Here is a 72,089-nt window from a genome sequence, read left to right on the forward strand (position 1 = left end):
ATTACTGTAAGCAGTTAACTCAAAACTTGCATTTGATTCATCAGTAGGTGCAGGAGGCGCTTCCTGTCAGATATACCAGCCCAGGACACTGTCTGCAGCCTGGGGAGTGGACACTTGTCAACATTTTTGAAAGAAAATCTTCACTTGCACTCTGTTGGACGGGACCCTTCCAGGTGCTACTGGCTACGCAGACTGCCGTCCGAGTGAATGGACGCAAGCATTGGATCCACGCAGAACACATGAAAAGAGTTCTGTTTCCTTTGCCACGTGAGAAAGAGCTTGATGATCCTGACATCGAAAGAAAGACAGCTTCACTTGATCACAAAGATATCATCGCCAGTTCTCTGTCAGAAGTGCTTCCTAAGCCTGAGAAAGGGCCTGGGGAGATTACAACAAAGATCGAAAGGCCAGAGGTGCCTCAACTTTGTCCGACTGCTGCCTTATCATCATCACGCAGTCCGTCTCAAACTGGCACTGATCTTGCATCTGGAAATGAGAGTGCATTGTTCATCGACCATACTGTACCTGGAGCTGTGAGGTACAATCTACGTTGGCAGAATCGGAAATGATCAGCTTTTGTTTTGCCTTTGTTCCTAGCTCACGGATGACGCTGGGAACGGAGGCCTAGGGAAAAGGAGCGTATGAGCTGTATCAAGTTGGATCAAATTGAAAGCTCTGACACGCGGTTTCCTGGTGCTACCATTGAAAAGTGAAGGACCAATGCAACCTAGCATGGACAAGTGGGGGCATATGGTACCGACACTATCAAATTGATACTTGCTCCTTCCTTTTTGGAGCTATGTGCAAATTCACATCAGCTTGCTATCATCTATAAGCAGGCTAGCCTGAACTGGCCTGAACATTTGTTGCTAACGTGTGTTGCTGTGGAGAACTTTTGCCGACGGACACTGAAGAACTTTTCCTGAGATAAACATTACAGACAATGGGCCTCATTAGGACTCCAGCACTAAACCCTGGTGCTATTAGCACCATGGTCCATGCCGGAGTCCGTCATGGCGGAATGGGGAATTACCACCCCATTCCGAGGTTGGTGGGGTGGTAATTCCCCATGCGCCATGACCCTTCCCCATTCCCATTTTTGGCCCATAGGGCTCAATGGGAATGGGGAAGGCGCTAATTACGGTAATTGCTTTGTCTGCAAATTCAATTATACTAAAGTCATCAATATCATTATGTGAGGGCTCCTCTGTATCTGATTTTTTTTACTACTTCTGCCAAATGCAGATGATCTAGAGTAACCACTGACAAAGCTGAATGAGGAGGTTTAATAAGGGTACTAGTCGATGTTCTTTTCCCAAAATAATTAGATTTTTTTCCCCCTGAAATTGGTTCTCCTAACGAACCCAGCCTAAGTTTTGTTTTGGAGATATTAGGGAATGGTTTCCTTAGGGGTGTTTTAAAGACTGGGGTTTTCATGGTAGGGCTGACAGAATTCCCAGGAGAGCAGACAGAAAGATTCAAATGGATAGTTGAGGTATAATTGCCTGCCCCACCAGAAGGGAACAACCCAGCAGATAACTTAGAAGGAGAAATAGTATGATTAATATTACCCTCTACCAGGGAAGATTGTGGGACGGTAACAACATTAGAAACAGCAGATTCTTTTGTATAGTTCGAATCAGAGACATCCACCTTAGGAACAGACAAGGACATCTTTGAATGTGAAGAGATAGGAGTCAGATGGGTAGCATTCACCATTTCATTATTACATTCATCCAAATAGGGTCCCGCCCTGATAGAGCTACCCCCATCGTCCAAATTCAGAGCTAAAGTAGCTGCTAAACGTTCTTCCTGAGCGTCAATGGAAATATCATGGATTCCATTGAAAATACAGCTATTATCACACAGAATACGTGTGATGATACCCATTGCATTAAAAACCTCACTCCTATACTGAGAATGAATTTGAGCATGAACAGTACTTTTCAGTACAGTAGAGGCCAAAGGGTCGAGAACTTGAGTGTTAGGGGGCTTACCCAGGGAAGCAGAGGAAACATTCAAAGGGAGAATGAGTTCTTTTGAATCTAGAGAATGAGCCTCCTCAACAGATTTCAAAGAATCAAGAGTAGTCTCCATGGCTCACTGACTCCTGAGACCCCTACGTGTCATCCAAGAGGAGGTCTACACCGGGGACTGAGGGGCCAGTAGAACAAAAGATACCAATAAAGGCAGCGGGTTTAGAGTGAACAAGGTCAATGTGTCGACAGAGTAAACGAATTATCAATATCGCAAACAATAAGATAAAATACTTAATAAAAGGCACTGAATGGAAGTGGTAGCTTAATTGAATCAAAGAATAAAAATAAACATATACTACCACAGAAATACTTTAAAACATACAGGTATCAGTCTTAAAATTGGAGATGTAGAGAAAAATCTGTATTTTAAATATCAAATAGGTACTGATATATAAACACTATAAAGAGTCAAGGTTCCCACACGTCAACATGTATTCCAGTGGGTGGTATGTTAGCTAAAGTCACAGGGTAAGGAACGCCCAACAGCTTGAGGAGCTGCCAGAGTCTGACTCACCTCCCTCACCCCGATGACTTAGAAATGTTAGAGCAGCCTGTAGGGCAATCTGGATTTCCAAACAGTCTTACAGTACTCACGCAACCACAGCTAGACAGTAAACAGCCAGCAGGCACGTCCGTATGGGGTCCCACAGAACAGGGACACAGGTCACAGCCAAACAGCTTAACAGTAACTCCAGCCCTTACAGCCTCCAGGGCTTAACGCCGCAAGGGTGGTTGGGCCGGCAATTTGTGCTTGGTTGAGGTCACGTGATCAGTCATGTGTTCACATTAGGCTCCACCCCCTCCAGGGAACGAAACTCGCAGCAAGAGCAGCGCTCGCAGTGCTGCTATCAGGGATATCAAAGCACGTAGGAATAAGCAGTCAGGAGGCAGATCACTCCTACAAAGTATCAGTACCAGCACCGCACGGGCGGTTGGGCCGACAATTTGTGCTTGGTTGAGGTCACGTGATCCGACACGTGTTCACGTTAGGCTCCGCCCCCTCCAGGGAACGAAACTCGCAGCGCTCGCAGTGCTGCTATCAGGTATCTCAAAGCACGTAGGAATAAGCAGTCAGGAGGCAGATCACTCCTACAAATTATCAGTACCAGCGCTGCACGGGCGGTTGGGCCGGCAATTTGTGCTTGGTTGAGGTCACGTGATCCGACACGTGTTCACGTTAGGCTCCGCCCCCTCCAGGGAACGAAACTCGCAGCGCTCGCAGTGCTGCTATCAGGTATCTCAAAGCACGTAGGAATAAGCAGTCAGGAGGCAGATCACTCCTACAAATTATCAGTACCAGCGCTGCACGGGCGGTTGGGCCGGCAATTTGTGCTTGGTTGAGGTCACGTGATCCGACACGTGTTCACGTTAGGCTCCGCCCCCTCCAGGGAACGAAACTCGCAGCGCTCGCAGTGCTGCTATCAGGTATCTCAAAGCACGTAGGAATAAGCAGTCAGGAGGCAGATCACTCCTACAAAGTATCAGTACTCACCGGCATCATTGGATGACACATCTCCTGCCTCTGCATCTCTGACTCCCTCTATTGCCTCCATGTGCACGACACTACTGCACGATTCCTCCCATGCCTGCAGTTTGATAGGGGATCGTGGTCCTTCTCTGGGCATGCCCTGGGAGCGATGTGCGGCAAGGAGGTTTTGCACAAAGAGAGTTAGATCGTCCCACCTCTTTTTGCATTCCCGCACTGTACTGGGTGTTGACACCTTCTGGGCAACCTTCTGCCAGATAGCCTTCTTTCGGGTGTGTGTTTGCCGCCGTAGATCGGTGCAGAACACTTTGGCAGAGTGTTCAACAAGTGTGTCGGCAAGCATGTTTAGTTCAGGTTCACTGCACCTAGGCTTCTGCTTACGAACAGCAGGTTGTCTTGTAGACATGTCTGACAATATAAGTGGTAGCTCAGGTTTGGCCTCACACTCCTGTGTACTGAGGATTGCAATGGTTTGCATTTTTGAAATGGCCGCCGGTACATTTCCTGTTCCAGCGATGACGTTATTTCCAGTGCTGGTAATACTGGTAGCGGTAACTGCGGTATGCGCGAAGTGGAATTGAAGTCAGCGTCAGCAAGGATGCCGGTATGGGGTGTTTTGGGCCCGTTACAGGCATACCAGTGCAACAGTTTCTGGCATACCGGGATGTGCGTGCACGCTGACTCGGAATCAACCATTGATTCTGGCAGCAGTGCTACACGGACACAGTAGCATTGCCATGCTGGTGATTTTCTTTTTTTACCGGACTACTCATAATGAGGCCCAACATCTCCATATCCCTTTACATTGTACCCTTGGGACTGAGGAATTTTGAGCCTCTAATAGAGAGCTTATGCTGTTTTAGCCAATTTCTGTATTTCGTTGACAAACTTGTTAATGCTTTTCATCTTTCCCGTAAGTTTAATTCCAGATCAGCTCTAACAGCTACACGCTCCATGCAATGTAATCTTTTTCTTTCAGCGATAATATAATCAAAAGGAGAAAAATGACAAAAGATCTGGTTCTCCATTTCTTATTAAGCAGTGGTTGTATCTTGGCAGTAACCATTTTCCCCAGATCCGAATCTGTTGTCGCTAAAGTAACGCCACCCTGCAGACGGAAATGGAAACACTGGCACCGTTAATTACGGTGCCAGTGTTTCCATAGTGCCCATCCCCATGGAGTCCTATGGGACTCCGTGGGAATGGGGAGTAACGTTACTCCGCCTCTGGAATTACCAGACCACCGGAACTGTAATGCCCCAGTAAATCCAGCAAGTCCGGAGGCAGTAATTCATTCCGGGTCTGGCGGCAGCCTGCCGGTTTTTCCGGCACGGCTACCGCCGGACTCGTAATGAGCCCCAATGTTCTCAATAGATCTCATTTGTACCACCCCGGGGATCATAAATATTAATGATCAATATTTCTTCAGATTTGTCAGAGGAAGCCTGCAAAATTCCCATCAGAACATAGGAGAATTTTTTTCTGATGAGGAAATGGTATTTAAGTATGCTTTGGCGCCTATGGCTAGACCTCCATTTTGAGTCAGAATTTGAAAGCCATCAATAGATATAGATTTGGTGCACCAAGTTTCTTGTAAAATGAAAACATTGGAGGCCTCTGTTAATTTTTATCCCTCTGAATGCACCAAGAAGGAGCGAAAACCCCTGCTGTTCCATGATATCCATCGTAGACTGGTTTTAGCTTTCATTGGTCAATTTGCCCCACTTTGAGAGCACACCGGCATCCAATAGTCAGTTTCAGGCACACTTTCTCTTGATCTAGTACTTTGAATTTGAATTTGAAGTGCTCGAAGCGCCTCAGAATTTGACGATGCAACTTGTCTAGTTGGCTGAGGTTCGTGCTCCGAGAGTGATTGTATATTTCTTTTAATCTTCCCGCAAGCAATCAACGTATAGCCTAGTTGGTAAAGTAGATCCACAATCCCACAATCCCCAATTTGTTAAACTTTTCCAAGAAATTAACTCAAATTTTCAGTATGTCCAAAGACTGAATCACCTCCAAGTATGGAATTTGCTGAAAAATAGACAAAAGTACGGACCTATTAAAAAATGGGCTGTACGCAGTAGGAATATTTTCCTCAAGAATGATCCATGTGCTCATGTCTTTTAAGGCATTTCAATGGATGATCCGAATGTTGATCTGTGGTTCAACTGTCAATCGCTCCGGTTGAAGTGTCAGTTTCAAATTCATCTCGTTTGTGTCTGCTTTGGTAACTGTGATAGTTACCAAAAAATTATTTGGCGCTATGACAACTTCTTTGCTTGCCAGTTCTTTATTTTTAAGGGGCAGCGACAGACTGATTTTCGTGCAATTTTCTCCCCACATCAAGAGAGGGCCGTGTAGGTAGGTCTGACAAATATGACCGTCAGGAGCACGCTTTTCAACTAGGATGCGTGTACAGCTAGAGTCATCCTTGGTAGAGAGAACACCATTTTTTGTTCATCTTTGTTGTTTTTTCTGCATGTTTGGACAGGTTGAAATGAGGGTGTGAGTCGGAAAGTATCCGTTTGTTCTTTAAGGCGTTTTTCAACTCCATAGGTAGAGGAATATGTATTTCCTCAAAATCCCATCATAGTGAGAATGTTTTCTTATTCCTTATGGAAGTTGCAGTAAGTTATTTCCTTTTGTCCTTTTGTTTCAGCCAGCCTGCTTGCTTTCACGAGACCAGATACAGCTTACTGTGGGCCTCATTACGAGTTTGGAGGTAATGGAAAAACAATGCCGGTAAAGGATTACCGGCACCACCTACCGCTCCTGACTATTCCGACCCTAGAACCCGGCATTAGAGGCGCTGCTAATAACATTGCCGCTAATAGCGGAATGGGCATGGGCACGTGGGCCTTCAGGCTGTCAATACCGGGACGCTGCAAACAGGAGGACATCACAAGTCAGGCGGACATGCAAATACCGGCATCATGAAGGCGCTAATAGGGGATACTGGCATGCCGGCAATACCGGCATCGCAAAGCACCCGTAAACTGCTATGTGCAGTGTTCCCAACTGCCACAGGTACACACAATCAGCACAGGTGGAGGCAATGGAGTCTGGGCCAGCACAAAAGGAGCACACCCAGACACCACACCCCTTCCCACACCAAAATGATTCCACTAGTAGTAGCAATACTGGGGTTGGAGTACATGCTTGCATTGCTACACCAGCAACAACAACAACAACAGCAGGCACCACAGAGGAGATGCAGGAGGAGAAGGAGGGTGCGACATGCCCACCATGCCCCACCAGTGCAGCCAGTGGTACCACGCAGGCAGCCCCCAATCCCTTGCATCAGAGCCATTCCATTCAACCTAACCCCTGAGCAGATCCACACCATGTACCGTCTGGACCGGGACTCCATCACCACCATTGGGGACATGATACACGACGACATTGTCATAGACATCCATATCGCCATCCCTCCTCTACTGAAGGTAGTGTCTATGCTTCACTTCCTTCCCACAGGCACCTACCAGCACACAGTGGGGCACATGCATGGCATATCACAACCCTTATTTTCTCGCATGCTGAACCAAGTGCTGGATGCCCTCCTGAAGTACACAAGATACTACATATCCCTATCACAGACTCCCCAGGAGATTTTTGATACAAATGTTGGCTTCCATGCACTTGCAGGCATGCCAAATTGTATTGGTGCCCTCGACTGCACCCACGTGGAGTTGGTGGTCCAGCATGCCATGGAGGTGGGGTACCGCAATCGCAAGCCATACCACTCCATCAATGTGCAGCTGGTATGTGACGCCAGCCAGATCATCACACATTGTTGTGCCCGATATCCCGGATCAACTTATGACTCAGTGGTCCTGCGGAACTCCACGATACCACGCTACATGGAGCGATATGCAGGATGACGTGCCTGGCTGCTTGGTAAGTTGCATGACAGGCACATGGCAGTGAAATGGGGGGATAGATGGACACACCACCATGGTGTCATTGTTGTGGTGACAGCACGATGTGCACATCCCAAAACACTGTGCCCCAAAGCATCCCAACAATCCCATAGCAATGAAGTAAGCTGGACACCTATCACAACATGCCAAACTTGAAACCACCCCACATACCACAACACGTGCACCATCATCGTACCTCACCCTCCGTAACACAATCCAGCAACATGCTGTGAATATTCACTATGTATATGTCCGCAGCAAATCACCACACAGGACAAGCATCCAAGGGAGTGCACTGAACAAAACCACCAAGGGAATCACCCGCTTGTCACAGGGCCGCCACCACCACAGAAGTGCAGCATGTCACCATGGGAATAATCAGCGCTGAATGGCAAATTATGCAGAGATTACTGCCAATGCTGCCAGTTACAAAATCATACAGAACACTACACATCACATTGAAACACAGCGGTATGCATCCACAATGCATGAGCAACATCAAGGCAGTGTACACCGTGCATCATCTTGAAGATGCAACGGCACTATAAGTCCATGGCACAGAACAGATTGAGGGCATGAAAAAAGTGTGCATACAACCAGGGACATGTGCATGTGACCAACTATTATCTCCAGGCATGTGTAACAAGTACAGCTGTCCATCATGAATGGACTAACTTATACCCTTCATCTCCTCTCATGCAGGTGATAGTGGCTATCCCTTGAAGCCGTGGCTCCTCACCCCTGTCCGAAACCCGCAGAACAGGCATGAGGAGGACTACAATCGTTCCCATACCGATACCCGTGTGGTCATCGAGCAGACCTTTGGCCTGTTGAAGGCACGGTTTCACTGCCTTAACCGGTCAGGTGGGGCACTCCTCTACAGGCATGAGAAGGTGGCCAAGATCATCATGTCATGTGTCATGCTGCACAACATGTGTATCCGACGGAACGTGCCCCTGGCCCCTGATATAGAACTGCAACCACTTGGTGATGATGAAGGGGATGAAGAAGAGGTGGGCGCGCTGTCACGACCCTCAGCCCTGACCCCCACTGGCAAGCCCACAAGCCAGGTGGAATCAGGGCTCGGATCTTTAATAAGGCCAGACTTCCACTGTTCAAGCCCTCTTTGGGCCAGTCCTGGTGCCTTTGGCGCCAGGCTCATCGGTTGGGAGAGGCATCTGCTTAAGGGACTACTTTATTAAGGCTTTCAGCCAACATGGAGGCATCCACATAGCTGGGTTCCTAGAACCAAGCTATGCGGTCTAGTGCTTTGGGTGTGTGGTGGCCTTGGGACTACTTTACCTGGACTACTTTACAGTGGCTATTTAAAGCACAACCGGACAAGAACACACGCTTCGCGTTACTTTGCTTCTAGCAACGGGACGCTCACCGTGTCCAGCTTCTCGCGAACCCGACGAATTCCGGACCTGCAGAAAAACAAAGAAACATCATTAGCAGCAGAATCTTACCTGCAATCTTCATCCATCTCTGCTCACAGCTCCTGGGCATCTCAGTTGGAGGAGTTCGCCGCCCGGATCGAGGGACCTGAGAAAAGGAGAAAGACATTATTAATGGAGGTACTAGAGACATTGCAACCATAAAAGCGCTTAAAGACTTACCTGGCTGGTTACTTCTCGATCGGCACTGCTCCGGAAACCCAATCTGCGCTGGGTACTCTCTGCGACCTACTAAAAGGGAAAAACACAGGTCAGTGAGGACAAGGCATCGCTGCGCTACGCAAAGCGCATCCTTACTGCATCATAGCGCTATATCGCGCCATCATCTCCCTGGTGAGAACCAGCACACCTCGTTCTCCGAGTGGACACTCCATGCCGCTAGAGGAGATAAAAAGAGACATTAGAACAGACAAAAGGCATGCAAGAAATACAACGCCATTACTTGCAATAAGACCTACCTGAAAGACACTACAAGGGCCGCAGTCAGTGAAGTAACAGGACCGCCAGCGCCCACAAAAGCCAACGCAACCCTGCCCAGAGAGCAGGATGGAGAGCCCACCGATTCCGGCAACCAGGTGAGAAGAGAACCTGGAGGGGCTAGAAATATAAGGAGGTGGGGGATTAAATGCTTACCTTGGTCGCCCAGTCCTGACATAGGGCCTCATTACACGGTAGGCGGTAACCATGGCACTATTAGCGCCATGGTTACCGCCGGTATTTTACCGTGTCCGCCTTGGTGGATGGCGGAATTACTGCCCTACTCCAAGGTGAGCGGGGGCGGTAATTCCCCATTCACCAAGGCCCTTCCCCATTCCCAATTGCGGTACCGTAATTAGCACCAAGGTCCCTTTGTGACACCCTACTTTAACAGCTGGTAAAACCAGCCGTTAAGGTCGGGTCCCGCAAAGGGAACTCGTAGTAAGGTGGTAAAGGTTTACCGGTACCGGTGCCCTTACCGTGAAATGAGGCCCATAGTCTTCATTTTCCAGGCAGAATTCCCTTGACACCGAGACTACAGGGGAACCATCAGGAAGCGCATCAGCGACTAGCTGGCTGGGTGGCATCCCCGTGCATACCATGTGAGCTTAACAGAACGCGAAGGCTCACATAAATAATCCACCTGGGTGCCATGGAAACAGCAGAAATTGACCAATTGGCCCAATTATTGGGGGATCTTCGTGCTGAGGTTCATTCAGCACGACAAGAGACTAATGCACTCCAGAGAGATTTAATAGTGACCAGGGAGCGCACCGACGAAATCAGCAGACAATTCTTGCAATCACAGGCAGGGCAGACTCCTCTGCCTGGGGGAAATCCACTGATCAAACTCCTGTTCCACCATCTCATGCCCCCACACTAGTATAGATCACGCTGCCTGGAACAGTTCCCCTGGCACCACCAGAAAGGTTTTCAGGGGACCCACGGAAGTATGCAGCATTTATAAATCAGTGTTGCCTTCATTTCCTTTGTGGCCCTGGGGCATTTCCAAATGACCAAGCTCGCGTAGCTTTCATCCTATCATACTTGAGTGGAAGCGCAGCGGATTGGTCAGTGCCGTTGGTGACCCATAACGATCCGTTGTTACAGGACTATGGGGGGTTCCAGAGAGAGATGGAAAAACTGTTTGCTCGCCATACCCAGGAACAAGCAGTGGATAACGAACTTTTATCCCTCTGGCAGGGAAACCAAGACTTGTTAACATATATTGCAACCTTCAATAGACTGGTGGCTGAAGCCAGGTGGCCAGAGAACAAAAGAACCACGTTATTCCATCGAAGCTTACGAGGCGAATTAAAGGACGTCTTGGCCCAGGTAGTTGATCCTCCCAGAGACTGTACCGAATTCATAAATCTAGTCGTGCAGCTAGATCATCGTTTGCAGGACAGAAAAGCAGACCGGTCCAAAGCAGACTCACAAATAGTTTATGTTTGGCCTAAAGACAATGCACCACGGGGGGGAGACAACGCCATAGAACCCATGCAGATCGGAGGATTACGACCTCCATTAACAAAACAAGAGCGGGAAAAAAGAAGACAACAGCAACTTTGTTTGTATTGCGGAAAACCAGTACATTTCCTTAAGGACTGCCCAATTAAACCCCCTAGGAGAACAGTCGGTGCCACAGAAAAGAATGAAGGTAAGGAATCGGAAAACTACCAAGCTCGGCAACCGTAGAGGTCAGTTTGTCGAGTGATGAGAAAGAGCCACTGACCTCACACTTTGCGATACCCGTGATCTTAATAAATCACCAACAATTGTCAAAGATGCATGCCGCAGAAGCGTACATCGACAGCGGAGCAGTTGGGAACTATATAGATCAAGAGTTGGCCGCAGAGATGGGGCTCCCTTTGTGTTCTAAATCTACCAGGGACAAGGTGACGACCGTGGATGGGACGGAAATCGCCTCCGGCCCAGTAACCCAGTGCACAGCAGTAGTAACCTTGCTGTGTCAGGATGGGCATCGGGAGTGTATTTCGTTCAATCTAATAAAGGCACCTCAATTCCGGTTGATACTAGGGATGCCATGGTTGGTTGCTCACAACCCTTTGATAGACTGGCGGGCACGAAAATTAACCTTCTCCAGCAACTGCTCCATAACCTGCTACTGTCCTGACACGAAACTCGACTCCTGTGTCTCCAAAGCTTCCAGTATTAAAGTCTCTACTTTGGGAGTAACTAATACTTTGCCAGATGAATATCGTGACTTTCAGGATGTATTCCAAAAAGACCAGCCTAACACGTTGCCGCCGCATAGGCCTTATGATTGTCAAATCGACTTTATTCCTGGGGCACAAATCCCATGCGGCAGGATTTACACTCTCACCGAGCCAGAAAACCTTCACCTGAAAACCTATTTGGACCAGTACCTTGCAAACGGATTCATCCGCCCATCTGAGTCTCCAGCAACCAGTCCTTTGTTCTTCGTACCAAAAAAGGAAGGGGACTTGAGGACTTGTATTGATTACCGCGCAATAAACCAGATAACTGTGAAGAACCGCTACCCCTTGCCTCTTATCCTGGAAATGCTAGACCAAGTCAAAGATGCCCAGATCTATACCAAATTAGACCTTCGGGGAGAATACCACCTGGTCCGGGTCAGAAGCGGAGATGAGTGGAAAACCGCTTTCCGTACCAAATACGGCCTGTTTGAATATCAATTCATGCCCTTTGACTTGTGTAACGCTCCTGCAGCGTTTCAATATTTCATGAATGATGTCCTGAGAGAACTGATTGACGTTTGCGCCTTAGTATACATAGATGACATCTTGATCTACTCAGCCTCAAAACAAGGGCATGTTCGTTCAGTCCTCACCATGCTCCGCCAACATCGTTTGTACGCAAAGCTGGAAAAATGCTTTATTCACGTCACCAAAGTAGAATTCCTTGGTTTCATCCTTTCGCCAAAAGGCATCAGAATGGACGTGCATAAAGTGGACGCAATTTTAAAATGGCCATCACCAACATCTCTGAACGGAATACAGAGCATGTTAGGCTTTGCGAACTTTTACCGCCGGTTTATTCCAGACTACTCTCCGGTTGTGCACCCGATCATGGTATTGCTACAAAAAAGCAATAAAAAGTTTGCTTGGACTGAGGAAGCAGAAAGAGCCTTCCAGGAACTAAAACAAAGGTTCACCTCTGCTCCAATCCTGCGGCACCCGCGTCCAGACCTCCCTTATGTCGTAGAGACTGATGCTTCCAGTATGGCGATGGGAGCGTTCCTGTCACAGAGGGACCCAGAAACTGGCCAGCTGCATCCTGTGGCCTTCTGGTCGAAAATGTTTTCACCTCCGGAACTAAATTACGCTGTCACGGACAAAGAACTCCTAGCCATCAAGTCCGCTTTTAAGGCGTGGCGGCACTATCTTCTCGGAGCTAGACACACCATTACAGTGATCACTGACCACCGGAACCTGCAATATCTCAAAACAGCCAAAGCCCAGTCTTCACGCCAGTTACAGTGGGCCCTCTTCTTCACCGAATATGACTACGTAATCACCTTTCGACCTGGGGTCAAGAATGGGAAAGCTGATGCCTTATCTCGAATGGGCATTGATGAAACAGGCCCGGTACCCATCATATCTGAAGATTAACTCTTGGGCATCACACCGGCCTTATCACAAGCCGAATTACGGGTCAAAATTCGGCAGTCAATGAACCCGGATGCTTTCCTTGCATGGCAAACTAGGGCGAGCAGTATAGCATCAAGGATCAGTTACCTTACTTTAGAGATCGGCTATATGTACCCAAGAAGGAGTTGAAACAGCATATCATTACAGGTTATCATGACTCCCTGATCGAAGGACACCCTGGAATCGCTAAAACTTTAGCCAAGGTAAAGAAGAACTTTTGGTGGCCTACCTGGCATAAGGATATTGTCCAGTATGTTCAATCCTGCGGCGTCTGTGCACAAAATAAATCACAGAAACAGAAACCATCAGGTCCCCTACAACCACTGGACATCCGTCCCCCTCCATGGCACACTCTTTCCCTCTACTTTATTACGGATCTGCCACCAAGTCAAGGCTTTAACACCATTCATTTTCTCAAAGATGGCACATTTTATTCTGCTTAAAGGACTCCCGGATGCATCCACTCTAGCAGGAGTATTTCTGGAAAACATTGTCAAGCTTGATGGCTTTCCATCAGTTCTGGTCTCCGATCGAGGCAGCCAATTTATATCCAATTTTTGGAGAAATTGTTGTGTGATGGCTCAGATTGACATCCGGCTATCCACCAGTCACCACCCCCAGACAGACGGCCAAACTGAGAGGACCAACCAGACCCTCGAGCAGTATTTGCGGTGCATGCTGCACCATGAATGAAGAGATTGGAAGGATTTACTGTGGATAGCCGAGTACGCATATAACAACTCCGTACATTCTAGCACAGGCCAAACTCCGTTTTACACCTTGTATGGCAGACATCCACCTTTGTCAGAACTGGACCTTCCTGCCAGCTTGGAAATGTCCGCAGTAAAGACTCTTCATACAACCATCACTCAAGCGTTCAGAAAGGCAAAGGAACATCTTTGAAGAAAACAAAAAACAAAAGCACTTCGCCGATCAGCATTGGAAAAAGGCTCCAGACTATAAAGTAGGAGACCAGGTTTGGGTAGCCGCCAAATATGTCCCCATCAAAGGAACCCGGACCTTCCAACCTCGATATTTGGGACCCTATACCATCAAGGCAATTATCAACCTAGCAGCTGTCAAGTTAAATCTACCACCTAATCTATAAATCCATCCGGTATTCCATGTATCCCTCTTAAAACCAGGACAACCCGGTACACAAATCAAAACACCACCTCAACCTATACTAATAGATGGAGAACCCGAATTCGAAGTCAAAGGCATCCTGGACTCTAAGTACTCTAGAGCCAAATTGTACTGGAAAGGATTTGGGCCTCAAGATAGGTCCTGGGAACCAAGTGAAAACATTCATGCACCACGTCTGATCAAGAAGTTTCATCAAAACTTCCCAACCAAACCTGGACCAGGCAGAAGACACACATTGGGAGGGGCCTTGGGGGGAGTGCTGTCACGCCCTCAGCCATGACCCCCACTGGCAAGCCCACAAGTCAGGTGGAATCAGGGCTCGGATCACTAATAAGGCCTGGCATCCACTTCTCAGGCCCTCTTGGGGCCAGTCCTGGCACCTTTGGCGCCAGGCTCATCAGTAAGGAAAGACATCTGCTTGAGGAACTACTTTATTTAGGCTTTCAGCCAACATGGAGGCCTCCACATGGCTGGGTTCCAAGAACCAAGCTATGCGGTCTAGTGCTTTGGGTGTGGTGGCCTAGGGACTACTTTACAGTGGCTATTTAAACCACACCCGAACAAGAACACACACTTCGTGTTACTTTGCTTCTAGCAACGTGACGCTCACCGTGTCCAGCTTCTCGCGAACCCGACGAATTCCGGACCTGCAGAAAAAACAAAGAAACATCGTTAGCAGCAGAATCTTACCTGCAATCTTCATCCATCTCTGCTCACAGCTCCTGGGCATCTCTGTTGGAGGAGTTCCCCGCCCGGATCAAGGGACCTGAGAAAAGGAGAAAGACATTATTAACGGAGGTACTTGAGACATTACAACCATAAAAGCGCTTAAAGACTTACCTGGCTGGCTACTTCTCGACCGGCACTGCTCCGGAAACCCCATCTGCGCTGGGTACTCTCCGCAACCTACTAAAAGGGAAAAACACAGGTCAGTGAGGACAAGGCATCGCTGCGCTACGCAAAGCGCCTCCTTACCGCATCATAGCGCTATAGCGCGCCATCATCTCCCGGTGAGAACGAGCACATCCCGTTCTCCGAGTGGACACTCCACGTCCCTAGAGGAGATAAAAAGAGACATTAGAACAGACAAAAGGCATGCAAGAAATACAACGCCATTACTTGCAATAAGACCTACATGAAAGACAATACAAGGGCCGCAGTCAGTGAAGTAACTGGACCGCCAGCGCCCACAAAAGCCAACGCGCCCCTGCCCAGAGAGCAGTACGGAGAGCCCACCGATTGCAGCAACCAGGTGAGAAGAGAACCTGGAGGGGTATGGAAATATAAGGAGGTGGGGGATTAAACTGCTTACCTTGGTTGCCCAGTCCTGACATAGGGCCTCATTACACGGATGGCGGTAAGGGTTTACCGGTACCGGTATTTTACCGGTACCGGTAAATCCTTACCTCCTTACTACGAGGTCCCTTTGCGGATTGGGGAATTTAACGCCTGCTTTTTGCAGGCGTTAAAAACCAACCCGCAAAGGGACCCAGGGAGCTAATTACGGAACCGCAATTTCCGGTACCGTAATTAGCGCCTTCCCCATTCCCATTATGCCCTATGGGGCAAAAATGGGAATGGGGAAGGGCAATGGTGGAAGGGGGAATTACCGCCCCGCCAACCTTGGAATGGGGCGGTAATTCCCCTTTCCGCCAAGGCGGTGCCGGTATTTTACCGGCATGAACCATGGCGCTAATAGCGCCATGGTTCTCCGCCATCCGTGTAATGATGCCCATAGTCTTCATTTTCCAGGCAGAATTCCCTTGACACCGAGACCACAGGGGAACCATCAGGAAGCGCATCAGCGACCAGCTGGCTGGGTGGCGTCCCGGTGGATACCAGGTGAGCGTAACACGCACATCATCGCAGTGCCGATGCACAGGAGAGACGTGCTGTGTGTCAGTCAGTGATTGCACAATATTTCTAACACACATGGTTGCAGAGGGTGGCATGAAAGTGGGACAGTGGGCACTGGGTGTGGGAGCACATGTACACTATGCACTGTATATCAATAAATGACACATATGCAATAAGGATTGTCCACTCAGGATTTTCTTTTTTTACACCACAGGTGTATTAAACTGTCCAATAGAATTACGTGCTCAAACCCTCCACCTAGCACACCCTCTCCCCTCCCCCCACAACTCCCCCACAACTCCCCCACACACCCTCTCCCCCCTCCCCCTCTGCCCACAACTCCCCCACACACTCTCTCCCACACTCTCTCCCCCACCCGCTCCCCCACAAATCCCCCACACACCCTCTCCCCCCTCCAACTCCCCCCACAACTCCGCCACACACCCTCTCCCTCCTCCACCTCCCCCCAAAACTCCCCCACATATGGTGTCCAAGCAAATGCTTCATGTGTCTACGTCTATTGCCTTAATCAGGCTGCCCCTTCTACATTCTTCAACTTCCTGCAACTGGTGGCGACATGTCCGGTCGGCGCAAGGTGCGCGCTGACCTGTGTAGGGGGCTAGTTTGGGTGGAGCTGTATGAAGAAGGTGAAGTGGGAGAATGGAACAACAGGCTCCCGCCAATCCCCTCTCGCGCTTGGCCTAGAGGATCACGGCCTAGGCACCCGCCACGAGAAGAGTTTGCCTATCTACCAGACGACCAAATACCCTGGTACAGGAACATACGGATGTGCCCACCCACCTGCCCAGCAGCCCGCCCTGCCCATGTCGACACCTGCGGCATGGATGAACTCGACTAAACCAACACATCGTTAGAGATGCCATGACGACTTAGCCAACGGTCAGCACACCTGTACAAACATGCACACTGGACACTCCCACACCAATCCACACGAAGAACATACTCAGTGCTATGACATAGGTGACGAACACACCCACGGACGTGCATCTTTATTATTTTTCACATAGGCTTTTCAAAATGCAGAAACGCAAGACGCACAATGAACTCATCTAAAGAGCTTGCTCACGCTTATCCTAAACCCAGGTGCCATAATGAGAAATATACAATATGATACCACAACCTAAAGCGCCTGTGCACCAAACGGTTCCACCTATACACCAGACCCAAGTAGGCCGCAAGCAAGAGCTTCCATGAACATTAAATGAACAAGAGTCCGGTTGCTGACCCTGCAGAATGAGCCCGGCAAAAGCAGACAGCCAAGGGCGCAATGTTGCAAACTCGCATTCTGAAAGCAGACAGCCAAGGCACAATGTTGCAATCTCGCACGCCGCAAGCCGACGTCAAAGTCGCACCTGCAAATTAAACCAGGCACACAGTGGAAAAAACAATATTAACTGTGCAGAATTCTGCCTCAACCACGGTCCCACCTCACGTGACCAAGCCAAACCTGACAGGATGCCAAGGCCAGGAGGAAGGAGACGCCTGAATCCCCGGTTACAAGACACAGGCAGATACAATTCAATGGACATCTGCGACAGTGGGAGTAGTCGGCCCTCCAGCATATGAATAAATCCTCGCATTGTCTGCACATACCCATAGTGAAACATTGTTGCAAATAACAGATGCACCGCGAGCTGGGAACGGCGATGGTCCCAGACTGGGAGGCTCGCGAGCGGACCAATCAGAACATGGGGCTCTTATCACTGACGCCATTAACATTGACCAATCCTCGGGGGTCTTCATGTAACAATTTTCATGTATCAAATTGAAGGGACAACCCAAGTATATCACCTGACTGACCCTCAACCACTAACACTGTTCTCTATACGTATGCTATACTAACCCTACCACTCGAGCAACCAATCCAGAGTGGAGATAGGTTTTTTGCTAAACTTTCTAAGGTGACGCAAGTAGCGCGTCATACTAAGGTAAAAAGGGCCTGCGAGCCCCACGATTGTGTGTGTGTCAGGACGGACGCGTACGATCCTTGACCCATCCCTGCCGTTTTGTCTAATAAACAGCAGAACCACCTTGCTTCTTGCGTGTGTCTCATACTCTGTTGGTTTTGGGATATACGGGAGGAGGTGGGGCCTCCCTGCCCGGAGGTCCGCGGACGGCCCAGCCGACCCCGGCAGAATTTCCCCCCGACAAAGGGGTGGCCGCTTCCTCCAGTCTGGGGGCCGGACTCTCAGCCTCCAAGGAATCAGCTATGTGGGTGAGGACCTGCCTCAGAGCAGATACCTCCTCGCATAATCTTTTAGTGCTTACCTCAATGAGCTGCCTGAGGGACGCAGTGTTGTTGCGCCCCTCCTGCCTTGCCTGGGCACTGTCTGCAACAAACTCCCTCATTAGGGCTGTGAGTTCCTCCTGGCGCTGCACTGCATGTCCTATCTGCTGCACCCCCGCCTGTACACAGTGGAGGTGGAGGGTGCATGTCTAACATCCGCAAATCCATGTGTCTCCTCTGTGGGACTCATGCTCCCTTGTACGGCCTCTCCTCCAGACTGCTCCGGTGTGGTGTCATGGTAGGAGTACACAGGTGTGACCTGGGGTGATGGTGCGAGACTGGGTGTAGCAGGAAGGTGCGAGGAGTCGTCCTCGACAGGACCACACACCTGGCCCTGCGCATCATCGTCTGTCTGGGGTGCCTTAGCTGCCGCCTCCCCAACAGAGCTGTTCTCTGCTGAATGTGCCGCATCGCCCACTGTCTCCTGTGCAGGTGACACAGGTGTTGTGGGGAGTGTAGCAATGGCCATTAGCGGCACCAGTGCAATGGCATCCTGTGCTGTTTGCCCTTTCAGTGGCTGTCATGGCTTGGCTGGGCCTTTCGATGTGGAAGGTCTGTTGCCTTCCTCCCTGGCCCTCTTCCGGGGAGTTGTTGCCTGTGGGGGTGAGTCCCGGGCCTCGCTGTCAGGATCTGAGCCTGAGGGGGACCAAGAGAGGGACGGCATAAGTGATGGTTTGACAAGCATCATGCATACATTGGTATTATTGCTCTTCTACACATTAGAGGGGATTAGGCAGTGGAGTTTTGATGATCACGTTGCTTGCTCTATGGGTGGAGCATGCAGGCATCCGTCGGGGTCACTCATGATGGAACTGGCGTATGCTATGTGACATGCATTTCTGTTGTGGACTGCGTGCAGTGTGACTTATGCCATTTTCATATTTGTGTGGTGTGTGTCAGGTATGGCATTGCCATGCTGCATGCATGGGCATGTGTCTGTGCTGTGAACGGCATCTAGGCAGGGATGTGTCAATGTGTATGTATTGGGCCATGCATTGCCTCTTTGTACGGACTAATTGGTGGACTATCATCATACTTAGCATTACAGTGTTTTCTTAGGACCCTCACCTCCATCCGCCGATGAGGTGGCGCCACGTTCCATGTCGCCCACACCTTCTATGGCCTCGATGCCAATCGTGGTGGCGCAGATCTCCTCCCACCGACTAAGCTTGATGGGTGAGCTAGGACCACCTCCAGTAGCCATGGCCTGGCTCCGGTTTGCGGACAGAATGTTCCTGACTTTCAGGCGCAGGTCGTCCCAACGCTTGCGAACATCCTTGATTGTGCGGGGGGTGTTGCCTACGGCACTGACTCATTCGGCAACAAGTTGCCAGATCTCTTTCTTCTTTATCACTGCCTCTCTCTTGACGTTGTTTGCAAAAACAACCTCTGCATTGTCTGCCAGTGCCTCTGCCAACATATTAAGTTCATCCTCATTAAAGCGCTCTTTGCACTGCCGGGAAGCGCCTTTTTTTACCGCTTTGGGCATGATGCTGGTGGTGTAGGCTGATATCTGTAGTCAGAAATAGGCTGTAGGTCCTGTGTGGTGAGGATGGCAATGGATTGTGTTTTTCAAGATGGACGCCGTGCTCTTTTCCGTTCTTGTGAGATGACGCTTCTTCCGGTCTGCATATTTACGGCCACCGCTATTAGCGGTCAGCGCTGATAGCGGTGCCCACTAATGCTGTATCCATTGATGCCGGTCACGTTATTAAGAGGAGGACTCCAGCGGTTGTGCTGTCTGCGCTTCCCATGATGCCGCTAAGGGCCTTTTTTTGGACTTTAGCAGCATGCCAGTAATGTCGTTACCGGCATGCCGCTAAGCTCGTGCACGAGGACTCGTAATAGCCCTCTATTAGCGGGCTCTTTACTATACGGACACAGGGCCTCATTACACGGTAGGCGGTAGGGGTTTACCGGTATCGGTAAGGGCACCAGTAACGGTAAACCCCTACCGCCTTACTGCGAGTTCCCTTTGCGGGAACCGACTTTAACAGCTGGTTTTACCAGCCGTTAAAGTAGGGTGCCGCAAAGGGACCTCAGAGCTAATTACAGTACCGCAATTTGCGGTACCGTAATTAGCACCTTCCCCATTCCCATTATGCCCTATGGGGGCAAAAATGGGAATGGGGAAGGGCCTTAGTGAATAGGGAATTACCGCCCCCGCTCACCTTGGAGTAGGGCGGTGATTCCGCCATCCACCAAGGCGGACACGGTAAAATACCGGCGGCAACCATGGCGCTAATAGCGCCATGGTTACCGCCTACCGTGTAATGAAGCCCACAGTATTTGCTCCATGCCGGTAAGGACTGTTACTTACCTCCAAACTCGTAATGAGGCCCAATGTCACCTTTGAAAATATCAGGGTCTATTACTAAGAGGGGGTAATAGCAATTTCTGTTGGCAAAAACGATGTAATATCAGACTAAATCCAGGAGAAACTCCCTTGGAATTAGGCGAAAAGTATAAAGAATACCATCTCTTTATTGATGGGAAAAAAAACATTACCAGAAGTAACAGAAATGTAATAGAAATGTTAACTATTGAACAATTTACTACTTCCTTGCCCCCCCTTACAAAGATCAGTGTTACTGCTCACCATTTTTCTGAGGGCAACCGTCATTTTCAGTCCGTACATAAAACAAAAAAACAAGAGAGATAATAAGGGACTTCCTCTTTCAAAGAATTTCTTACATGAAAGAGGAGGGAATCCTTTTAAAAATAGGGATTGGTTTTATAAAGAGGAGGAGAAAGGTGGATAAGAAGGGAAAATAGATTAAATTAGGACCATTAAAACCAAAGCTTTAACTGTCCAAAAAATAAGAAAGAAGAACCCATGGAAGTAGGACTCCTAATGGGAGATAAATGGGAAGAGCTAGAAAAGGAGATTGAAACCCTAAGTGTTTGCTTTTGTAATTCACCTACAGAATGTACTCATGAACTGGCCATTATCAATGTTAGATCAGTACAAGCCTTATAAGATTCTGGGAGTAAACAAACCACTATTCGGGCAGACCTTGTTCTTCGAGAAGATCTTGAAAACTGAAAATGAGTACGAATTACATGTGTTTACGGGACAAAGAAATAGATCCCAAAATACCCCTATCTTTTAACATCAATGGAATACAAACTGTTATACCAGGTCACACTGAGGAAGTTATTATTGGAAGGGATTTCCCCAGGTTTCCACCTTAATACAAAATATTCCCTCACAATCTCCTTACTTTTCCTCATTGGAAAACTGGCAACAAGAACCCTTTCTGCCCCCCTCTAAGATCTGGGATTGGTCAAAGATTCGTATGATTAACAAGTAATATCTAATATCGCAGAGAGGTTTATGGGGTATTCTCAATCATGTCGCGTTAACTTCAAAGACACCCAAAAATTGCAGACTACCAGATCATCCTCCTCTCCCTTAGTCTTCAAAGATGACTATCAGTCATCACCCTTTTCAACCATAAAACACCTAGGCTTCTCCGTAGGGAACAATATGGTACACCTCCGAAAAGTTAAAACAATCCTTGAAGCACCATCACCTAAAACCAAAAGAGATCTAAGAGCCTTCTTGAAATTAATAGGGTACTATTTATATTTATTTTATTTTGTATTACAAATGGTTTATTACAAACCTTTGTCAACTTCTTACATCCTTTAAAAATCACAATCCTTACCACATTTACATTTCCAATTTTAAACCAAAACCATCGTCCCAATATCACAATGGTCTCAACCAATTTAAATCTTTAAAAACATTTCCTTTAAAAATCTAATCAGGGCGAAGGTCACAGAAAACCTTTCCCCAGAAAGCAATGCCAGCCACCAATGATCAGCACTAAATATTTCTTTTTTCATTTCAATAAACTTTCCCAGGTGTCCTGGGACTTGTCAAGCCGGTACAACACAGGGTTCTATGTTTTAGGGATTTGTCCCATTCCTTAATATCACAGAATCTAAAGCTAGTCTCTTTATCCTGTTTATTATAGAGCGCCTTGACTTTGTTGGATGAGTAGCCATTTACCCTAAATTTCAGAAAGACTGCTCTAAATGAGGGCAGGGAAACTTCTGCAAGTATTTAGATGATCATTGCGTGCTTTGGCCTCGAATTTCTAGGCATCAATCAAACCCTGCTTGGTTTTGGCGTCGAGCATTGCCACCCAATCTTTCTGCCACAGTTTTCTTTTTACTTTATCTGGTTTTGTGTTTAAGATGTCATGATTCACTCCCAAAGAGTCTAAAATATCATGAAACCTTATTCCTCAATAACTCATTAAGCGCTCCGTACCCCTCGCCAGTTCCCTGTTCAAGATATCATATGCCAGAGGACCATCCGGCATGCCGCATTTGCGATAAAGGACTAATCTTTTCCAGATTACTCTGGCTTGCAAGTATATCAGGGTCAACTCAGACCTAATTATCCTAGATGGAGTTCTCTGCAAGAGTATTCAGATTGCTCGCCAAAATGAACCCTCAAAAACATTCCATAAATTCAGCTGAGTACACAGGAATGCTTTGGCCCCATAGATTAAAGTTGGGGCTGCATTGAATTTATAAAAATTAAAAACCGGGAGGACAGAGAATTTTCCATGATTCATATGTATCAGCCGTCCAATTGATGAGGAGCAAGTGCCAAAGTACCATACATGAGGGGTCTCAGTTAAAAACTCCCGGCCCAACTATCATCCAAAATATTTCTTTGATTTATTTCCCAGGAGTCCAAGAATCTGAATCTCTGTTTTGGAGAAGGTTATTTCTAACCGATTTCCCTCCAAGTATGTCTATAGAACTTGCAGTCGATGTTGCAAGCCTATGGGAGTCTGGTCATCCGCATGAAGCAGCCAGCCTACCTGCTGGTTTCCTATCTTCAGCGGAAAAGATCTGGATCTCCTTGGATAACTTCAGAGTATGGGCACCCCTGCCTCAAACCGTTATACCTTTCATAGCCTCAAGCAAGTCCGAGGGACCCTCCCAAGCTTTGAGTTTAGACCACAGGATTCTCCTGTCCACACTATCAAATGCATTCTTAAGGTCGACTTTATATCTTTGACTGTTCTTTAAATCCCTTCCACTTCAAAAGATTCAATAGGAACAGGTTGAGATCACAAACCCAGACTGATTCAGGTCCATTCTGGTAACTGACTTCATCCACTTCTGAAGGTTGAGGAGAATCAATGAAGTGACCATCTTGCCTAAGACATCCAAGAGGGAAATAGGGTGATGGTTTGAAGGGTCCGCCCTATTACCCCTCTTGAATATCGGGACCACTATTGCCGATTTCCACATGGTGGGGATGTCACACAGGTTATTTACCCACTTAAAAAAAAGAGCAACCATCAATGGTATCCACAGTTCTTTAGCCTGCTTAATCATGGCATAAGTGAGTCCATCCGGGCCTGGAGCACCCGACACATTGGCCCTTTTAATCAAACATTCCAGATCCAACATATCAAATGGAATCCCCCAGGGACCATCTGAACGTTGCACTATCTATGGCGGAATGGGTTTGTTTGGGGAAAACAACTTCCCATAGAATTTGAAGTATGTTTTCGGGTAACGTTCAGCTTGAATCTGTTTGCACATTTTACCATGAAGTCAGCTAAAGGGCAGTATAGTCAATTGCTGCCTGACCATTTAGCAGCTTTTGGTTAAGGACCCGAGTAAAGCAGGCTGATGGTGCTATGTCCATATGCAGACCATTTCTACCTGTGGAGATTTCCAGCCTAAAATTCCACTTGTCTATTCATCTCCTCAAGGCTAAAGTACAGACCAATTTTAGAAGTGCATGACCACTGCTCCCCTTCAGCAGTACTTCCATTGTTTGGGCTCTTTCTATCAGCATGCATGAAGCATAGAGGTAGTCCAAAGCCTTTCAGTACAATCCATTGGACTAGATTGCAAGGCTAGGTGTATCACCTGGGGTTTGCCCATTCTACATGTGTAGATCTCTCGCTCGCATGGCCTCATAGAATCGGCCATCCGCACTTTCGTCCCCTATATAATATCCCCTATATAATATCCACACAGAAGGTGTTTAGATCACCACACACCAATATCAGAAGATCAGTGAACTGTGCATACCCCTCAACAATTATCTCTGTTCTCGGGTTTATTACCCGGGGGTTCCAATACAAGTTTAGAATACGAATTCCTTTCATTATTTTTCTGATTTCCCCCAAGTCCCTTCTCCAATTCCTCACATTTTCTGGGCCACGTAATGAAGCTTCAGATTGTGGTTTTTCGTCATTATTTTCTTTATTTGATGAATTTAGGCTGAACCTTACCGTACGTTCCGGCATTTCACTCATTGAAGGGTCTTTCAATTGGAAGCCCAATGGCAAGAGTAGATGTGCCTCCTCCAATGACAATGATTTAATCGCATTTGCATTTAGGCGCAAACGTACTTTATCCACTTGAGTTTCCTTCAGAAATGCTATGATTTGTATATCATTTGTGGGAATGAACCTCAATAGTGGGATATGATGGAATAGCCTCAGCACGTTCACCCTATTCAGAATCAAACCATTGTTTGCCGTTAGTAAGCGCTCCAAAAGGAGAACAGAACAGACCACATCCTTGTTTTTCCCAGTTGATATCTTTAAATCCTTGTGAGTCAGGAAGGACAATTTCCCCTGCTCTCCCACCACCTGCACGTCTGGTTTGCTAGGAATGTTATTGAAAAGTGGTGTTGTCAATGGATTCCAGGCTTCATTGTTCTTTACTTGGAATTTTTCATCTGCCATTATTCGCTTTTCTTCCAATGTGCGAAATCCAAGGCCGTGTTCCTTCCATCACCTTTTTCCATCTTCTCTTCAGCACTTTTCTGGATCAGTATCAACGAGTTATGGCTTGCATCGTCAGGTCTCGTTGTTCGCTCGACTTCTGCTGGGCATCGAAGATTCCTCAAAATATTGGAGGCCTGATTCATGGTCGAAATGCCCTGTCCTCCTTGGATCTTATTTGTATCCAACACTGGAAACCGAGAGGCCTGTTTGATGTCGGTCATTGTGCCACCTCCTACTTCATCATCCGACATGTACGTTGAGAAGTCGCACTGTTCATATATTTCGTCAGGGGAAGACGTAAAATCTTTGGTGGTATCAATTAGCCCTTCCATTTTATATGACCCTTCAATTCCAGCAGCATCATCATGATTATCATCCTTCACAATACACCCAGAGGTGAATATAGCACGAGCCAGCGGTGTGGTTAAATTGCGGAAGACATTTTTTGCTTCATTAAATTTCTCTTTTTTGTTGGGGAATATCTTTAGATTTTGTTCTGCAGTGGTATGGCCTTTGCCGCCCTATACGCCAGCTTCCTTTTCTTCCTCCTATGAAACAACGGAAACATAGTATCGATACCGAAGATTGGGTTCTTCTTAAATTCTATCGGCAGGTTTTCCACAGAGGTTACTGCACCCTTTGTGCTCACTAATATGTCTGCCTTCATTCTCTCATCTCCAGGAAAAGTCTTAGATGATAAATTATCGATATCTATTCTCTCTTTAGTCATTCCTAATAACTCCGTTTTTTGGCTTCGGGCGGATAGAGTAGGAAGGTAGCCATGGCAAGTGTCGCTCCTCTTAGGGAGGCCATGGTAGGAGGCTAACCTGCTGGGTGTGCTACTGGCAGTGTAAGCGCTGTAAGCTTGGATAAGGAGGTCAGGAAAGTTAGGTACAAAAATCTAACCTAAGGCCTTACAAGGCGGCTAGGATGAGGGCAGTCAATCGGAAGTAATACATTTGAGGCAGTGCACTATTTCAGTATACATGGGTTGCACAATAGTGGGTTGATATGAAATATGCTGGCAGTTGCTGGCAAATGGGAGTAGTACTTTGCACTAGAGGCTAATTCGAAATATGTGCGTTCATTAGTAGGCTGTTTCACAACATGACATATGCAACAGTAGGCTAGTGCAGAACATACGATATACAGGCAGTTAGGACGCTGTGATTGCAGTATATAAAGAGTGCAGGGAGCATAACAATAATGTTACTAAAGCGAAAGGAACTCCTGTGCGGAAAACAAGACCGAACATACATGATAAGTCAATAAAGGACAAGGATACGGAGGCCCTGTCCCTGCAATGCTTTTCTAGCATCACAGTCGCCCCCCCCACCAGACATAGGTTAGGGTGTCTAATCTCCTGAGAGATAGACACCCGCATCCAGACGGGCAACATATCTTCTGAAAAGGCCATCTGTATTATTGTGACTCTTCCCTGGTCTGTGCTCTATGGTGAAGTCTAGCCCTTGCAGGCTAATGGACAGCCTGAGCAGTTTCACGTTTTCACCCTTCATCTGCATAAGCCACCTCAGGGGCTTATAATCTGTTTGGACCTTGAAGGTAGGGCCTAAAACGCCTAAGGCTCCAAACTATACTGAAACATTCCTTTTCAATGGTAGCCCACCTAAGTTCTCTACCCTTGAGTTGTCTACTGATGAATATGATCGGATGTTCCCTCCCTTTGTCATCTAACTGGGACAAGACAGCTCCAATTCCAGTGTCGCAGGCATCCGTCTGACCAATAAAGTGTTTGCTGCAGTCAGGTGCACATAACACAGGTGCCCTACACAGACTTTCTTTGAAGCCAACAAATGCCCTCTGACAGTCTTCCATTCAATTAACCTTCCTTGGTTGTTTGGGCGAAGTCAGAGCTGTCAGGGGTGCAGCTATGGTTCCATAGTCCACCATGAAATTGCGATAATACCCAGTGAGGCCCAAAAAGGCTCTCACCTGGGTTTGAGTAATGGGAGTCTCCCAGTCATGTACATCCTGTATCTTACTGGGGAGAGGTTGGATTTGACCCCTTCCTACCTCATGACCAAGATAAGTGACTTTCCCCTGAGCTATCTGGCACTTGGTGGCCTTGATAGTGAGGTTAGCCCTTTTCAAGGCTTGCAACACTTTATCCAAGTGAGTCAAGTGCACCTCCCCAGTGGAACTGTGGAAGGCAATGTCGTCTAGGTAGGCCACATAAAAGGCATCCAGGCCACTGAGTGCATGATTGACTAAACGATGGAAAGTGGCAGGTGCATTCTTCAACCCAAAAGGCATGACCCTAAACTAGTAGAGTCCCTCAGGTGTTGAGAACGCCGACTTTTCCTTGGCATGGTCCGACAGAGCTGTTTGCCAATAGCCTAAGGTAAGGTCAAAGGTGCTCACAAATTTGGCAGCACCTATGGTGTCCACAAGCTCATCAGCCCTGGGCAATGGGAGTGCATCAGTTTTGCTGATGGCATTGACTCCTCTGTAGTCCACACAGAACCGCCAATCCTTGCTTCCGGCCTGGGAACTTGCCTTGAATCGGACCAGGGTCTGGTTAAGGGTTCAATTACACCCAGATCTAACATCTTGGTGACCTCAGCCTGGATGTGGTTCTTAACTGTATCTGACATACGGTAGCACCTGCTTTTGACAGGCACACTGTCACCAGTGTCAATTTCGTGTCTACACCACAGTGTAAGGCCTGGTGTCAGTGAGAACAGAGAGGCATACTGCCGGAGCAAAGCCCTGCAGGCCCTCTGCTGCTCTATTTCAGATCTGGAGAGAGATGCACTCCCACCACTGAGCCATCCTGAGGGTTGCTACGCAGCAAATCAGGAAGGGGCTCGGTCTCATCCTCTTCTTGCTCGGAAGCCAGCAAGAGACATGAGACTTCTCCTTGCCTATGGAAAGGTTTGAGCCTGTTAACATACCCGAGTAAGATAGCTCAACGAGTTGAGCGCTTGCTGCTGCAATCTGAGCTTGAGCTGCAGGTCACATGTACGAATCCCGTCAATTCCAACTCAGCCTTTCATCCTTCCGAGGCCAATAAATGAGTACCAATTTCGGTTGGGTGATATTGGACCTCATTACGAGGTATGTGGTAAGGGGTTAATGGTGCCGGTAAAGGTGCCCGAGCCGTCAACCCCTTACCGCCCCATTTCGAGTCTGCTCGGAGGAAACCGCTAAGGACGCCTGGTAAAACCAGGCGTTTTTAGCGGGTCCCGCGAGCAGAAAAGGATGCTAACAACGGGCCTGTTATTAACGGGCCCGTTGTTAGCATCCTCCCTATTCCCATTGAGCCCTATAAGGGCTCAAATGGGAATGGGGATGTACCGGGTCCGGGTTACTTGAATGAGGAATTACGGGGCCCTCCAAGGTCGGAATGGCCTGGTAATTCCTCATTCAAGGAACCCGGACCCGGTACCCGGTACCCGCTATGGGGGTAGCCATGCCGCTAATAGCGGTTTGGTTACCTCCATACTCAGAATGACCCCCATTGTATGTAAATATGTGCTCTGTAAAGCGCCTTCGATTAAGGCGCTATATAAATAACACATCATTATCATCATTATCATTAACATGGAATACCTGAGGGTCTACCCCAGGGACTCCCATGTCAACTAGATAATTGACTTTGCCCATCTTGGAGATTATCCTGAAGGGTCCATTCCACTTATCTGCCAAAGCTCGAGGCTCTGTAGGCTCCATCACAAGGATCTCCTGTCCTCTAGTCCAATCCACTTGCGAGACTTTAAGGTCATGCCAGTACTTATTCAATTCCCGGCTTGCCTTGAGATTCACTGTCACCTGACCCATCATCTGAGTCATCCTCTGCCTGAGCCCTAACACATAGTCCCCCACTTGCTGGGCAGGACCTGGAGGGGTGGCTTCCAAACCTTCTCTGATCAAGGCAAGGGACCCCTCACGGGATGTCCAAAGAGTAACTCAAAGGGGTTGAAACCAACACCCTCCTGAGGTACCTCTCTGTAAGCAAACAGCAGGCATGGCAGGAGGAGATCCCATTTCCTCCATAGGGGCTCTTCCAAAGTGCCTAGCATGCCCTTGAGAGTTTTATTAAATCTCTCGACCAGACCACTGGTCTAGGATGGTAGGAGGTGGAGAACTTGTAGGTAACTCTGCACCCTTTCCACATGGTTTTCATGTAACTCAACATGAAGTTGGATCCTCTGTCAGAGACAACCTCCTTAGGGAATCCACCCGGGTAAAAATGCCCAGGAGAGCCCTGGCAACCACCTTGGCAGTAATAGTCCAAAGGGTTATATCCTCGGGGTTCCTGGTGGCATGATCCACTAAGACCAGGATGAACTGATGTCCACCTGAAGTGGGAGGGTCAAGGGGACCGACAATGTCGATGCCCACCCTCTCAAACGGTGTGCCAACCACTGGCAATGGCTGCAGTGGGGCAATGACACTGCCTCCAGTCTTGACAGACAACTGACAAGTTGGGCAGGTCCTGCAGTGGGACTCCACTTCTACTCCCATCCGGGGCCAGTAGAAATGGGCAGAACACCTCTGCTTAGTCTTCTTGGTGCCAAGATGACCAGCTAAGGGCACCTCATGCACCAACTGCAGTAGGAAGGGCCTGTAAACCTGGGCACCAGGTTCAGGCTTAGTGGACTCACTAACAAGGAGCTCACCCTCCCAATAGATCCAGAATGTCCTAGGCACTTCTCCTTGTGCCTGGGACAGGGCCTGTTTCCTTAGACCCTCGAGAGAATGGTACTCTCTCTGACTCTTACAGAAGGCTGCCCGGGAGGGTCCCCCTTCAGCCAACAGGCATTGAAGGTAAGGCGTGGTCCTTGGGCTTGAGAACCTCTCCCGCAGGAGAGTCTTCTGCCTCGTCTCCCTCAGGAGTTGAGTTTGGGTTTACCACTGGATTCAGCCCATCCGGAGCATGAATACCAATGCGTGCTGCAGGGGCAGCAGGAAGAGAAGGGGTCCCTTTCGCAGAGGCGGCTTTCTTGCTCTTCCTTCTTCGTTGTGCCTTGGGTTTCCCTGTCAGTGAGGGTACCGGACCTGGTGGGACCTGTGATCGGGTGACCGCCGCAGCAGCCATGGGTAGATCCCCATTTCTACAAAATAATTTCCTAACAAAATGTTAGCAGGCACGTTGTCCTGAACCAGGATAGGAAGCTTCGCTGTCTTGTCTCCAATCGTAATGTTGACTAAGGCTACAGGTCGATAATTTGGGAGGCCCACCAGCTAACCTGGTGGTTCTCAGAGGAGCACCTACATAGTCCTCTGGCTTGAGCAGGGTCCTGTACACCACTGTCATGCTCGCCCCAGTGTCTCTCAAGCCAGTAGAAGGCTGGCCATTCAAGAGGACACTTCTCAAAAACCTACGGGTGTTCTGTGGGATTGTCGCCAGTACTTCTGCATACTGGTCCCAGGCCCCAAGGGACACTAGGGAAATCTCTACAGGAGCACCGAATGTGATCCCTGTAGAGGAGGGGAGGACAGTGGCCTCGACCTCAGGCATGGGGTAAGGGTAGGTCAGGCTGACAGCCTGGACTCCAAGTGTCTTACCTTTACACTTGGAGTCACCCTTCTTGTGATCCAGAGCCCCACATTCCCAACAAGTGCCAGGAATGCGGGGTACGGTACTGGAACCACTGGGAGCCTGCTTTGTAGCAGGTGGACCACTACTCTTACTCCCACCCACATAGGACTTATCCCCACTAGAGTTTTGGGTCTTAGGAGAGGAAGGTTTTGGCTTATTCGACTGTGATTGCTTTTGGGACTCCTCAGCCTTCTAGAAGGTCCCCTTTTCTTTGCCCTTGTCATTCCCACTGGAGTCCTTAGGGGACACCCGGTGGGAGACCCACTTGTCAGCCAGCCTGGCTAGCTTAACGGGTTCTAAAATGTTCTGGTCAGCAACATACTGACACAGCTCTGGTGAACAGGCTTCCGAAAAATGCTCAAAAAACAAAAGGTGTGAAAATTCAACAAACGTTTTCACTTTGTAACCATCAACCCACCCCATCATGTTTATGTGTGCAGCACTCACCCAGTCAACCCAAGACACATGCTCTCGTTTCTTAAATTTCCTGAACCTTTTAAGGTATTGGGTCTGTGTCTTGCCAAACCTCGTAATCAAAGCAGACTTCATGCACTCATACTGACCATTTTCTGGCACACTCAGCTTCAGAATACAGTCATATCCAGTCTGAGGCACTCTGCTTAACAAACACTTAGCCCAATCTCTCTTGTCAACATCAAGGATTCGACAAGCCGCCTCAAACGCTTCAATCCATTGGAGGATATCAGAACCCTCTGCATACACACCAGCCAAATCTTTCATAAACTTGGTGGCTGGGGACCTGACACTCTCAACTGGTTTCGCTGAAGTCTCCACCCTAGCTTTCTCTAGCTGGATTTTCTGACATTCAGTGTCCTTGTTTTTAAGTTCAAGGTCCTTATCCTTTAGTTCCAGATACCTGGCCTTAAGGATCACTTGTGCCAACTCCTCTTTCTTAAATTGAGCTTATATTTCCAACTTTTTGTATTCAAAGGCTAACTTCATCCTTAATAACTCAAGTTCTGGGGAATTCCCTAACGCAAAATTGCTGGAGAACGGAACAGAGGCAGCAGGAGTGGTGGCATTCCCAGAATCAGATTCAATAACAACCCCAGGGGCAGCGTCCCCATTGGTTATATTCCCCCCTTCAAGAGCTTCACAATCAGTCTGGTAATCCACCAGGGCAGCTATCAGCTCAGCCCTAGACTTATCCACAAAGTCTAACTCCCTGGCTTCACAAGCACTCTGGAGAGCCTCCAAGCTCATCCGAGTCAATTTACCATTTGCAATAGACGCTATTGCTTGTAATGTAGTTATCTTGTACACAACTAAACCTCAATTTAACAAAGTGCAGATATTTTGTAAGTGGCAAGGTTACACACTGATTCTTAAAACCATTAGCATCCCACCACTTCCACCAGTGTAAAGACTGGAAGGGGTATCTGTACTCCTGCTCTCTATATAGCAGAGGAGAGGCACAGAGGACCCCAGCCAAGACTCTCTATTATTGGTAACGTAGTCGAGCAATCAAGGCTTAGCTCTCAGGAGGTGATGTAGGCTGGTTCTTATGTACAGTGTAGTCCCCAAGTACCCACAAAGGAATGTCCACACACTGTGGAGGTCATTACAACCCCGGCGTTAAGGGTTAACGACTGCGTTAACCCTTAACGCCGGATTCCCACTTTAACGCCTGCTTTTGGCAGGCGTTAAAGTCCATGGCGCTAACCCGCCATGGTGCTAATTACGCCGCCGTAATTTACGGCGGCGTAATTAGCGCCTTCCCCACTCCCATTATGCCCTATGGGGCAAAAATGGGAATGGGGAAGGGAAAATGGGAAATGGGGATTTACCGCCCCACTCACCTTGGAATGGGGCGGTAAATCCGCCATCCACCATGGTGTAAACATAGTTTACACCATGGTGGTAAAGTTGGTGCACTTAGCACCAAGGTTGTAATGACCGCCTGTATTAGTTCAAATACAGTCTTTATATAATTAAGGTTCAAGGTTATATACACAATCACAATAACTCACTTTGTGCTCGGTTCATCTACAATGCCAAATATATACACAGTTCTATGTGGTACCACAATTACTTTGATTCCTTTAAAGTACATTAACTAGACGTAGTCTATTGTCACACAAATCAATAAATCAGTGAACCAACAATAGACATAGGAGGAAAAGCAGTTGGTTAGAAGAATAGGCAGAATAGTGGCCCCTACCCTAGACACAGTTCTGTGCGAGGATCCTTCCTCCTGGGCAACCTGTAAATAAAGATATATCGTACAAGCCCAGTCCATATATTGTTCTCAAGAGTCTTATTTCCTTCTAAATAGGTCTACAATCCCAAAGTACCTGGTTACATAGAGTTCTTCGATAAGTCGTCGACTGGCCCTTCTTGAGTGCCCACCCTTTCAGGCAGAAGCCACGGGTCATCGAGCTTCGGTGAACAAAAAGGGTCAACACTGTTGTTGCGGCAGCAGCTTCGATTCTTGCGGTGCTCGTTGACAATCGGTCGAAAACATCCTGCAAGCTGAGGCGTGCGGGGCACCTCGACGACAAGTGTTCGTATCCACAAAGAGATACTGAAGAACTTTGGCCTAGCACGGGGGTCTATTCGTCCGACGTCTCTGCGTTCTTCCAGTGGTGGGCGACCCACCTCTCTCATCAGCGGCCTTGACTTTCTCCGGCAGGACGAAAGCGGTCGACAAGGATGAGCAAGGGAGTCATTGTTTCAATGTTCTTAGGCAAAGGACCATTGCCGCTCCGGTCGGCAACAGCGGTCGTCGACGGTGATGGACTTCAAGGTTGGGGCATTTCTCTTTGTGATTCCGCAGTGGTCTCCATCTCTGGTCGGCAGTCTTTTGTAGGTCTGTGTACCAGGGAGCTTTGGCAAAGATCAGCTGGTGCACGATGGTCCCTCGTAGCTCTGAAAGAGGTCTCCTAGCCAGGTCCTCTCTTGGATCAGTTCCTCGAAGGCACAGCAGTTTTCAGATTAGCAAAGGACAGCAGCAGCATTTCTTCTTCTTTCAGTGGGCTTCAAAGTTAATCATCAGTTTCAGGGCCTCATCACGACTTTGGCGGTAACCTTTAAATCCGGCGGTAGCGCTATTACCGCCGGATTTAAGGGTCCGCCAAATCAGGACTTCCGCGGATTTCGCCCCAGCTCTAAGCTGGGGGGAAAATCGCCGAAAATTTGCGCTCATACTGCCGGCGGGAAATCCGCCGGCAGTATTAGCGCAAAATTTCCCCATTCAGCCCAATGGGGAATGGGGCATTCCCGAATGGGCTCAATGGGGAATGGGGATTAACATTACTGCCCAATTCGTGATGAGGCCTTCAATGTCAGTTTCTACTTCAGCTTCTGAACGGCCTCAGTTTCGATGTCAGTTTCTACTTCAGCTTCTGAATTATTTCTATCAGTGAGAGGCACCCAGATATACTGTTGATCTCCCATTCACTATGCTGGGTCATACTCAGGCAGCCAATCGCTCAGAAGGGCATTCAGGCAATCAGGCAGCCAATCAATCAGGCTCACATTGCATTCAGGCCATTCTTCTCCATCGAGACACTCACAACACAGAATGTGGATTCGGACAAGCACCCAGTCATTCAGCACTCCACACTGCATTCATACCAGTTTCGGGCAGGGCTGCCTAAGTCATTGTGTCAACCACCAGATACTAGACACCCATAACACGGAATGCATATTCGTCACACACTGCATTCACCCAGGTCTTACCCCACGGGCATACCCACAAAATACAATATTGGGAAGGCTCCAGCCAGTCTGGCCTGGACTTCCCCAAAAAACCATGGGCCTCATTACGAGAATGGAGGTTATGAAAAAAGGAAGGTGGAATGATAATAGTGGCATCGTTAACGGGTCCGGGTCATTACGACCCGACAACCCGCCAATACCGGCACCGCCTGTACCGTGCCCCCTCATACCAGCATGGGCACATACACGCGCCCCTTCATGGAGCGAATACCGCATGCCGGTAATTGGAGGACATCACAACCCACACGGGCATGCAAATACCAGCATCCCGAAGGCGATAATCAGGGGCTGCATGATGGCGGCCATACAGGCATCGCGGACCACCCGTAAACACGCAATCAGCAATCAAGCCAACTGCCACAGGTGCACTCAATCACCACAGGCTCAGTATAAAAGGAGTACACCCAAACACCATACCCCTTCCTACACCAAAATGCTACCACTAGCTGTTGCAATCATGGTGCTGGAGGACATGCCAACACTGCTACAACTACAGCAACAACAGCAACAACAACAACAACAACTACAGCAGCAACAACAGGCAGCACAGAGGAGACGCAGGAGGAGAAGGAGGGTGAGACAGGCCCAGCAATTACCACTAGCGCAGCCTGTAGTGCCTCATAGGCAACCACCAATCCCTCGCACCAGACCCAGCCCATTCAACCTAACCCCTGAGCAGATCCACACCCTGTACCGGTTGGACCCAGACACCATCACCACCATAGTGGACATGATAGATGACGACATCGCCAGCCTCATAGAAATACGCACTGCCATCCCCCCGCTACTAAAGGTGGTGTCTGTGCTCCACTTCCTCGCCACAGGCACCTACCAGCACACAGTGGGCCAGCTGCATGGCATTTTGCAACCACTATTTTCACGCGTGCTGAACCAAGTGCTAGATGCCCTCCTGAAGCATGCTAGCACCCACATATCCCTACCACGGACTGCCCAGGAGATAGCCGACACCAAAGTAGGCTTCCATGCACTGGCAGGCATACCCAATTGTGTTGGTGCCCTCGACTGCACCCATGTAGAATTGGTAGTCCCCCATGCGGTAGAGGAGGTGTATCCCTATCGTAAGCAATACCACTCCATCAATGTGCAGATGGTATGTAACACCAGCAAGATCATCACACATTGCTGCGCCCGGTTTCCCGCATCAACGCATGATACCATGGTGCTGCGTAACTCCACGCTGCCCCGTCACATGGAGCGATATGCTGGACCACGTGCCTGGCTACTGGTGAGTTGCCTGACTGGCCCATGTCAGTGCATCGGGTTAGTGATGTGTTGGGATGCATACCCCACCTGGGTGGGAATGGGGGGCCGCATACTCCACCTGGGTGGGAATGGGGGGGTGCATACTCCACCTGGGTGGGAATGGGGGGGGATGCATACTCCACCTAGGTGTGAATGGACGGTGAGTGGAGAATGCATGCAGAGATAATGACACCTGACCTGAACCTCCCAACCTCAACATGATACATCATTGGCACACATCTGACCATTTACGCATATAAATGACCACAGGTAAGACGCACAACCTGCCCACCATGTCTATGTCAAGCAATGCATGACTAAACAGGATCGCAACTGTGCCAATGTGGCTAGTGTGACCATGCACAGTGTAGTATACACAGACTAAACATTGTCGTACAACCACAGTACATCTGCCTCAGTATGCATTATTTCACCCTGCATCATCTATTGAAGGCCATCCAGACTACCACACCTCATAGCAGTATAGAATGTATCTAGAACATATTTGTGCCTACGTACAGGGACATGTGCATGTCCACACCAAATAGCTGCGGGCATGACTGTGCATCCTGAAGGTGGCAGCTCAGAGTGACACACACCTATTTGTATTTGCTTGCAGGTGATGGAGGATATCCCTTGAAGCCGTGGCTACTGACCCCTGTGCGGAACCCGTGGAACAGCCATGAAGAGAAGTACAATCGGGTTCACACCCGTATCCGTGTTGTGATTGAGCAGACCTTTGGCCTGTTGAAGACGCGGTTCTGCTGCCTAAGCAGGTCTGGTGGAGCACTCATTTATAGGCCTGAGAAGGTGGCAAAGATCACCATGGCCTGTGTCATGCTGCACAACATGTGCGTCCGGAGAAATGTACCACTGCCACCTGACATTGACATGCATGCACTGGGTGAGGATGATGAGGATGGAGACGGAGGTGAAGCAGCACCCCTGCCTTCACGTGATGCACAGGATGGCCATGCAGTACGCCAATCACTGATTCACAAATACTTCTGAACCACAGGGACTTTGATAGACATGTGTCAGTGACACACTGGCTCCATGTGAACATGCACACAGGGAATGTTGGGAGTTTGGCACTGAACACCGTCATACATTAAATGGATACACACAAAATGAACAATGTCCAGGCTTTGAATGTTTTTTCACACAACAGGTGTATTGAATCAAACTGCAAAAATGTGACAACCCCCCCAAACCCCCAGTGAACTCACAAACCCCCCCAGTAAAATCCCCAAAACCTCCAGTGAACTCCCAAACCCCCCAGTAAACTCCCAAAACCCCCCAGTGAACTCCCAAACCCCCCAGTAAACTCCCCCTAATGCTCCCTTTCACCCCCAACACCATGTGAGCCACTCCCATTGTTCTCCCACACTATTTGCGGGACTTCTTGCTGTCCGGGGGCAGCATTTCAGTGTGCTTCGCATTCCTTCTCATAGGACGCACAGGGCTGGTGGGGACAGAGGAAGCAGGTGTGGTGGCTGATGAGGAGTCGGTGGGGATTTCCACGCCTGCTGCAAGTTGTGGCTGCTGCATGTGCAGCAGGATGGATGTCAGTACCTGTGTGATGGCCCCCAGACAGTCTCATCAGCACTGCCGAGGACTGCGGCTGTGTTGGCTGTTATGGCGGCTGTGGTTCCCGCTATGGCTGTGGCTATCTCCCACCTGGTGTCCTCGCCATCCGCGATGTATTGGCGCAGCAGCTCCAACATTGACTCCTGTCGGGCGTCCACCCTCACCAGCCATACCTCAAGGCTGTTGGTGGGAGCAGGAGTGGTCGGGGGTGCTGTCAAAGGGCCTGCATCATCAGTGCTGTCCATGGGGAAGGGGCTCAGGTCAGAATCATGCAGGCAGGGAACAGCACTGCTGTAAGTGGGTGAGGGCTGAGTTTGGGGCGGGGGTTGGACACGGGGCTTGGGGTGCGTAGACATGCCACATCCGTGACTCCTTCCTGGTCCACATACTCCTCCAAGTCATCTTCGGTGGTGACCAGTGCTTCTAGGAACTTGCCTTCGACTGGTGTGGGTGTGGGCAGCTGGGTGTCGACAGTGTCAGGTGCACTGGCTGTAGGTGTTGGCAGCTGGGTGTCGACAGTGTCAGGCGCACTGGCTGTAGGTGTGGGCTGCGAGGCTGCCCCGGAGGTGGTGGTGTCGGTTGCCCTTTTCTGTGGCTGGTACATGGATGCCCTCGTGGTGGTATCCTGGCTGGCATCTTCTCCATCGGTGCCTTGGGGGGTAGAAGAGATGCAAGGCATCAGTGATGGTGTTACATGCCAGATGCATTCTATGGTGCTGAGGAGTATTTCATTAATCATGCATTCATGTCTTACAGGTGTGTCACACAGGGTAGTATGAGGGTGCATTTTGGCATTTGCTGCATGGCAGGTGGCATGCCGTTGTATTGGGGTTTGTGTGATGTATTACATGGGCATGGTCCATGTGTGTTGGCTGTGTGTTGGTAATGGGATTGGCACTCAGCATGAATTGCAGTGTGGCAGGGTTTGGCCCTCCATCTGGACTTGAATATGTTCATGTGGGTGTTGGGACATGCATTGCCTTGCCTAGACTCTCTTCCACATCACTTGTGCTACGTCATGGTTTCCCCTACAGGGATCTGCAGGGTCACTCACCTCCTTCTGCTGATGTTGCCCCACCTGTCTCCATCTCCCCAAATCCCTCGATGGACTCCGGATTGATGAAGGTGCTTGCCGTCTCCTCCCAGGTGGTCAGTTTGGCAGGAGAGTGGGGACCGCCACCTGTGGCCATGGCCTCCCTCCTTTTGCTTGCAAGGATGTTACGGACCCTGAGGCGGAGGTCATCCCACCTCTTCTTGCAATCCCTAACAGTCCGTGGGGTGGTTCCAACAGCGGAGACCTTGCGGGCTACCTCCTGCCAGATCTCCTTCTTGTGGTGCTGCGCTCTCGCTTCAGGTTCTGGTCTTTGATCACATCAGCATGTGCGGCAAGGGTGTCCGCAAGCATATTCAATTCAGCATCAGAAAAGTGCTTTTTCCGCAGGCGGGGGGTGGTCTTCCGGGTTGCCTTGGACATGGTGTAAGTATTGCCACTGGTCTCTCCTGTGTACAACTATTGGTTTGCAAGGATTGCAATGGATTGTGTTTTTCAAGATGGCCGCTGGCGCAGTTCACGTTCCGACGCGTTGACGTTACTTCCGGGTCAGATATTACGAGCCTGATATTAGCATGTTGTTATTACCAGGTCGGTATTAAGGGGCTTCTCCTAGGCGGTGGCGGTGTCAGCGGGTCCCGTGATGGAGCTATCGGGGTATTGGAGGGCCTTTAACACTCCTGTCCCCCCCTAAAATTACGTCCATGCTTCCAGTAACCCGTTGTGTGTGTATTAAAGACATGAACCATTTATAACAAATCAATACACAATGAGTCCACCACACATTGTACACAGGTTCAAATGCTTCTGATAAGATTCTCAGTACTTCTTTCCTTTTGGACTCCTGAGTTTTGGCCAGCATCTCTTGGCTCGTTCCCTCTTCCTTCTCCTTCGTTGAGAAACTTGGGGATGAAGTTTCTCAGCCTCCGTCTCTATGACAGAGCAGGTTGGTCCAGTCTGTAAATCTGGCCATTTCAAGCTGCGCAGCTTGAGGGAGGTTCTTCCTTTTATTCCCTGCAATCTTCATGTCCTGGTTGTAGCCGCACTTGTTCTACAGCGGATTACTGTAATGTGCTGTACTATGGTCAACCACGTTATCTAATAAATCACATCCAATTGCTCCAGAATGCGGTGGCCAGAGCAATCGTGCGCCCCCCTCCGCAAGCACACATGTCTCCGACTCTGAGACAGTTGCATTGGCTTCCGATTGAGAAACAGATTTTGTGTAAATTAATGTGTTTGGTACATCGAGCCTTCTATAAATTAGGAGCTGAGTACCTTCAGGAAAAATGTGTTCATTATGTTCCATCTCCCCCGCCACGTTCTCAGACTGCTCTCTTGTTATCAGTACCTTCTGTTCGTTGGTCACAAACTGGTGGACGTGCCTTCTCTGTAGTAGCCGCTAGGGTGTGGAATTAGCTGCCCTGGGCTCTCTGTGCTACTTCCAACTATCTGGCCTTTCGGCGCTCTCTGAAGACCCTCCTTTTCTAGGCTGCCTCTTTGCAATTACTTTCCTCATCTCGGCTTTTAGCGACAAGATGCCCTTGGGCGTAATGTGCACTGTATAAATACATATAACATAAAATAACAAAAAGTAATTAATGAGTAAGCCGCATTGTTACTGTCTCTATATCTACTCAAGATCAATCAGAAGCTTAGTAGCTGTTTAAAAGTAACTAGCTACCTTATCAGATATAACTAGTTAACCTCAGCGAGGGATCTACCCTCTCAATACCTCTTCAATTCATACTCACTACTCCTTAGAAGGTAGGGAGATGAAGGGAGGCGGGAGCCGAGAAGTCTGTTGAATAGGTGGTGAGCTGGTTAACAGGGGTAGGAATATTCCCCAAACAGCTCAGTCAAAAATAGTAAAATTGTAGTTCTCCCAATAAGTCTGCTCAGAAAGTATATAGCCAAGCCTTTCTGAGACTCAAAAAGCCCAATGGTGCCATTTCAGGAGCTTCAAATCCAGCCAGAAATAAGGAGGGAGATTCCCCAGACCCTTCTGTACTATTCAGTCTGTTTCAGTCCTCCAGCCTCTGGTTTGCAAAGGAATATGTAAAACTGACTGGTATTACATCGAGTCATAACAGCTTTTGTGTTGCATATAACAGCCTGCTCCAACCTCGTGAGAACATGAGTCACTGTCCGCATTCCATGCACATGTATGGTACTATTGGCACTGTATGTATTATTGTTTTGTTAGTCTCTGTGATTATATGCTTGTATTGTGTATTTACCACAGCCATTTCTGTTTTTTTTTTATATTTATGGAATAAAGATTTTGGTATTTTTTCAACATATGGATTGTATCCCGTGTCTCAGCACACGTGCACACTTCTACTTCTTGCCACACAATAGTTGCCATGATTTCCTAAACCTCTTGCTTTTTTTATGTCTTTTCCTGGCAGCCATGAAGATCCACGGTGCAGCCCATATGACAAATGCAGTTTGTATGTGAGGCACTGCCACATTTTATGAAATAATGTCAATCCCTCTGTCACCCACCCAATCCATGCTTGCCACCCCAATTGTCTGTGCTATATTCCACTCCCGTATATGATTGTCTACTACTGCTCTACTATAGATCTGTGGCACTCTCCCCAACAGCCTTACACTCCCCTTTCTTATCTCCCCAATCTGTTTCCTTCCCCACTGCCTCAATCAATCAATAAGTCATTCATTTATATAGTGCAATCTTCACCGCTGGCGTCCGAGTGCTAAGGGGCAAACAAGACAAAGTTGCCGAAAGAATTTGCGAAAAGGGTACGTTTGCAATTGTTTTTAAAAAGACTAAGAAGCAGTGAATTCCACAGTTTAGGGTCCACGACTGAGAAAGATGTGTGGTCTGTGGTAAATGGGAACTTTTAGAAGGGTTAAAGTAAAGGGCGACCAGGTTAGTAAGGTACACATTTAGTCCTTCAATGCTAAACAACCTCTGCCCTGGTAAGTATTGGGATAAGAGCTAGAACAGCACCCGTCCATTGGTCTCCCGACACTTCCTGTACTTCTTTTGATCCCTTTTACCCCTTAAATCCTGCTCCTCAGCAAGCTCATCTCCTGCTCTGGGTTCCCTTGCCAGCTCTTATCCAAATACTACAAAACCTTCCATCCCACAGCACTGACTATCTGCTGTGACGAATCACATGATCTTGTCTCTTCTCCCTTGTGTGGCTAGGGAGGTAAGACGCTATGCAATATTCCCTGTAGAGGTGACAGTAAGCCGGTCCTCGCAGGGAGAAACTCCCCTTCTGTAGGAGAACTCCTTATAACCCTTTCTCCTGGGCCAACATTAACATCAGGGCTTTGGTTGAGTCTACCAGAACAAACCACTGTTTGTTATTGTAATGTAAACCTCAATGTTCAATGTGAAGAAAATACTGAGAAGAAAGGGATGCGAGGAATACAGATTGCTCCATGGTTGGAAGCCAACCAAACTGTGACGAATAAGAACAATCGAGCAATAAAGTTTGCCCACTAGTGAAAGAGAAAGGACTATGATATTGAGGAGGGCCCAGCAGTACAATATAAAAAACAAAGGACTAATGAGGGAGAGACTTGAAACCCAGGAGTTTCAAAGCAGCAGGTGTGAGGACGCTGAAGGAAACTGGGGAATCCTCCGTTTGGAAGAGCAAGCCTACTGGAGGAGGCTGGAAGCATGGGAAGAGCAGAGTGCCATCCTGTGCAGAGGAGGAGAACCCCAGAAGAAGGACGTAAGAAAGAACGTGGTATGACCTGTAGAGGGTGGACAGTGCAGTCTATGAAAGATGTGGAAACCGCAGCAGCTGTGCCTTCGCAGAGCCGCAAACGGAAAGAAGAAGAAAAGGGAAGCAGCTGTGCCCAGAGATGCCTAACCATTAAAACCAGGGTAAAGGAAATAGCGGGAGACCTGGGAGGGAACTCGAGAGTAAGCACCAGTCAGGGACGCCTCATACTCGTACAAGTGAGTGGTTAAAGATACCGAAGAGTGAAGAAGTCATGGACCCCTCATGACCATCTGTCATGAGGGCGGGGGGCTGGAAGCTATGGTCCCGATGGAAGCACCATTAACTTACACATTACGGCATCTCCTGCGCCGTTCTAGTCGTTACGTTTCTGGAGCATTCATAACGAGGTTAGCCACGCCCCCTCAGTGCGTTGCAACAATCTTCGTTTCCTCGCTCCACTGAAGCCTCGTACTTCAGTCCTCCTAGCGTTTTTTCCAGCCTTGGAATCGTCCCCCCCTCCTGTATTTTTTCTTCCTACCTTGTCCTCCTGACTCCAGTTCCTTTCGGTCTTACTATTTCGCTGTGTTATCTTTCGTTTTTATTTCAGACTTGCGTTTGGTCTATCTATATACTTTTCTTTGCTACCGGCAATCCTCTGCCATCTTTACCGCCTTTACCGTCCCCTTTTCTTTTCCCCCTGCTCTTTCTCCTTTGCTTAAGTGTTTCACGATATTCGTTATTCACACTTACCTCTAAGGCTCCGGTTTCATAACGGCTCGGTGAGTTTCTTTTCATTTCATAAAATTGGTAGTATCCTTTCTCTGGGTACGTCTTTCTTCCTTCATTTCTTTCCTCCATCTTTGTTTACTTGTGTTCCACTTATTCGCCCTCCTGAAACCCTTCTTCCTTTGGCTTCCTTGTCACTGGCTTGCCTTCCATCTGAATCCCAGGTGGTTTGTGAAATCTTCAGCTCCTGTTTCTACAGACTACATACTTGGAATTCTCCTGCCAGCCTCTACTTCAGAACGTCCATGGAGATCTTCGGCTCTGCCTTTGTTTATGTACTGTTAGCTGGAATCTCAAAACCAAGACTTCAGACACTCCTCCTCCTTCAGTTTCGGAATTGAATACAACTGGGGTTTTTTATGCCACTGGCTTTTTCCCCCATATTGGGCTGTAGAGGGAGGGTGCCATAATTTTTGCAGTCTGTTTCTTAAGGCAACCATTGTGGCGCATTCCCGAAACAGACCCTATCTCTTCTCAAAAAAAGGATATTCCGAAGAAACAACAGAACTACCCGGATCGGAATTATCCTCCAGTGAATCAGACACCGAGATACAGGTGAGCTCCACTCCTGACAGATTGCAACGCCCAAAAATGGCTACGGCAGAACAAGTCCAGGAGCTAATAAACGCTGTTCAGAACTTTTCCCTCGAACTGCAGGGAGTTAAGGCAGAAAACGCTGTTCTCCGTCAAATGGCAGTCGCCAGAGAAGCCCACCAGACGGATTTACCCCCATTGTCTTTGGCAGCAGGAAAGTTTGATGGCTCACCCAAAAAGGTTAAGGAGTTCCTGGATGCGTGCATGATATACTTTACCTTCAGACCTACTACTTATACTCTAGATCGCACTCGTGTAGGATTCCTCATATCCAACATGATCGGTAATGCCCTTGCCTGGGCAACTCCGTTGGTCACATCCAACAATCCCGTTTTACAAGATTATAATGCTTTCACAACCCTGCTACGCCAAACCTTTGAAAGACAAGAGATTGGATTTTCTGCTGGAGAAGCCTTGTTTGATATTAAACAAGGTTCGATGGACCTAATGTCTTATATTTCTACCTTTAAGAAGCTGGCGGCGGAAGTGGGCTGGCCAGACACAGTGCAATACACGGCGTTCAGAAGAGGTCTCCATGACGACCTAAAAGACGAATTGGCCCGAGTTCCTAGACCGGCGACATTAACCGACTTGTACACTTTAGTCCTGCAGATAGATTACCGACTCATGGAAAGACGATCTGAGAAAAGAAAGACCCAAACTCAGACATTTTCGATCCCTGGACCGTCACCTACTTCCACCCAAGGGTCACATCGCTCCAGCGAAGAACCCATGCAGATTGGTACGACCAGGGGTCCTCTTTCAACCACAGAACGAAACCGACGGAAGGAAAAGGGTTTATGTATGTACTGCGCGTCAGATGCACACCTCCTCAGGGATTGCCCGGAGGTTCCCCCGAGACGTCGGGGAAACGACGGACCCCGGTCTTAGAAGGAGCCGCTTACCGGGGTTCAGTGGAAGGCTCACATTGTGCTCAGATGTCAGGAGAAGACGCCCGACTGATGGTCCTTCAAGTGTCACTCCAGTGCAAGAACTGTCCAAAAAAGAATGCATTAGCCCTCATTGACAGTGGGGCGGCTGGTAATTTCTTAGACATCAATTGGGCTAAACAAGAAGGTATTCCTCTGGTAGATAAGACAGAGGAACAGAAGGTGGAAGGGGTGGATGGCCGTCCCTTATGTTCAGGACCTATTGTACAAGCTGCTGTCGACATCAAGATATGCATCTCTCTTCATCAGGAAACCCTCACCTTTGATGTGATAAGAGCAGCACATTTTCCCATAATATTGGGAATCCCTTGGCTTCGTCAACACAATCCTGTTATTAACTGGTCCCTTAACACTATAAAATTCGACTCTGAGTTCTGTTTCCAACACTGCTGCTCTTCTAAACAGACGGAAGCAACCGTGATCTCTAGCCCATCCGGAACTTCTGGTTCCCTTCGGGTTCTTAACATTCACCCCATTTTTCATGAGTTTGCTGATGTGTTTGAAGATAGAATACCCAAAGACTTGCCTCCTCATCGGTCCGAAGATTGTGCAATCGATCTCGTTCCAGGTACTACTGTACCCTTTGGACGCATGTTCTCTTTAACCTTACCAGAAAAACAAGCTTTGAGGACATACTTAGATCAAAATCTCCAAAACGGATTGATTCGTCCTTCCAAGTCTCCAGCAGGAGCTTCGTTATTCTTCATAGCCAAGAAAGACACAAGTGAACTACGCCCATGTATAGACTATAGGGGCTTAAACAAGATCACAGTGAGAGATCGTTACCCAATGCCTTTGATAAAAGATATCTTGGAGGCAGTTGAAGGATCATGTATATTCAGCAAGCTAGACCTTAGGGGTGCTTATCATCTCTTAAGGGTCAAGGCGGGGGACGAATGGAAGACGGCGTTTCGTACACCCTTTGGGCTGTATGAATATCGAGTAATGCCATTTGGCTTAGTCAATGCCCCAGCAGCGTTTCAGAGGTTTATGGATCATCTTTTTGCTGATCTCTTATTTGTCTCAGTCATAGTATACCTAGATGACATCTTGGTCTTTTCGAGTAACCCTATTCAACATCAGGGTCATCTCACTGAAGTCATGGAACGTTTGAGACGCCATCAACTCTTGGCTAAACCGGAAAAATGTGTGATTGCAGTACCTTCGGTACCCTATCTAGGTTTTATCCTATCGGAACATGGTATCGAGATGGATCAAAAAAAAGTCTCAGCTATTCTCTCCTGGCCAGCCCCCTCTTCGGTAAGGGAGGTACAGGCCTTTTTGGGTCTTTCAAATTTCTACAGACGATTTATCGTTAACTTTTCTGAGCAAGTTCTTCCAATAACAGCACTTCTCAAAAAAGATATTCCCTTTATTTGGAATCACAAGGCAGAACAAGCGTTCCTAGGATTAAAAAAGGCATTTTGTTCGGCTCCTATTCTCAAACAGCCAGACCAACGAAGGCCCTTTGTGGTTGAAACTGATGCATCTTCAGGGGCAATAGGGGCTGTTCTCAAACAAGAACACGATGGTAAGGAACACCCAATAGCCTACCTTTCTCGCACGCTTACGCCTAGCGAAAACAACTACTCTGTTATAGAGAAGGAGCTACTGGCCATTAAGCAGGCATGTTCAGAATGGAGACATCTCCTCCAAGGGTCAAGACATCCATTTGAGATCCGCACTGATCATAGCAACCTTAAAGTGCTACAACAAATGGAGTGTAAGAATACTCGACAAGCCCGATGGGCTTACTTTTTTGCCCAATATGATTTCTTTATTACATACCTCCCGGGCAGCAAGAATATCCTAGCGGATAGCCTATCTCGTAGCCCTTCCAGTTGGGTTAATCCACCCTTTAAGGGGGAACTTTTGTTACCTGAGGTCCGAATTGTCCATACAATCTCAAGGTTTCTACAGGACGTCAAGGAAGCGACTCCGGTTGCTATACTACCTCTTTCCAAGCCGGTTCAGGAGCAATTAATCAAGAAAGAAGGACTGTGGTTCTACAAAGGAAAGCTTTTCATTCCCAACACCAAGCTACAGTCACGAGTCCTTCATTGGGGTCATGAATCACGGATTGCTGGTCACAAGGGCTTAGCTGCCACTTCCGACCTGGTTAGACGAATGTTCTGGTGGCCTAACATGCTGTCTGACATTAATCTATATGTAGGTTCTTGTCCTATCTGCGCCCGAAGCAAGGGTCTGACTTCAAAACCTGCTGGGTTATTGCACCAACCAAAACTTCCAACAACTCCGTGGGTACATGTCTCTACCGACTTTGTGGTAGATCTCCCTAAGTCTCAAGGATACTCAGCAATCATGGTAACCATAGACAGCTTCAGTAAGATGGGCCATTTCTCACCGCTGAAAGGAGTGCCGTCTGCACCTGAGATGGCGCAGGTATTTCTAAAGGACATCGTCCGACTCCATGGTATCCCAGAAACTATTCTTTCGGACAGAGGTTCTCAGTTCACTTCAACCTTTTGGAAAACCTTATGTGATCTACTGGGAATAGAACGGGCCCTCACTTCAGGATACCATCCTCAGTCTAATGGACAGACGGAACGTCTCAACGCCACTATGGAGCAGTATCTTCGCTGTTTTGTTAACGAACAACAAGATAACTGGGTCTCTCTTCTTCCAATGGCCGAATTTTCTTATAATAATACCCTTCACTCGGCTATTAAAATGACACCTTTTTTTGTGTGTTTGGTCATCATCCCCGTTCTTTTCCCCTGGGTGATATTCAGGCTTCATGTTTACCCATGATAGACTCTCTCTTGGAAAACATTACCAGAACACAGAAGAACTCCCTTATCAGCCTCCAGGAGAGTAGAGCTCGATATAAACATCAAGCTGATACACATCGGATCCAGAATCCTGATTGGCAAGTTGGTGATAGAGTCTGGCTCTCAACCAGATACTTACCTCGTTGGACACATCCTTCTAAATTCTCTCCCAAATATCTGGGCCCTTATACCATCACTGCTCGCATTAATCCTGTGGCTTTCCGATTGAAACTCTCTTCTCAGCTCAGCAGGATACATCCGGTCTTTCACTCCTCTCTGTTGAAAAAGTTCATCCCAGACCCACACCACAGGAAAAGAAGAACCTTTCACTTAAAAGACACTAATCCCCAGGCAGACGAATATGAAGTGGAGAGGATAATGGATTCAAGATATTACAGAGGTCGACTCCAGTACTTAGTGAGATGGAAAGGTTACTCTCAAGCCGAGGACTCTTGGGAACCTGTGAATAATCTCTCAGCTCCCAGATGTATACGACAGTTTCACACCCTCTATCCGGGTAAGCCTGGGGTCGGTACCCCAAGAAGGAGGCATACTGTCATGAGGGCGGGGGCTGGAAGCTATGGTCCCGATGGAAGCACCATTAACTTACACATTACGGCATCTCCTGCGCCGTTCTAGTCGTTACGTTTCTGGAGCATTCATAACGAGGTTAGCCACGCCCCCTCAGTGCGTTGCAACAATCTTCGTTTCCTCGCTCCACTGAAGCCTCGTACTTCAGTCCTCCTAGCGTTTTTTCCAGCCTTGGAATCGTCCCCCCTCCTGTATTTTTTCTTCCTACCTTGTCCTCCTGACTCCAGTTCCTTTCGGTCTTACTATTTCGCTGTGTTATCTTTCGTTTTTATTTCAGACTTGCGTTTGGTCTATCTCTATACTTTTCTTTGCTACCGGCAATCCTCTGCCATCTTTACCGCCTTTACCGTCCCCTTTTCTTTTCCCCCTGCTCTTTCTCCTTTGCTTAAGTGTTTCACGATATTCGTTATTCACACTTACCTCTAAGGCTCCGGTTTCATAACGGCTCGGTGAGTTTCTTTTCATTTCATAAAATTGGTAGTATCCTTTCTCTGGGTACGTCTTTCTTCCTTCATTTCTTTCCTCCATCTTTGTTTACTTGTGTTCCACTTATTCGCCCTCCTGAAACCCTTCTTCCTTTGGCTTCCTTGTCACTGGCTTGCCTTCCATCTGAATCCCAGGTGGTTTGTGAAATCTTCAGCTCCTGTTTCTACAGACTACATACTTGGAATTCTCCTGCCAGCCTCTACTTCAGAACGTCCACGGAGATCTTCGGCTCTGCCTTTGTTTATGTACTGTTAGCTGGAATCTCAAAACCAAGACTTCAGACACTCCTCCTCCTTCAGTTTCGGAATTGAATACAACTGGGGTTTTTTATGCCACTGGCTTTTTCCCCCATATTGGGCTGTAGAGGGAGGGTGCCATAATTTTTGCAGTCTGTTTCTTAAGGCAACCATTGTGGCGCATTCCCGAAACAGACCCTATCTCTTCTCAAAAAAAGGATATTCCGAAGAAACAACAGAACTACCTGTATCGGAATTATCCTCCAGTGAATCAGACACCGAGATACAGGTGAGCTCCACTCCTGACACCATCCCAGTGAGTGGTAAAGAAACAAATGAGTGAAGTGCACTCAGAGCCCCTTCATACTCATCCCAGTTTGTGGTTAAAGATACAGAAGAGTAAAGATCACTCAGAGGCACTTCATATTCATATCAGTGAACGGTTAAAGATACAGAAGAGGGAAGAACCCTCATGGACTCCTCATACTTGTCCCAGTGAGTTGTGAAGACCTGTAACAGCCAAAGGTGGTCAGGAAAAGAGTGGTACTAGGAACATTGTTCTGAAGGAGGTATAGAGCCAGAAGGATCCAGAAATACTCCACTAGAGAGGAACCAAAGTTCCCTGAAGATATCAGAAAGAGTGAACATTACAGAGACTGTAAATCCAACGGGGCAAAACCCTAAAACAGCCGTAGTAGGAAGATTATCGAGGTGGCATACCAGGGCACCAAAAAGGGGGAAACGCCCCCTTGATGAACTGCTTGAACTGGTATGGGAAATAGCAAAGATGTACTCTGTTCAGGTTGCGGGAGCCTATCCAAGAGAAGGGAGTCATTCCACTGGGCTTTCTATACTGAGGCTGGGGAAGCCTATCCGGGAGAAGAGAGTCATTCTCCTGGGCTTTCTATAATGAGGCTGGGGACGTCTGTCCAGGAGAAGGGAGTCATTCTCCTGGGATTTCTATTCTGAGGCTGGGGAAGCCTATCCGGGAGAAGAGAGTCATTCTCCTGGGCTTTCTATAATGAGGCTGGGGACGTCTGTCCAGGAGAAGGTAGCCATTCTCCTGGGCTTTCTATACTGAGGCCGGGGAAGCCTGTCCAGGAGAAGGGAGTCATTCTCCTGGGCTTTCTATACTGAGGCTGGGGACGTCTGTCCAGGAGAAGGTAGCCATTCTCTTGTGCTTTTTTGTTGTTTTCTCTTAGTGGTAGGGACAGATTAGATTAGCTTTGGGATGGAGGACGGACTAATACATTTTGGACTTCATTATTGACGACAACCACCCTAGTTAGTTTCTGTTAGGTAGGGAAACCTATAGAATTGGGATAGTGAGGCCTTATTTTCATTTTAATTCAAAATATTTGTTTTAATGCCGGAAAGTGGTCTGTGTCCTTCTGACTTACCACACTGTCTACCATTCATCAGTGAATTGAAAATCTCCACCTGATACTCAATTTCTCCCAAACCTAGGTATTCTATCCCCAGTGCCATTCCTCAACTTCCGGTCTCTTTCCTTCCACCATGACACGTTCACGTTCTGCACGACTCAGAAGCTGGAGGGATCTGTCTGACTCCAATATGGAGGGTCAATGTTGTTATGTCCCTGAATGAGGAAGGAGGTTAAAACATTTTTGGGCATCAATTCCATCAGGAGGTGGATCACCTTGTAGAGGTAATGCAGACTCCCATGCAAACAAAGCACTAGAATCATCACTCTCCCATACAATGATGAGGATGGGTTACAAAGTACGTAGCATTAATTAAAAGAAAATTCATGCATCACTTTAGTTCAAAGTTTAAGAAAAGCTGCATATCATGCTGGCTGACGTGTATACACAGAGAGAGAATGGTGATTGTCGACTAAGCTCATCTACAGGACAGGTGATTTTTTATTTGATTACTTAATTTTGTATTATTTCTTTGTTTTGTGTGTACTTCTATCTTAATGTTCTCTCTGTATGTGATTTTATCCTTGAATCCCATATCTTCTTTAGTTGTGGGTTACAAACACAAAAAGCTCCAGTATGAAAGGGCAATCCCTGCAGATTTGAACACTTGACCAAAAAGCTGGATTGTTAAAAGCATGAACCTAGGGGTTGGATCGAATAATGACACATGGATAAGACATGAACATATATAGAGGAAGGTTCTTCATTTCCTTTGACAGGCTAGGTCAGGGCAATGGGTTGCAAAGCACACAAGTGAGGAAGTTGAGGTAGGTGTGGCACCATTGCTAAGCCTCAATGTCCTCTGGCTCAGAAGTAAATGTGCCTCCTACTATCTCCCACGCATCACTCAGTCTGTTGTGCAGACACAGTCCCCTTTTCAGCTGGGCAGAATGGTGCAGCTTGGCCCTGGCATCTTAGCATACGATGGTACTGCACCCAGATCTTTCTCAAGGGGCCACAGATTGCGAGAGGTCCACAATCACCACCAGAGGAAGCCTGCTTTGAAGCTCCATAGGCTCGACGTGGACTCTTCCCAACGCAATGCTGGTTGTCCTTAATCGATGTATGTCCACTTATGTATTGTCCATTTACTGCCCTCCACAACCTGGTCAGAATGTCCTTCAAACTCACCCCATTGTAAGAAGCTCTCCTGTTCCCATCAAATCTGATTTCTTTTATACTGCACATTCTTTAGTGACCAAAAGAGTATTGTTCCTCCCTGCATATTAATAAATATATCCTAGGGAAGCTGGTCCTACAGCCCAGAGCACCATCACATCGCCATCGTTTGTGCCTTTCCCTGGCATCTGTTCTTCTATTTCACTCTTCTAGGCTTCTGCAGATCCTTGCACCTCACACCATTCGGTGCACACCTCCCTCCATTCACTTATCGCCTCCTCTTCCTCAGTCTCATTATCTCTAGGTCCCCTTATAAATCCCTCCTCAATACTTCGCTCACGCCCTCCACGTTCGCTCATTCTTTCGCCACCTCGTTCTAATTACTACCACCCCCTCCTCTTGACATACTACCAACTCCTCTCTACACTACATCCTCCTTGCTCCTCTCTTCGCCACACCCACCCATTGTCCCTATTGCCACCACTACCTCAGCAGTTATGTCTCTCTCCGGGCTCATCAGCGTCTTCTGACCTTTCCTCTTCCCATCCTCCTCCACTCTCGCACCTTCACCAAACTCCAACAGCTGTTCTTCCTGAGGACTAGTATTTATATACAAGCCCTGTATCCACTGATGTTGGGCTTATTCTTTTCTATGCACGTGTCATGAATGGGTTGCGTTGCATGATTGGTTGGGTTCAAAGAGTTTAATTGATTCAGTCGTTTCTAATTCCTGACTGTCGTGCGGACCGTGGTTATAGAAGTCCTGCCCAAAATCTTGAAGTACTTCTCGCACATGGGTAGGAAGGCACAAGCTCCAGGGTGTGAGAGTACAGGACCTATCCAGCAGCCTGCTCGCCCGGATGTGTCACCCACAAGACCTAGCACCACTTGATATGATCAGCAGATCTTCTCTCATTGCCTGCACTTTTATGTAAAGCAGGATAACTTTGTGGGTTTTAATTGTCCTTTGTTCCTTTCCTCTAACGTTTCAGTTAGAGTGACGATAGCAGACTGCTCCTGTGTTCGTGCAGATAAGCCGCTGTGGTGGTGTGCAGCACCAGACCTACCTTCAGTCATTACCATAAGGCACTTGCAGAATCGCGGTGCCGCCTTTGACCTGCTGATCTTCTGAACTGCCGTACTGCAAGTGGACTGGGAAGTGGTCTTGTGGGTCTTGGGCGTCGAGGGAGAGAAGCGCAAACCTACCGGTAAGACTGCCGCCATTGTCTAGTGTAATAGTATTTGGACCAACTTGACTGAAGTTTTCAATGGCAGGTTAGGTGCATACCATGTCAAAGTTTAATGGTGGCAGACTTGTGATCACAGAAAAGGGCTTGGCTGCTCTGAGAGCCCAAGAAGAGAGGGTGTGGACTACACTGACACAGGCTACCTTTCAGGAGAAGGGAAAACTACTAACATTTGTTCAAACAAAGGCACTAGTCTTTTGGTAACTTGATGAGTATGAAAACTGCACACATGGAGGAGTAAGTGGGAACTCGGGGGCGGGGGGCAGAGACATTGCTCAACTCCCCGCTGAGGGTTTTGGTCAGAACTACACGGCCCCACTATACCCCAAAGTGGTGGGTAACAGCAGATTGTTGCCAGATGGCTCCATAGTTGTGGATAGTATACAGCCTATCAACAATGACTTAAATGTCACGCGACGTGGGGAACTCGTAATGCCAAATCAAGGCCGGCTGAACATTGCTAAACACCAAGACCAGTCCAACTTAATCATACGATTCTCAGTTGTGGACAAACCCTCTGCGTGGGTACAGGCTCAATGGCAGACCCTGGGGACAGAAGTAGAAGGGGTGACAGAAGGGGCGGTGGCAAAGGGAGGAACGGGGGGTCATTACGTCCAGCCCGAACAATCAATGGTGCTTTTTGAGTTCCTCTGTCAAGACATGGAGGGAATCATCAATCATGATTATCGGCTGGACAAAACAGGGCCAAAACCTGTAACTGCATCCATTGTCTTATGCATGACACCACCAAACCCGACCTCGAGTCCCAAGACCACCAAGGTCAATGAATCCTGTGGCAGGGGCAGGTCAAGTGACCACTCAATGATGACTACTTTACCCCCAAACACATCACTATGCGTCGTGATTCCAAGATACTGCTGCAAGTAGATTCTTTAGGGCCAGATTCAATTTCTGCCCTTCATCTTGTCCTGGAATCGTTGCCTAGGCTACACAATAACACTAAAGAAGCGACGCTGGCAAATGCAACTAAATTGACCACTGTGGACTCAAATGTTAAACTCTTACTGGACAAACTTGTTGAACCACCACCACGTTATAATCCTCACACTCCTAAACGTGTGAGATGTAATAACAGCACATCCATCCAGGCCAAGTCATCCAACCCAGATGCTGAAGAACAGCAGGGGGTGCAAATGACCTATGCCTCGATGGGGCAGAGTGAGATGGCAAACAGTCCCTCACCACTTACTGTGTGTCATGTTAAGGAGACCATGGTATATCCAGTGGCTGAGAGCTCTACAAGAGAGGATGGCATAGTTGAACTAGTGGGGAGTCAGGAAAATCAACCACTAACAGACAACAAACAGATTAACGCCGACTGGAGTGTGTAAGCAATGGAAGAAAAGTAAGTTGCGGCAGAAGAAGACGAACCTTCCAGCCCGAAATTCAAACAAATTAAAAAGTTCCCAAAAATCTATTGATGCACTGTCTGAGAAGGACATGGTCATTGATTTGGCCTCCAACCAACAAACGTGGGACGACTTTGAGTGAACCTCTGCGTTCATGGTTAAGACCCAGAAGCAGAACCAGAAAATTAAAGTAAAATAACCAGGTTTTTAGAAAAACCTGTTGTACGTGCACAGGGGGTGGCCTCTATCGAGGTATAATCTTTGGTACCAATAAACAAGGCCACAACTGACATGGTGGGCTCGGATTCTCCTGTGCCACAAGGCCCAGTAGGAGAGAGCAGGGATGCCCCAACATTGCAGCCATGGGGCCGGGCTGCGGTTCTTGAGCAAGTAACCAATGCTAACTTGATAGCAGAGATCATCTGGAATGATGTGATACGCTTAGATCCCTGGGCTGCGCGTTATAGGAACTGCAATCCCCAAGCAATATCACAGAATTCCAGGCAAAATCACCCCAACTGCAACAGACGGAACCCACTGCAGCCATCCTGACTGGGGCAGGGAGCGTCAAAAGATCATCGCCTGAAGACTGGTCTTGGTTGGAGGCTGCAACTAAGAGGTTTAACAAGTCCAAACCTTCAAACAATTGTCTTTAGCACAGGGTCGCTAAGGGTGGTTTCTTGGAATGTGTGTGGTTTTTCAACATTGACTAAAGGCTCTCAGCTGTATGGTGTGGCAAATGTTATTCTTTTACAGGAATCCATGTCTACTACTAATCTTGAACTGGAGGATTACCACACCTACTGTAAAAGCGCTACCAGAGGCACTAAGGGACGTCCAAAGAGGGGGTTTGGCAATTGCAGTCGATCTTAATCTGGATTGTACTCATTACTAAGTTCCAACAAGGGTAAATGATGTATTAGCTATTAGTATTGCTTGCCCTTGGCTGGACGTTGAAACGTTGTTTGTGAACATCTACTGGATCTCTGTCAATCCGGCTCTTGTGGATATCCATGGGGTACTGGATGAACTATTTACACAGTGGCTGGTAAAGGAAAAAAACTACCTTAACATTCCGGGTGGCCGGGGTGTTGAGGGGTGGGGATCGTGCATCCGTACAGAGGGTGTGAATGCCAAGACCCCAGCAACAGAATATTTGCTACCCTCGCCCAAGAGTGCTTCAACAGGCTTTCTGTGGGATCCATTATTGATGGACTGGGGTCTTAACATTTGTTGGGGTTCTTTACCTGGTGTAGAGGTTCTACACAGTCAAGGATTCACCACGTTTATGTTTCCTCTGAGTTAGGTTTGTTGTGTGAACCTTTGACTAGAGGCGGTGATGCTGGCAGTGACCACTTTCCGTTGTTGTTGACCATGCGTTTATCTCCTGTTACTACTTTCTTGACCCTTGAGTGGCTTTTGTGACTCCTGATAGGGGTGAGAAGATGGTAAAATGGAAATCTTCTGCTTGTAAATCCTTCATAGTTATCTTGGACCCCTTGTTGTGGAAGGATGGTAACATCACAGAGTACTTTTGTGTGGACAACTTCAACCAAACGTTGTTGCACTGTTTGAAACAAATTACCAATAAGGGTCAACTTTTTAACAGGACAACAAATTTACACTGCTACAACGAAAGAGTGAGGGATGCTAAGGGCGCCAAAAGGAAGGCCTTACGAAACTTGGAAACGTCATCCTTGATGGTGACTGACTTTCCCCAGGCTAAGAAACAAATGAATGTAAAATATAAGAACCTTTTGAAATTCCTTAAACAGGAGACTGACGTTATTGAAAACCAAGCGATGTTACACTTCCTGATTGAAAGGGACAATTCTAAATTCCGGTCACTACTAAATGGGAAACTGACAGGATTGGCCAGGAAAGTGGAGTGTTCAATCAAGGAACAAGCTTGGCTCTCTCACTTGAGGGCTAAATACAGCCAGCCAACGGGGGGGGGGGGTGTGGGGGGGGGCGCGGAGTCTCATGTTTTGTTCCCTATAAAGGAAAGGACTGTGCCATCTGCCGTGCAACGATGACATTCTCTGCGCAATTGGTAGAGCCAAACCCTCAAGGGTCCGGGCCCAGATGGTATCCCCCCAGTATAATAAAGGAAGATCCGGGGGTCTGGCTCGGTCTGCATTGCATGGAGGGAATCAATAATCATTCCGATATTTAAAGAAGGAAACAGTGCAGATCCAAACCACCTCAGGCCTATAACCCTGCTGGACACCTCTAGTACAATATCTGCAACCTTACTCTTGAGGGACCGCATGTCCCACGTCCGTTCTTTGAACCTACTCTCCCCCTGTAAGGTGGGTTTATGGACGGGAATGGGAACCTCCCTGAATGCTACCATCATGTCACAGATATTATCAGCAGTGAAAAGGGGTGTCATGGGGACCACGTATATGACTTCCATCGACATGTCAAATGCATATGGCACTGTGGACTAAGCTCATGGCCTGGAAGGTTCCTTTGAACATTGTGCAGCTTCTGGCGTTGTTTCACACAAACACCTCTTTGAGGGTGAGGTTGTGCAGGGAGGTGTCTTTTCTTGCCTGGTACCTACTTTAGTGGGGTTACGTCAGGGCTGTGTATTTGCGCCCAACCTGTTCAACCTCTTGGTGTGAAGGGGGGGAGAGATACGTACTCCAACTGGGTGTGGAGGGGGGGGAGAGATACGTACTCCAACTGGGTGTGAAGGGGGGGGAGAGATACGTACTCCAACTGGGTGTAGCCTGTCGTATGTGGGCAAAATGCACATACAGATGTACGGCAATGTCCATCTGGGAAGGCGGCAACGTACTTGAGATGAACCGACATGCAAGTATAAGCTACACAACACAGATGACATTCCAGGTCTAGTAACATTAAACATCCATCCACATACAAATTGCACAACATTCCACGCCACAAAATACAAAAATTCCAAACATGCCCTCAAGATAGCATCCTGAATTAGTCCAGCACAACATCAATAATGCAATGTTCCCTATAATGCATGCACAGGGATCATCACTAGCCATCGCATTTCCCCACGCACCTATTCCACCACTGAAGAGATGCCTCTCTGCATGCCAACATCAATGTTGGAATGGCAGTACACCAGCAGTGTGGAAACATATCTGCCTGGGCCCAGGGACACCGAAGACCTCACATCACCCAGGACATGTCAATTACTGTTTGAGGCATCAATGTGGCATGTCTACTTGCAGGGTCAACCTCCCCCTTGCACGTTGCTGTCACCCAGACCATCTGCATGTATGCTGTTAATTGTGTACTTGAATCACAATGCAATATCAATTTGTGTGATATGAACAGGCCGCTCTTGAGGTGAACAGTAACAGGACCCCGTTCCTTCCTCCACACAGGTGATGTGGGCTATCCCCTGAAGACCTGGCTCCTCACACCTGTACGGAACCCACAGAACAGGCACGAGGAGGAATACAATCGTGCACATACCCGTACCCGCATCGTGATCGAGCAGACTTTTGGCCTTTTGAAGTCACGGTTTAGGTGCATTAGCAGGTCTGGTGGCGCTCTTCTGTATGGCCATGAGAAGGTGGCCAAGATCACCATGGCATGTGTCATGCTGCACACTATGTGTATCAGACGGAATGTGCCACTGCCCCCTGAGGTTGAAATGGAAGCACCTGATGAGGATGATGATGGTGATGAGGACGGAGGTGAAGGGGATGCAGGTCTTGCAAGAGGGGATGGGCAGGAGGGACGTGCTGTGAGACAGCATCTGATCAACCAAATATTCCGAGGAACATGTTTACGTACTGTCACATGGATATGGGTATCAATGCACTGGTGTATGTTTGGGAGCATGCAATGGACCCTGTCGCCAATAAAGTACACAAACACAATGAAGATGTCCAAGCCTGTGTTTTGATCATAAACCAGTGTATTGAGAAACAGAAAGGTGTAGAAGTGCAAGTAACAAAATATCCCACCACCCTACCTGCCACCCCCCACAACAGACCCATAACACCCTACCCCCCACCCCCCACAACAGACCCATAACACCCTACCCCCCACCCCCACAACAGACCCATAACAAACAACAGCCCCATAACACCCTACCCCCACCCCCACAACAGACCCATAACACCCTACCCCCACCCCCCACAACAGAGCCATAACATCCTACCCCCCGCCCCCCACAACAGACCCATAACACCCTACCCCCCATCCCCCACAACAGACTCATAACACCCTACCTCCCACCCCCACAACAGACCCATAACACCCTACCCCCCACCCCCCACAACAGACCCATAACACCCTTACCCTTCCCCCCACCCCCCACAACAGACCTATAACACCCTACCCCCCACCCCCCACAACAGAGCCATAACACCCTACCCCCCACCCCCCACAACAGACCCATAACACCCTACCCCCACCCCCCACAACAAACCAGAACACCCTACCCAGCACCCCCCACAACAGACCCATAACACCCTACCCCCCACCCCCCACCAACAGTCCCTCATGTGTCTGGCATGTTTGCCCTGGCCAATGCACACAGAGGAATCACCATTGACACCCTATTTGCTACTGTCTTTGGCAGCATCTTGGGGACGGTCAGTCGTGCGCCTGGTGGTGCGTGTAGAGCGCCGGAGGGGGCTTGTCTGTCTCGACCCCGAAGATGATGATGGGGCAGACTGGGCTGGCTGTGAAAAGTGGCGGTCCATGGTGCGGCCATGCGAACAAGGACCTCCCTGAGCATCGCTATCTCGTTGCATAGCCTGTCAGTGTTTGCATCCATTCTCTCAGTGGAGTGCCTCACCGTCTCCACAATGTTCTCCCTGAGTCGGGCAGCCTCCTCGACATGCTGGCCAACCAGCACAGTCAGCTCATGTTGTCGCTGCAGGATGGTGGTCAGTTGGGGGGCAGTGCTGGGTGACCCTGCACTGGATGCTCTGCCCTCTGATGCACCCGCTGCAGCAGGTGAAGGTAACATGGGGCACATAATTGCTGGGTAGTTGTCCTCAACAGTCACATCAGACCCAGGGGTCTGGGTTTGGGCTGGCTCTGGGGTTCTAGGGGGGCTTGGGGTGTGCATCACCATAGGCTCCACTAGGGTGTCCTCCGGATCGGATAGGGGGGCAGTGGCGGCTGCCTCACCAGCGGAGCTTGCCGCAGCTGATGGTGGGCCCTCGGTGGCTGGCATTGGTGCCAGTGGGTTCTCCACCGGTGGTGGGGCTGCAGTTTCTGGTGCAGCTACTACTGCCCTGGCAGTGGCACTGTGACAATGTTTTCTGCTCGTCAGGTGTGGCCTTCCCCCCTTGCCCCTGGATGTTGTGGGGGTGTCCTCCGAGTCCTGTGCCCTTGGCCTCTTACTCGTAGCTGGTGCCTGGGATGCATTAGCGGCATCCTCGCCATCTGTGTGTGAGCCTGTCAGGGACGAGAAGGGGGATGGCATTGAATGTGTTTCAATATACTTAATGCAGATTACATGAATGATGCAGTTGTGGCCATTGGGACTTAGTAGATGTGGATGCAGGTGATGTGCCAGTTCAGTGCCTCATCCATGCATGGTTGTGTTTGGAACTTGTCTCTGGTGATGTGTGCATGTGTGTGTGTTTGGGTCTGACACTGACATGGTGAGGGATGGATGCATGTGTGGATGTGTGTCCATGCATGAGAGGAGTCTGTGCTCACATATGGGGGGGACAGTACATTCACATCGCATCCTGTCATGTGTACACTCACCTCCATCTGAAGTGATACCCACGCCGAACTCCATGCTGCCCACTCCTTCAATGGATTCAACGGCATTCAGGTTTGAACATGTCTCCTCCCATTCCTTCATTCTGATTGGTGTACCATCTCCACCGGCACTGGCAATGCGATGGTTTTCAGCCAGGATGCCCCTCACCCGCAGTCTGAGGTCGTCGCACCTCTTCCTGCATTCGCGCACAGTGCGCGTGCTGGTGCCCACAGCACTGACTTTGAAAGCTAACTCCTCCCAGATGGCGTTTTTTTTCAATAAGGTTGGCCGGCGCATGTCATTAGCAACACTACCTCGGCATTCTCAGCCAGGGTCTGTTTTAGCATGTTCAATTCCTCTGGCATATATTTCTCCTTGCGCTGCCTGTCGGAGGTTTTTTTTAGTGCCTTGGGCATGATGCAGGTGTCCCAGATGATTTTGCACTGCTCACAACTCGAAACAGGTCCTGGGGGCAGAGGATGGCAATGGATTGTGTTTTTAAAGATGGCTGCTGTGCTCTTTCCCGTTCCTGTGCGATGACGCCATTTCCGATTCCGCAATTTAACGGTCACCGCTAATAGCGGTGACCGCTATTTGCATGTAGCGCGAGGGCGGAGGTGCTATCTGCACTTTCGTGGAAGCCGGTAAGGGACTTTTAGGGGACTTTACCGGCATGGCGGTAGGGTCATTAACGGCATGGCGCTATGCTCATTTCCGCGTATTCGTGATCGTGCGCTATTAGCGCCCTCTTGCGAGGGCGGACACGTTAATAGCGCCATGCCGCTAATTTGCGGTTTTTACCGCACAACGTGTAATGAGGCCCTATGTTATGGAAGAGAACTTTGGGCTTGGCGAACCTGGTTCCCAACGCTGTTAGGCATGAGTTTTGTTTTACCTCCTTGGCTGCAAGAGCAATGTGGAGAAAACTAGCAGTTTGTCAAATTCCTGAACCCTCCCAACAACTCACTCTATAAGAGCTTGGGTGGGGACCAAACACGGGACTCCGCGATTACTATTAACGACTTTAAATTAAAAATGACAACTATTCTATTATAGATTGGGTCTTCTACTGAAGGACTAACCAACAACTCGCGTAATGTAAAAAAGAAGTTGTTTGAGTACGATTGGGCAGCTCCAAGACTCATAGGCATCATACTCTCTCTAGGAGGAGTATGATGAACCCATTAGAAAAAAGGAGGATGCCTTGAGTTACATTACACTTTTTTCTTGTTCAAAAGTTTGGGCGGTATACCTAAGATTTCGATTAAATCAACTCCAAACTCGGGAACGCAAGAGCAAATGGGACAAGACAATCACGGACATGCATTGCAGGTTCTGTAGTGACCTTTGCTCTATTGAAACCTTAAAGCATTTTATTGCTGACTATAATCCATTTAGGGACCAACAAACTCGGTTTCTGGGGTCAGCACAGTTGACTGATTTGGTTGATGTGGGGAAATAGACAGTTTGATTTTATCATTATAAGCTTTTCTAAAAATGTTATTGGAAAAACTGGAGGATAATTAGAAGTGGATCAAATGTCTTCAGTAAGGATTGATTGTTCTGGTTTTGGGTTATTTATTTACTTCTTTTGTGTTCCTCCTTTTCTTTCATGTTTTATTGTAATCAACATTTGACAGTACTTTTAACTTTTTGTTTTCTTACAACGTGTATGTTGTGAAAGGCCTATATAGCTGTATGGGCTATAGCACAATAAAAAAGAAAATAAAAGATTCCCAACAGATTAAGAATCATCAGGTTGAAGAGAAGTGAGAAAGGATAACCTTTGATAAATCAGTCCTTCCCTAGATGTCATGATACATTGAAATATATTTTCATATAATTGAGGTAAGATACTTTTTTGTGGTTCCATATTTTATACCTTAATGAGCAGCTTCCAAGAGTTTTAGGAATAAGGCATGGTTTTAATATTTTGGTCAAATGTACTAATTAAAATGGTATACAATGCGCATGTTTGACTATCTGCCTTGGAGCTTCTTTTGGGTCCCCCTTTCCAAAAGAACAGGTTAGTAGGCGGTGCTGATAGGAGTAGAGCCGAATGATAATTGGCTGGTTAGGTTTTATATCTACACATTTTCAGCTTGCTGCATCCTGTCTGCCAATCAGACTGCAGCAAATAGTGGACACAACTGCCATAAGTAGCCGGAGTGGCTCGAGAGTGGACGCAGTGGGGGCAGTGCATTCTGCCAGAACGGAGTAACGCTACTGTGTTAACCTTGTGAGGGAGGAGCAGCTGGCAGAGTGCTTCCTGGTTTACCATAAAAACATAAATGACTTGTAGAGTGGCTCGAGAGTGGACTGCGGGGCAGCCTGGGGGAGATTGGCTAGTAGAAGCACCTCAGTGTGGCTTTACCACCTACCTAAGAGTACGTGCTGTACACTGTAAAATGTGAGTACTGATCTTATTTGCTTGACTGTTTCCATAGCTGAAAATGGATGGTGTAAGCAACAAGCGAAAGGTCACCAAACTGCTCCCCCTTGATCATATCCACTGCAAAACCGAGCGAGTTGGTATATGGCTGTGGACAAAAGAAGCCAAACGATCCCGGAAGTATGTCAGACTAAAGCCCGTAGGGCATTGGCCATTGTTTTCCCTGAAACCTTTACAAGAGCCAACAGTCCCCGGACAAGTGACGGGGTAAACTTGAACATACAGAGCGATCAGCATTAGAGTCTGTGAGAACAGACAATCCGGTCTTGCAACCAAATCAAGAAACGGGCAGTATATGTTAATGGACACACATCAGTGGGAATGGGAAAAGATGACAAACATGTTCCCTGTTCTCGCAACAGCCTGGACAACCGGCATAACGACAGTGATGACCTCACCTATTTCACTCAGTAATATAGATAATAACAATTCTTTACCGAATATGTGCATGGATTTGCGGCCTGTGTCATTAGCTGGGCTCCAGCCCACCGAGGAGGTGCTGCCATACTTACCTCCCACACATCTGTCACCAACTTCCGATCTGAAGCGTATTGTAAATACTGGTCAGGAAGATGAAGCAACGTCCAGCTCGGATACGTCCGCTAACACTACTCAGGAAGATGACAGACTAAATGAGTCGGATTTTGTGCTATGATGAACACTATAGCAGCGACTATGGATGCTATCATTGGCCTCTGTTCTACCCTGGCCAATGAACAAAGAGAATGCCGAAAAATGCAGTGAACGTTGGGAGTTCTGGGGTCAGTGCCACATGGAACGCCACCCACGAGAGAGCAGGTGAGCTTGCCGAAGATTGCGGTGAACGTTGGTAGTTCTGGGGTCAATGCCACGTAGAATGCAGCCCACAAAGGAGCAGGTGAGCCTGTCCAAGAGACACAGGGTTGGGGCAGAAAGAAGGGTGAACTCTTAAGCGGAATGCCGCCACTGCAGGATTTGTTTATAACCAGGACAGTATGGGCCGGTACTTTACAAGCATCGACCCCCATAGGAGAACTGGGACACTGGGCAGGGATGAGGTAACCACTGTCCTTCTGCCAGAATGTTGGACTACTTATACGTAACCATTAAAAAATAAAATAAAGACCTGTGTACAGCTTACCTTGAGTCTCAGCGAGCTGTGTAACAAAACACCAGTTGTGACAGTAGGAAAATTGATAAAGTGTTACGCTCACCTGGTCTCCGCGGAGGCGTTGGGGCACGGTTGCAGCCCTCCCTGGACTTGAATCACCTCCCTTCAGGGTTCTCCCTCAGTAGAAAAGCTGTGAGTGGCGATACATGGTGAGACTGCTCCTGCATGGTGATAAGAGTGTGTGAGAGTGCCAATCTATGATTGTTGTTCCTCTCGAACCCTTCACCCCGAAGTACGGTTTCTGTGAGCATACGCCGGCCCATAAAGCTCACCTGTGAATTATGGGAGATAAGCTCTCCGTCCTTCTACTTCTGGCAGGGGCGCGTCGAATGGGAGCTAGTTCCTTCACTGATCCCTGATAAGGATTAGTCCAGTCCAGCTGCGACTATGCTTCTCCTTATGATTGGTAAGTCTTTCATGAGCTCTTGTGATGCTGTTCATTCTGTTTAATGTCTTTATATGTTGCTCCTATTTATGCCCGCAATAATGTCTCTTTTCTGTTTTCTTCCCATAGATGGAAACACGGCCTAGAAGCAGCTGTGAGAAGTCAGATGCGGCGGAGGGAAGATGGAGGCTACCGCATTGTTCGACAGCAGGTAAGTGAAGATTTAAGGTAAAGCGCGAGAAATGGCGAAGCGCAAACTTCAACTGACTGTTTTTTCAATGTCTAACCTTGTCACTGTTTTTCCTTGCAGGCGCTGCTGTCGACAATGGAGCGTGTCGTGCTGCGGTGCCAAGATGAAGATTTCGGCATTCCGGAAAGTGTAAAGATGAATACTTGGCTCGCCGAAGAGATGTACCGGTAAGAACAGCTTCCCCCAGTTGGTAAGTATGCTGGCAGGAAGCAGGATGTCCAGGAAGCAGGATCTTCAAAGGTAAGTCTGAACTCAGGCGACGGTGAGCGTTACGCTGCTTGGAAGTGCAGAATAACGTGAAGCACATGCCTTAAGGATGAGCAGCTTATATAGCCGAGCTTCTGAAGCCATGCCCACCAGGTACAGCCGCCTGCCTGCCACACCCAAAGGCAATCCATTAGCAGCCACACCCAAGAACACCCTTGGGGCTGCTTAATGAATAGAATGTTCAGGTTAATGCATCCTGCTTAATGGATGGAATAGTCAGGGTTAATGCATCTGGAGTGCTATGTCTATAATAAAGGCTTTTGGTGTCAAATGGATGTTCTTTTTTACCTTTGTTCATGAGCCTGGCACCAAAGGCGCCAGTACAGTGTCCACCCAGGTCTCCTGTGCATGCTACCCCTGCATGCCTGTGCCCCTGACTTCATGACCATGACATAAAGTTGACAAACACAATCATTGACAAACACAATCATTCAAACATAAAACATAATGAAGTCAGTCACCCCACTACTTAAAATAATTGATACCCTTTGTTCCAGGAAGCAGGTTATTCCAAAGAAACAGATTTTACCCTCTCTTATGTAACTGTGCCTCCATATGCCGATCCTAGGACGAAAACGATCTACCCAAAAACTATGTACTAATCAAAATCCTATCTACTAATTCCACTGTAGTGCAGTAGAGCGGACACTGAGGAGAAGAGGGTTACACTAGAGATAAGAGATAGGCAATAGTGTAATACACCAGAGTGGACCCTGAGGAGGGAAGTGTTCCACTAGGCAATAGTGTAATACACTAGAGGGGATCCTGAGGAGAAGAGTGTTCCACTCGCGATAGGCAATAGTGTAATATACTAGAGGGTGCACTGTGGAGAAGAGGGTTCCTCTAGAGATAGGAAATAGTGTAATACACTAGAGGGGATCCTGAGAAAAAGAGAGTTCCACTAGAGATAGGCAATAGTGTAAGACACTGGAGGGGATCCTGAGGAGAACAGTGTTCCAAAAAGATAGGCAATAGTGTAATACACTAGAGGGGGTCCTGAGGAGAAGAGTGTTCCACTAGAGATAGGTAATATTGTAATACACTAGAGGGTTGTGTCAAGGAAAGATTGAAGCTGCAATGGTGTATTTTACAATTGAAGGTTGCGCGTGTGCTGATGAGAAGCGAAAGAAAGCAAACCAGTAGTGTACTTTTAAGATACTGATAACTGTGAAGCCAGTAATACAGAGTAGCAGAGTGGTCCAACAAAAGGAAATAGCCCATTCGAAAGTCTCACGAAATGTTTGATGTCTTGTTAAAAACCGACAAAGTGAACACACTCTGAAATGCGCAATGGTCAACATTAATCTCGTCAAAAGGGGAAGTTAAAAAGTGATTGCTTTAAGAGAAAGATTTCTTAAACTTTTATGATTGTGTTGAGGAACTGCCAAGACCAAGAGACAATGGGGCTATTAGGGAGAATTCTCGTGAATGTTCTAATTTCCCTTACCTTTTGAGACCCCCAGCAACTTTGCTGGATTTCTAGGATTTTCATTTTTATCTGGAATGAGTGTGAGCCTTTTTTCCCACTCTTTCATGTATTTTGATGTGTGTTTTACTTTTGTGTTCTTTGGATATGGCGTTTTAAACAACTCCATAGGCATCATCTTTTCCTTGTGTGTCACACAGCACTTTCAGACTCCCCAAGGTTTAAATACCTTCTCTGGTACTGACTACTGTCTCCCAGAGCATGTGAAGTTAAATTGACTGTGCTATGCTAGTCCTTTTAAATTCATAGACCCAGCACACACTATCTTCCTATAGAGTGCTGGAGGGGTTGCTTAGCATCCCTTGTGTCTAAACACTCATGTAACAGTCAAATGTTAACCTTTCCTCTTAAAATGGCTGGTGGCAGTGCTTTTAGAACAAACTACCATGATTGTTCCTGACCGCGACCACCGGTAGCTAAAATTTGGGACAGCCTTGTTTTTCAATATGGCACCTATGACCCCTCTGTAAAAACAGACTCAAATGCACTCTGGCGTAATTGGCTGGCTGACTGTGCAGCAAGGACAGCCACCCGGCTGGGTGAGTGACAGCCAGGCTGGAATTGAATGGGAGAAAACTGTTTAAAAGCAGGCCTCTGGGACTTGGAAGGCAGAGTCGACCATTGGAATGAAAGAATTGAAGACGAGCTGAAGGAAGACGACTGCTGCAACTCCTGGTCCACCGGTGAAGCCCTGCTGCAGGTCCGAATTGCCTGAAACTCTATCGACAGAGAAGCTCCTTCATGGACGACTTCTTCCCTTGAGTTGGTGGGAACAACCAACTCGTGAGCCACCTGGACACCGTCTCCATACTGGTCAAATTTTCTTCAGAGTGCTGCTAAAACCGGATAGCCAGTGAGAACGATACCAGTTTGTGGACTTTAAAGCACTCACACCTTAAAACCAACCCTTAGCCAAGCTTGTGGCATCTTCCCTGGGCAGTGCAGGAACCTCCCGACGTCCTCCTTCTTGTCCCCACGACTGAAGCTCAGGAACAGCGAGATCTGCAGGAACTGTCAGGAACAACTGCTTCAGCTACAACTTTTCTTCATCATTAAGGTACTGTGCAAATGTGGTGTGGAAATCCTTTCTGCCGCGTTGAAAGTTTGAAACTTTCCTAAACCGACATATAACTCTTTTCCTGTCAAACTACTTGCTCAAACATTGGCAAAGACTTAAACGTTTACTACCAGAAATGTGCTATCCTATCCAAGACTCTGAACCATTGACTTTGGCCCAGGCCTATTAAATTGAATTGCTGGTTGTAGTGAACTGAAACTGTTTGCCCTGCCATGAAAGTAAGTGTGCTTTAAATTCTTTTAACCTTGTCTTTCTACCCCTTTTGAAAGTAACTGAAGTGCCATTTTGCTCCCACTTCAGGGGAGCTTAACTTGTTCAGAAACGTATTGGTTATGTACTATAGAGTATTAGAGTGTGATATTGAGCTGCTTTCTTGCTTTTCAAGTGACTGTGTAAATAAATGTATATTCTTTTACCAAGAAACCTTGAATAGTGTTTGTTTGAACTACTGTGAGTGCAAGTCTTTTGTGTAACATCTTGTACTGCTCACATTTCTCTTGAGATAAGTCTGGCTGCTCCACTACTGCTACCACATAACTGTGTAGTACAGGTTTGTACCAAAGGTGAGATTGTGCTTACACCTGTAGTAATTCTCAGAAAACAAACAAGTTCCCAATTTGGGAACTCACGTACCCTGCACACTTTCATATGTCTGGAATACCAGACCAACAGTTCATAATTTAGATGCACAGTATTTCAAATACATTTTAGTATTCCAGATATTAAGAGAAAAACGATTTTGAAATAATCATTCAGTCAGATTAGGTCACAAGAACCAGTCTTCATTTTATTCATGATGGTAGAGCTGTAGAGGGCCCAACGCGTTTCAAGTGATTACACTCTTCAACAGGGGCAATTCAAATTCTGGAAAGAGATTTATATACAATATTTACATTCAATAGTTGAAAAATGTAGTTCTTTAAGTCAAAACTTAAACAATAGCACAAACTCAGTCTAAAAACTGTCTTCAAAACATCAGTCATTGATGAAAACTCCAAAAAATGTATTAACAGTACACCCCAATTGCATCATATATAATTGTTATACATAAAATATGATAAGGATGGGTTTCCATAACCATTTGCAACAGACATTGATCATATTATGTCTATAACTGCTAAAATAAAAATTGTTTTTCCAGCGGGAAGACCCAAATTGGGACATCCTTAAGGTTGGAATCACTGTTCATGTAGGTGTTTATAAAAATAAGGGAAAGAAGGAAGTCTAACCTTGTGCTTCTGTATTCAAAAAGGGTGTATAATTTCTCCGGATTCTGGGCCCGCACTTACAGGGATCAAGAAGTTCCAAGTATGAGCAAAATCCTCTCTGTAGAAGAAGAGGAATCATAAGTAACTATTCGGTTGAGCGTAGAAGTGGAACTTACTATAGTCTGTAAGATGGCTCTTGAAAGATGGTCCAATCAAGGTAAGTAAATGGAACTTAACTAGTCTCCAGCACAAAGCGAGATCTAGAAAATATGTAGAATAGATATAGGCTAGTAAGTATTTCAGGGAAGAAGAATCATGCTTCTACATGGATGCTAATAGAAAAAGAGGGTCAACAGAGCAGGAGAGATCTTACCTTCAGCCATAATTCTGCCTAACACTGGTGTACAATGGTGAGGATCAAGGATAGTTGTAACATTGAGAGTGCTGCTCTTACCGTTGTTCAAATAAACCCTCACAAGGCTAAGTAGCACTAGAGAAGCAATTGTTTTATCATGTCTGGTATGGATAGCTACAGACAGGAGACCCTAGCCATTTTAACAGTTGATCAGCTAAGCGAAATGTGTAAAGCTAGGAACCTCACTGTTAAAGGCAAGAAAAATGAACTGATAGAAAAGTTGTTGGAATGTCAAAGTCAAAGAAATAGGTCTGCTGTACCTACGTCTGAGGAAAATGTGGAAAATGATGATGAGGATGATAATGTTTCAGAGTCACAATCAAATGTTAGTGGCTGGGAGGTGGTGGGAGACATGAGTGGGGGCCTGGTGGGGGCTGCCCATGGTGGCTGGGGGGTGGGGGGTGGTGGGAGACATGAGTTGGACATGAGCGGGGGCCTGGTGGAGGCTGCCCATGGTGGCTGGGGGGTGGGGGTGGGGGTGGTGGGAGACATGAGTGGGGGCCTGCTGGAGGGTGCCCCACACTGCTGGGGGGGTGGGGGTGGTGGGAGACATGAGTGGGGGCCTGGTGGTGCTGCCCCTGCACTGCTGGGGGAGGGTGCCCCACACTGCTGGGGGGTGGGGGTGGTGGGAGACTTGAGTGGGGGCCTGGTGGTGGATGCCCATGGAGGCTAGGGGGGTGGGGGTGGTGGGAGACATGAGTTGGACATGAGTGGGGCCCTGGTGGTGCTGGCCCTGCACTGCTGGGGGCTGGTGGTGGTGGGAGACATGAGTGGGGGTCTGGCGGGGGCTGCCCATGGTGGCTGGGGGTGGTGGGAGACATGAGTGGGGGCCTGGTGGGGGATGCCCATGGTTGCTGGGAGCGTGGGGGTGGTGGGAGACATGAGTTGGACATGAGTGGGGGCCTGGTGGTGCTGCCCCTGCACTGCTGGGGGGTGGGGGTGGTGGGAGACATGAGTGGGGGCCTGGTGGGGGATGCCCATGGTGGCTGGGGGGGTGGGGTGGTGGGAGACATGAGTTGTACATGAGTGGGGGCCTGGTGGTGCTGCCCCTGCACTGCTGGGGGGTGGGGGTGGTGGGAGACATGAGTGGGGGCCTGGTGGGGGCTGGCCATGGTGGCTGGGGGGTGGGGGTGGTGGGAGACATGGGTGGGGGCCTGGTGGAGGCTGCCCCTGCACTGCTGGGGGTTGGGGGTGGTGGGAGACATGAGTGGGGGCCTGGTGGAGGATGCCCATGGTGGCCTGGGGGGTGGGGGTGGTGGGAGACATGAGTTGGACATGAGTGGGGGCCTGGTGGTGCTGCCCCTGCACTGCTGGGGGGTGGGGTGGTGGGAGACATGAGTGGGGGCCTGGTGGGGGCTGCCCATGGTGGCTGGGGGGGTGGGGGTGGTGAGAGACATGAGTGGGGGCCTGGTGGAGGGTGCCCCACACTGCTAGGGGGTGGGGGTGGTGGGAGACATGAGTTGGACATGATTGGGGGCATGGTGGTGCTGGCCCTGCACTGCTGGGGGGTGGGGGTGGTGGGAGACATGAGTGGGGGCCTGGTGGAGGCTGCCCATGGTGGCTGGGGGGTGGGGGTGGTGGGAGACATGTGTGGGGGCCTGGTGGAGGCTGCCCCTGTACTGCTGGGGGGTGGGGGTGGTGGGAGACATGAGTGGGGGCCTGGTGGAGGGTGCCCCAGACTGCTGGGGGGGTGGGGGTGGTGGGAGACATGAGCAGGTGTGCAGGGTAGTCTCCTGTTTTGTGGGCTGCCTGCAGGGGCCGTGGAGGGTGTACAGGGTACACCTGTGAGGACCCACCCAGCCTAATCACGTGTGATTATTCTCGCGCACCCCTGTAATACACGTACCCAGCCAAATCGCGTGTGATAATTCCTGCGCACCCCTGTAATACACGTACCCAGCCAAATTGCGTGTGATTATTCCCGCACACCTCTGTAATACACGTACCCTGGCTAATCGCGTGTAGAACTTCACGCGTACCCCTGTCATACACGTACCCAGCCAAATCGCGTGTGAAAATTCCCGCGTACCCCTGTAATACACGTACCCTGGCTAATCGCGTGTTTAACTTCACGCGTACCCCTGTCATACACGTACCCTGGCTAATCGCATGTAAAAATTCCCGCATACCCCTGATATGCACGTTACCTGCTTTGCGTTCCTTGTTTGGCAGCCCTATCAACTGATCCAGGGTTAGCGCAGCCCTTTGCAATGATTTAGCGATTTTGATGGCTTTTCCTTGCGCGAGGGCGTTCTTGGGGGCGTTAATGGCGCTGCTGCAGCGTCGCTGCGATACTCTGCGCCACGGCTGGTTTGGGAGCCTAAAATCCATGAATATGCTGTGCGCGGAAATCGGTTTTGGCGCACGCGCCTGGCGCAGACAATCGCACGCAGACACTCTGCGCCAGCCGCTTGCGACACATTTCCTGCGAAATTCTATGAATTACCCTGAGAGTGTATTTCTATTGGCTGGTATCTCCTCAATCTAGGGAGGGAGGGAGAGGAGGAGGGAGGGAGAGGGGGAGAGAGAGAGAGAGGGGGGAGAGAGAGAGAGAGAGAGAGAGAGAGAGAGAGTGTGTGTGTATATTTTATATACAGTGCATTAAATAATCCATAACTATTAACCTTTTAACTGTCATGCCCCCCCCCCCAGTTCTCAGTATTGCATTTAGCTAAATGTCTTAGACTGATCTTCTCTTTCGTGTGTGGATGTGATACAATTCCACTTTGATTATGCTATTACAGTTGCCATAATTAATGCAGGGAAATCTTCCCTGATTCTTGTTCTTTGTGCTTTCCATCTGTCGCCCCTTCTGTTCAACAATAAATATCGCAATTTGCTAGTTATTTGATATGCAAAAAACATTTTTTCTAAATACAGATCTTTGGTTCTGTTATCGCAGGTCAATACTGGCCAGTGTTTGTTGATGCAGATTTGTGAGCTTTGAGTAGAGAACTGAGAGACGTACACGACTGTGGGTTTGTCTGACTTGGGTTTAGTTTGCAAGAGGCTTTCCCTTGATCTCATGTTCACTTTGTCAATTGCCTTCCGCTAATCTTCCTCTGGATATCCTCAAACCTGTAGTTTCTTATGCAGCTTATCTAATTCAGATTTACATTCTTCTGAATCGCTAATGATTCTTTTCAGTCTTAACATCTGTCTGTATGTTAAAAATCCTTAGAGAGTTCTGCGGATGGAAGCTCATTCTATGCTATGTTATTTCTATCCATTGGCTTAGTAAATAATGATGTTGTGATCTGTAGATCGATGATCCTATTTCCACTGTGAATTGTATTCTCTGATCTACATGGTTGATGTATCTCAAACATTGCATTAATGTTTCTTTGGTACCATGCCATACACCAAAGATATCGTTTATGGATCTCATCCATGATTTTGTCTTCCCATTGTGGGTTGACTAGAATATGAGCTTTCTTGCATCGAGAATTAGCATAAGTTAGTGCCATTGTGACCCCCATAGCTGTCCCGGATGTTTGTAGATAGTATTCATTTTCATATTTGAAGAGATGGAAATAAATGTCAATAGAGACATGATGAACTCCTTGGCTGCCCCAATTTCTCCTTCCTGCACTAAAAGTCACTCTGCGGCCTAAATCATGCGGGATTCTGGTGATTCTAAGAGATTTAGATATAATGCATTGTTTTAATATTAAATTCAATTGTAATATTTAAATCCTTGACATGCAATTCAATTTACATTTTTTACCACCTACCTTGGAGCTTTTTTATTTTATTGTTTAAAGCATGGACCGAGCTTGGGAGAAGCAGAGTGTGGTACAGAGTTTGTGTAGCCAGCATTTGGGTGGGCCTCTTTTAACAGCAGCACAGTACTGTTAGTTGAGTTCTTTGTATCAGTACGTGCTTCCATTGGCATTAGCCCTTAGACAGCCAGGTTTTCAGAGATTTGCAGAATTGGCAAACTGTGCCGGCATTCCTAGCCAATACCGGGTTCAAGTTCCAGAGGGTGGGTGACATGAGAAGGATTATTTGCGG

Source organism: Ambystoma mexicanum, chromosome 6q (genome assembly GCF_040938575.1).
Source record: "Ambystoma mexicanum isolate Mex_15411 chromosome 6q, UKY_AmexF1_1, whole genome shotgun sequence".
In the NCBI taxonomy this organism is placed as follows: domain Eukaryota; kingdom Metazoa; phylum Chordata; class Amphibia; order Caudata; family Ambystomatidae; genus Ambystoma; species Ambystoma mexicanum.